The sequence below is a fragment of the Malus sylvestris genome, chromosome 17, assembly GCF_916048215.2.
Source record: "Malus sylvestris chromosome 17, drMalSylv7.2, whole genome shotgun sequence".
NCBI classification, from domain to species: domain Eukaryota; kingdom Viridiplantae; phylum Streptophyta; class Magnoliopsida; order Rosales; family Rosaceae; genus Malus; species Malus sylvestris.
Window position 1 is genome coordinate 25,039,489 of NC_062276.1, and position 57,757 is coordinate 25,097,245.

General features: G+C 38.8%; 4 protein-coding genes and 1 pseudogene across 5 annotated transcripts; 4 read left to right on the forward strand and 1 right to left on the reverse strand.

The window, feature by feature from the left end:
* Positions 1–4,244: 4,244 nt before the first annotated feature.
* Positions 4,245–16,236, reverse strand: LOC126611716 (uncharacterized). The gene is made up of 5 exons (XM_050280098.1): positions 15,583–16,236; positions 15,145–15,371; positions 14,715–14,779; positions 4,954–5,180; positions 4,245–4,588 (listed from the first exon to the last, which is right to left on the reverse strand). The coding sequence occupies exons 3-5, from the start codon at positions 14,727–14,729 to the stop codon at positions 4,477–4,479; spliced, it is 354 nt and encodes a 117-aa protein (XP_050136055.1). The 5' UTR covers positions 14,730–14,779; positions 15,145–15,371; positions 15,583–16,236; the 3' UTR covers positions 4,245–4,476.
* On the forward strand, positions 8,336–9,571 carry LOC126611714 (uncharacterized). 2 transcript variants are annotated; one of them, XM_050280096.1, is made up of 2 exons: positions 8,336–9,056; positions 9,429–9,571. In XM_050280096.1, exons 1-2 carry the CDS (start codon positions 8,351–8,353, stop codon positions 9,548–9,550), a joined length of 828 nt encoding a protein of 275 aa, XP_050136053.1. In that variant the 5' UTR covers positions 8,336–8,350; the 3' UTR covers positions 9,551–9,571. The 2 variants fall into 2 exon arrangements, with proteins under 2 accessions (XP_050136053.1, XP_050136052.1); XM_050280095.1 differs by having other exon boundaries at positions 8,336–9,028; positions 9,401–9,571.
* Positions 12,954–13,493, forward strand: LOC126611715 (uncharacterized). The gene has a single exon (XM_050280097.1). It carries the CDS (start codon positions 12,977–12,979, stop codon positions 13,466–13,468), a length of 492 nt encoding a protein of 163 aa, XP_050136054.1. The 5' UTR covers positions 12,954–12,976; the 3' UTR covers positions 13,469–13,493.
* Positions 16,237–33,332: 17,096 nt separating the features above from the next.
* On the forward strand, positions 33,333–34,718 carry LOC126611909 (uncharacterized). The gene has a single exon (XM_050280224.1). The coding sequence runs from the start codon at positions 33,333–33,335 to the stop codon at positions 34,716–34,718; it is 1,386 nt and encodes a 461-aa protein (XP_050136181.1).
* A 6,906-nt stretch (positions 34,719–41,624) lies between these two features.
* Positions 41,625–50,710, forward strand: LOC126611910 (uncharacterized; annotated as a pseudogene).
* The last annotated feature ends 7,047 nt before the right edge of the window (positions 50,711–57,757 follow it).

The following is a 57,757-nucleotide window of genomic DNA, read 5'->3' on the forward strand; positions in this document are numbered from 1 at the left end:
AAGTAGCCCAACAGGTGTGGGGGCATTTGTGGAGCCAAAAATATTCACTAGGCGACACGTGGATTTTTGGACATAAGAGGACAAAAATACCCTTGAGGCATACCGGGATCCTTACGCACGAGCAACGGGCAATCATCTTTCAACCAAGTCAAAAGTGCCCAAAATAGGTAACAATTTAAAGCCTATTTCATCAAATCATTTCTATAAGGTAATTCCCAAAACCTAATTTATTCTATATGTTTTATATTCCATTGTTTAGCTAATCAATTAGCTAAATAATATATTCCTTTCATATTTCCTAAAAACATAATAATTGACCAATTAAGGGATTAATTACCTAATCAATCCCTTAATTATTAATTAAAACACCCATTCAAACCTAAAGCTACTAAGAGGTCGGCCATCCCCATTCAAAAAAGGGTCCATCACTTTTTCTACCTTTTTCACCATTTCTTCCTTTTTTATTACACTAATTAGCTAGCCAATTAATTCCCTAACTACCTAAAACATTCCCTTTATGTTTAATTAGCCAATTAATTGGCTAATTAAACCAAAATAAAACCTAAAAACCCTACTTAGTGGTCGGCCACACTTCCTCTCTAAAGTGAACCAACCTAGCTCTATAAATAGGCTCCTATTTTCACCAAATATTCATTCCAACACTTTGGCAAAAATCCAAAAATTCTTTAAACACTCTTTCTCTCTAAATTCTAACTTTGGCATCGCAGGTTCTTTGGCCAAAGCGCCCCCCCATTCATCGTGGACGCGTGAGGCTCTTGGCCTTAACCTAAGGTGTTAATTGTTTTGTAGGTGCAAAATTGTCCAAGATCAAGGAAGAAGAAATTTGCATCCACACATACCTCTGGATTCTGGTATAAGGCCTGAGACATTCTTGGAGAGATGGAAACACGAAACAGGCTCTTCAGGCCTTGAAGTTCAGGGTAACCCTTGAGGTGACCCTTGGTTGTTGCCTGCAGATACAGTGACCAAACCATTTGAAAAACAATAAACTAGCTAACTGAAAATTGATCAAACCCTAAAGGCGTAATTAGATGGATGTTTAGGGATAATTACTACTGGTAAATCATGGATACGATTGGTGATGGTAAGAGCCATCAGAATCTCTTCATCATCGTGTTCATCGCCTTCGTCTTCACCTTGGATTTCTGAGGCCACAGATGATGATCTCTTAGACATCTCTACCAAACATCTTTACCAAATTTCTGTTTGAATGTTTGTCCACTGCGGCCTGTTTGCTGAGTTTATAGTGACAATGGTAGCCTCAAGAAGGTCGCTAGGGTTAGGTTTTAGTGACTGATCTTATCTAGTCCAGATCATTTTCTATTTTCCTTGTGTTTATATTTCTGTTTTTTTCATGCTGAAAAGTCTGATAGAATTACTCAATGGGGGATCTATTTGCGTATTTTTCTTCAATTGGCCCCGGACGTCAAAATGTAGAATTGAAACAAACAATAAGTTTTTTGACAAAAAAAACAAAAAAAAAACAAACAAACAATAAGTTTTTTCACGTCATCCCAGCATCCAATTAGAGCCAAAATTGATGAGTTTTCGTCGTGATTTCACGAATGACACCTGTACGAGTGCCGTGAAACCCTAGCATTCGATTCACCATTTCTGAAACAATCACCTCCGATTACCACCACCAATCAACACCTTTGTAGCCCAGGAACAAACCCCAAACAAGTTTGGGGGTGGCAGATCACCGAAGTGGACAGATTGAGGTTCACCCTTTCGGGGTTTCCGACTAATCGAGGGATTTTCCAGCCACTTCTCGACCGAACTAGGTTTCAGACCAGGTATGAAAGTTGTTCCTCTCATTGAGATCTACCTGCTTGTAAAATTTGGTAATTTTTAAAGTTAGTCGGAAAATTGGGTTTCCATTCGTCAGAAACCGCCACGCGGACACTACCTTTTTAAGTTAAATTCGATCTTCTGATTTCAAATTTGATAACTGTTGATATATTTCGATAGTTTGAACCTAGTAAGGAATATTACGCCACTTGACCATTTTATGATTCGACAATCCGACCGTTGGATTGTCACCAAACTTTAATGCGTTATAGTACGTAATATTTGAGGACCATAGAAACTTACAAATCAGGAATCCGACGTACGGATGGTCCCGAATTGAATTTCTAAGTTTGTACAACCAAACGTTGACCGCCACTCGAATTTGTGATTGGAGGAGATCCGACCGTCAGATCGCGATGAAAATTTAGTATGTCGTTCTGTGAGCATAATGAGGTGCTTAGGAAGTTACAGATCAGAAATCTAACAGGCGGATGTTCCTGATCAAATTACATAGGGTTGTGGACCCCATCGTTGTCTGAGAGTTGACTTCTGGTGAACATGTCTCGAATCGTTTTAAACACTAAAATTAGTATTACTAGAGACTCAGTGAGGCTTTGCGGGCCTATTTCGGTGAGGGACTTCATTATAGATGATATAGTTGTTATCATGGTTTCGTTTTTAATATCCTTTGTGAATATCATTTGATTTTATAATGTGAATCTATTAAAATGTGATTAAACGTTGATCTATGTTTATTAAATGTGATTTGACTCCTGTATTGATGATATCCTTGAAATGTGATTTGATTTACATGATTGGTATGATGTGATGAAATGTGAGGGCTAGTAGTGGACCGTTAACCCATTTCCATGGGGTTTGTTGCTTCAAAGCTTGTTTCATATCCCATTTCATTGTTTCAATTATCACTTCGTTGACCCATTCTCAATTAGTACTCGTGCTTTGTTTCATTTCGTTGAGCCCTTGTTAAATTGAGTAACTTGATTCACGTCTTGTTTCTTCGAGCCGTTGATATGTTTCTTGGACTTACGCTCGGTTCCGTTAAGTGATTCGGAACTGGGTTCCACTGGAGTTCCGTTGAGTGGTCTGGTTCCCTGCTTTGTCTAGATTCCATTGAGAGGTCTGGAATCCCGTCTACTCCACGATTCTGTTGAGTGGTCCGGAATCGTATCCTGGTTTGGATTCCGTTGAGTGGTCCGGAATCCGACTTGGTATTTTGGTTTCTTTGAGTGGTCCGGAACTTGATGTTGGATTTCGTTAAGTGATCCGAAATCTCATTCTTCAGAGATGTAGACTTTGAGCGAACTGTGTTGCTCTAGCCCTGCATTTTGGTGCATTGTATATATTATTGATTGATATGATTATGAAATAGTGTTGGAAAGCGTATGTGTGTAAATGGCACCCATGTGTGCATGGCAAGATGACAATTGTTGTTTGGCTTATGGTTGATGTGTAGTGTGGTTCTTTATGTTTTATGCTAGAAGTATTTTATGAAAAGTCTAGAGTTTAACTAATAGTGAACTACGAATTACTTGATCTCTTTTTAGGGTACGTAGGTAGTCTAATCAGGAGGTTAGATGCAACCATAAAGTATACGAAAATTTCTACGCAATTTGAATCTTGAATTATGGTTTGTACATATCCCGGAGGCAGGGTATGTTAGATACGGATACTTGGTGATGTCACGTCGAGATCGGGGCGTGCGTACCTATATTTTAACAAATATAGTTGAGGGTCCAAACCTGGTGAAAAGATATTGAACTTCACAGTGACTAGCAGCCCTATATTCAGGCTCTAGAACCCAAGGCCAAGATGTGTTTCTTTCTCGGTCGTGATTGCTTGGATATAAAAGTCAATAGTGCATTTGACACCACCACCACATCTATCTTACTCACTGACCGAGCTCAGTCGCGAGTTGGCACGCCCACATTCACCAGAATGACGTAGTTGGCTCATTAGTTACTCGGCATGCATGCCATGTAAACTTGGTAGTTTAAGGTCAACAGTAACATGTGGTGTATAACTACATGTAACTGATCATCCCCCTTAGGTATACCCAACTGATGATCATCCTAAATGCTTGTAACGCATGCCTCTACATTATCATTATGGTTGTAAGTCTATAAAAGGAGCTCTTGTTCACATGAATAAGATTATAACCTTTGAGATAAAATTACATTGTCATTCTCTACTTCTAATTTTTTTTTTCTTTAGTTTTATAATCCCACCATAATTCCTGATAGACTTAGGACAACTCATCAAGGAGTGGAAAAACCCAACAGTTCAGTGGTTTCAATTGTAATCTTTCCAAAAATAATAATAATAATAATAATAAAAAATAAACAATACAAAAAGCAACAAACAACAGTTAACTGAACATACATGATCAGCAGCCGCTTAAGCAAAACCAAAAGAAAAGAAATTTAAATTTTTCATTGACAAATAACACATTATTGTTTTTCAATTTAGACTGGGCACTAAAATTTATCGATCCTCATGTACATTTGTAGCTAGTTCGATCTGATTTTCTTCTAAGGGAATGTAGACTATAGTGGAAAGATTTACATTAATTACACATCTCAAGTTCAGTGTTTTCCTACTTCGCACTAAACTACTAACATCTACACAAGTCACAAAATGACTGTATTATACTAAAATATGGAAATATATTAAACCTAGATTGAAAACCTTACCTGTTGTAGTATCATATTGCTTTAACTGATTCTTCGTCTCTGTACATTGTTCTAACACAATGGCTCTGTTTTCAGGAACAAAAACAAATTAAAGGATAAGACAACAGTCGGAACAACTCAAAGCAATAACACGGATGACAGTTGCAACACAAAAGACTTCAGCCTTCTGATAATTGTACCAAAAATAAGTGTTAATGCAACTAATGGGTAACCAGAACTACACAAGAATGATGGCAATTGAAGATAGTATTAGCACCTAAGTACCACTAAAAATAGTGTTCTAAATTGCAACCTCCCTGAAGTAGCCAATGCAGATGTAGTTAAAAATATGTAATTGTGCCAAAGCAAAGAAACTGAAGAAAGATTATGTGTATAACTATTGAATAATGAAAAAACGAGGGAACGACACAGTAACAATCAGACTACATACTTGCAGGATTTATTCTTGCGCTCAGCTTCCTCTGACCGCTGTTTAACACGGTTCTTAGTTGACTCATCTAAGATCCGATGCACATTAACTTTGCGCCACGCAAATCCTGATCCAACTAGCAAACCATTTCCACCTTCACCACTTTCACGCTCTTCATAAATGTCACAGAGTTCACCAACTTCCTGGTCCCATGTAAATGTAAATTCCTTCCCACCCAGATCAATAACCTGAAGCAATATTGGAACATTCAAAGCAATGTTAACATTAAGGTTAATCTCTGCATCTAGACAACAGGATGCCAAAAAACTTGAGCAATGCACAATTGAAACACAACCCAGAGACGCACACAAGCAAATCACAAACATTACGAAATCCAAAACCCAACAAAATTAGCAAAATTTAAGCAATCCCCAGTTCAAATACCCCCAAGAAACTCACATTGCCGAGGGAGCTATTAGGCGCTGGACCGAACTTGATGCGGGGCGCACCACCTTGCCCGGCGCCATACGAATGATCACAGAGAAAGCAAGTGGGTTACGCCCGGCGACTATACTGAACTGCTCTTCCACGGCCGGCGGGGCGGCGGCTGCTGACGTGTTGGAGCCTGAGTTGCGGCCACTGGGATTGGAGCCTCCCAGGGAGAGGCGGCTGGTTTGGGCGGAGGGATGGAGGCTCGGCCAAGCTTGCCGCTTCCGGCTCCGCGGCCTGAGCCGCCGCCGCCAACTCGGCCGGACTTGGATGAGTACATTGGCGAGAGGTTTAGGGCGAAACGAAATTGGTGTGGAATTGGAATTTGGAATTGGCGTCGAATTGGGATTCTTGTGAATTTGCTTGAGTCTCAAACAGAGCGCACCAAGGGCAAAAAAATTTAAATTAAATTGGGTAATATGTTCCTTTGATCCGTGTTTATGCGTCAACGTCGTCGTTTGGGTACAAGGAGGAGGGGGAGGGCGTCAGGTAGTCGACAGCCGGCACTCCACAGTTACGTCGAATCCTTATGAAAATGAATTCAGAACGAAATCGCGCTAAAGCTAGGGCGTCACCCGTAAGTGGCGTGCTGTGTGGCCCGAGCACAGTGATAAGTGAGCAAGGGTCGCTGTATCTCCATAGGCACCCGGATGCAGTGTTAAATGAGCAAGGGGGCCATAGAAACTTCTTTTCGAACGACTCCACTCAAAGTTGTTTGGGAGCATATGCACCTATCAACTTTACACGAGACACACAAAAGAAGTACTTTGATTCCATTGGACAGGGGAGGGTGAAGAAGCTAGGACAGAAGGGTAGAGTTCAGGAGAGTAGAATGCGTTTAGGAACGTGGAATATAGGAACCTTAACGGGAAAATCTATGGAAGTAGTGGAAGTTATGGTGAGGAGAAGGATAAATATTATGTGCCTACAAGAAACTAAGTGGGTTGGTCTTAAGGCAAAGGATCTAGAAAACTCAGGGTTTAAACTTTGGTACTCGGGCACAAATAGAACGAGAAACGGTGTTGGCATCATCGTGGACAAGACCTTGACACAAGATGTTGTAGATGTCAAGAGGGTAAGAGATAGAATCATGGCAATCAAGATTGTAATAGGACAAGAACTTATCAATGTGATTAGTGCGTACGCACCTCAAGTAGGGTTGGATATGAGTTCGAATGAGAAATTTTGGGAAGACCTTGGAGACTTGGTGCAAGGAATTGCTCAGACGGAGAAGTTATTTATAGGAGGAGATTTAAATGGACACGTGGGCAGGGAGACAGGCAACTATGGAGGTTTTCATGGTGGCCATGGTTTTGGGGAGAGAAACGAGGATGGGGAAGCTATCTTGGATTTTGCAATGGCATATGATCTCTTCTTAGCCAACACCTTCTTTAAAAAGAGAGAAGAACATGTGATCACCTACAAGAGTGGGTCGTCAAAAACACAAATAGATTTTCTTCTAATGAGGAAAGGGGATCGTATAACTTGTAAGGATTGCAAAGTTATACCAGGAGAGAGCGTGGCTAATCAACATCGCTTGTTGGTGATGGATGTACATATCAAAAGAGTGAGAAAAAAGAACAAGACTTGGAAGTGCCCAAGGACTAGATGGTGGAATCTAAAAGAAGAAAAACAAGTCATTTTCAAAGAGAAAGTAATCACCCAGTGTGTGTGGGATAGAGAGGGAGAAGCTAGCCAAATGTGGGATTCCATGGCTAGTTGTATCCGAAAAGTAGCAAAAGAGGTATTAGGAGAGTCCAAGGGCTTTGCCACACACCAAAAGGAATCTTGGTGGTGGAATGTGGAGGTACAAACAAAGGTGAAGGCTAAGAAGGAATGTTGTAAAGCCTTATACAAGGATAGGACCGATGAAAATGGTGAAAGGAAGGTGAAGGCTAAGAAGGAATGTTGTAAAGCCTTATACAAGGATAGGACCGATGAAAATGGTGAAAGGTATAGAAAAGCGAAGCAAGAGGCGAAGAAAGCTGTGAGAGAAGCTAAGTTAGCGGCTTATGACGATATGTATAAGCGACTAGATACCAAAGAAGGAGAGTTGGATATCTATAAACTAGCTAGAGCAAGGGAAAAGAAGACAAAGGACCTAAACCAAGTGAGGTGCATCAAGGATGAGGATGGAAAGGTTCTTGCTACAGAGAACGCGGTTAAAGATAGATGGAGATGTTATTTTCATAATCTTTTCAATGAAGGACAAGAAAGGAGTGCTTCTTTAGGGGAGTTGAGTAACTCAGAAGAGTGTAGAAACTACTCTTTTTATCGTCGAATCCGGAAGGAAGAAGTGGTTGTAGCTTTGAAGAAGATGAAGCATAGAAAAGCAGTAGGCCCAGACAATATACCAATCGAAGTGTGGAAAGTTTTGGGAGAGACAGGTATAACATGGCTCACTGACCTTTTCAATAAGATTTTGAAAACGAAGAAGATGCCAAATGAGTGGCGAACGAGCACTTTGGTGCCTATCTACAAGAATAAGGGCGACGTACAAAATTGCATGAACTATAGGGGTATTAAGCTAATGAGTCATACAATGAAGCTCTGGGAGAGAGTCATTGAGCATAGATTGAGGCAAGAGACACGGGTTTCGGACAACCAATTCGGGTTCATGCCAGGGCGCTCAACCATGGAGGCAATCTATCTCTTACGAAGATTGATGGAAAGATATAGAGATGGGAAAAAGGATTTACACATGGTCTTTATAGATTTGGAAAAAGCATATGATAGGGTCCCAAGAGACATTCTTTGGAGGATTTTAGAGAAGAAATGAGTACGAGTAGCATATATCCAAACTATAAAGGATATGTATGAAGGAGCAAAGACTGCCGTAAGAACTCATGAAAGACAAACCGAAAGAGTTCCCATAACTGTAGGATTACATCAAGGCTCATCCTTAAGTCCTTACCTTTTTGCGTTAGTAATGGATGAGTTAACAGGACATATTCAAGATGATATTCCTTGGTGTATGTTTTTCGCAGACGATATAGTGTTGATAGATGAAACTCAGGAAGGGGTAAATGCAAAGCTTAACCTTTGGAGAGAAGTGTTGGAATCTAAAGGTCTTCACCTAAGCCGATCAAAGACAGAATATATGGAGTGCAAGTTCAGTGCAAATGGAAGCCAAAACGAGTTAGGGGTGAGGATCGGAGATCAAGAAATACCAAAGAGCGATCGTTTTCGTTACCTAGGATCTATCTTGCAAAAGAACGGAGAATTAGATGGAGATCTCAACCATAGAATACAAGCTGGATGGATGAAGTGGAAGAGTGCATCCGGCGTGTTGTGTGACCGCCTTATGCCACTGAAGCTCAAGGGAAAATTTTATAGGACGGCAATAAGGCCGGCGATGCTGTATGGCACAGAATGTTGGGCGGTGAAGCATCAACACGTACACAAAATGGGTGTAGCGGAGATGAGGATGCTTCGTTGGATGTGTGGGCACACAAGAAAGGATAAGATTAGGAATGAGGATATCCGGGGTAAAGTAGGAGTAGCCGAAATTGAAGGAAAGATGAGAGAAAATCGGTTACGGTGGTTTGGACATGTGCAAAGAAGGCCTACTGACGCTCCGATTAGAAGATGCGACTATGGGACAGAGGTTCAGGGCCGAAAGGGTAGAGGAAGACCTAAGAAAACTTTGGAAGAGACTCTAAGAAAAGACTTAAGAGTACTTGGATCTAACGGAGGACATGACACAGGACCGAGCACAATGGCGTTCAAAGATTCATATAGCCGATCTCACTCAGTGACTTGGATTTTCCAAGTCTCCAACCGAGAAGTTTTCCTCACTCGGGAAATTAAGGGAATACTACCTCAACCTACATGCTCCACTCACAAAGCTTCAACATACAAGCTTCAACAAAAGAAAATTCAGAGAACTTAGCGAAGAAGGCTTTGGTGTATTTAACACAATACGTTGCAAAGAAGGCCTACTGACGCTCTGATTAGAAGATGCGACTATGGGACAGAGGTTCAGGGCCGAAGGGGTAGAGGAAGACCTAGGAAAACTTTGGAAGAGACTCTAAGAAAAGACTTAGAGTACTTGGATATAACGGAGGACATGACACAGGACCGAGCACAATGGCGTTCAAAGATTCATATAGCCGATCCCACTCAGTGACTTGGATTTTCCAAGTCTCCAACCGAGAAGTTTTCCTCACTCGGGAAATTAAGGGAATACTACCTCAACCTACATGCTCCACTCACAAAGCTTCAACATACAAGCTTCAACAAAAGAAAATTCAGAGAACTTAGCGAAGAAGGCTTTGGTGTATTTAACACAATACGTTGAAATGAAGGAAAGCTATTTATTGATATCCCCGATAAGTCACAAATATGTACATATACATGAGTCAAAATAAACAAACAAGAGGGAGCCTTCACAAAGGTTGCTTAGGAGAAGTCTCAGCAGTCGGTAGAGCCCCAGAAAGAGCAGGCACTGGAGGGGGATCATTTGGAGCCTCAGTACTGGACAGAACCCTAGAAGGAGAAGGCAGCAGAGGTTGATCATTTGGAGCTTCATTACGCGGTACAGCCCCAGAAGACGAAGGCAATAAATGCCTTTGAAACAAACCCACAAATCTCTGATGATCAAGTAAAACCTGACCATCAGATTCCTTCATCTGGTCAAGCTTCCTCTTCATGTTTGTAGCATAGTCATGTGCGAGCCGGTGCAACTGTTTATTCTCATGCTTGAGCCCTCTAATCTCCTGTTTGAGACTCATCACTTCAGCCGCCAATGATTCAACTTGGCGGGTTCGAGCAAATAGGCGTTGGGCCATGTTAGACACAGAACCTGCACACTGAACACTGAGAGCCAGCGAATCCTTAACAGCCAACTCATCAGACCGTTTGGAAAGTAGTCTGTTATCTTTGGGAGTGAGAAGGTTCCTGGCCACTACCGCAGCGGTCATATCATTCTTCATCACGGAATCCCCAACGGTAAGAGGACCAGTAGGGGAGACGAAGGATGGGCGCCATATGTTGTCTGGAGAAGGCGTGGCTGCCTCTTCAACAAGGTTCAAGTCAAAACGACGGTCGGAGGGGCCAGACATTTTCAAAGGTGTTGAAGAGAGAAGAGGTCGGACAAATCAAGATCTTAGAAGTGCAAGAATGGAGCTTCTACTGGTGGAGATTCAAGTGTGCTTTGGAACTTAATGCCAGCCTCTATAAAAATCTGCACTCGACGGATCTTCAGAAATCGAAGAGGCGTTTGCTTTCTCAAAAGCTGGGCTGCTCAGAGACCACGAAACGTTTGCTTTCTCAAAAGTTGGGCTGCTCAAAGACCACGAAGGCCGATCTCAGAAATCGAAGAGGAGCTTGCTTTCTCAAAAGCTGGGCTGCTCAAAGACCACGAGGGCCGATCTCAGAAATCGAAGAGGCACCTACTTTTCCAGCCTTGTCAGCACCTGTCAACTTTGCGGAAATTATGGGCATTATGTCGAAGATTTCTGGTGAAGTAGAAAGCACATGAATCTTACTGTTCAATCACCCACTTCCCACACGCAACATTAGCTCATGGGTACCACAGATAACTTTGCCAAAGTTCTCTGACAAAGTTGAGACAAGTGAAGCTTGCAGCTCCCACTACACCGCTCTGACCAAGAAGGGTAAAAGAATAGCAAAGAAACAGCACTAACAAAGTTTAGACACATAAATTTTGAAGGTCTAGCTACCATATTATTACCCACAAGGGTAAAGGAACAGTACCACTGCTGGATAATTGGAAAGTCCCTGTGTGTCAACCTCTGTGCTTCGTGGCAAGATAGACTAGCAAACATGCCCAACCTTTTCTCACATTCGAGAAAACACTCCCAACAAGATTGCTTGCTCCAAAATCAAAGAGGCACCGCCCTCCGAATCTCGAGAGCCAGACTCCCAACATGATTACTTTCTCAAAAATCGAAGAGACACCGCTCTCCGAATCTCGAGAGCCAGACCCCTAGCAGGATTGCTTTCTCAAAAATCGAAAAGGCATCGTTCTCCGAATCTCGAGAGCTAGATCTCCGACAGGATTGCTTGTTCGAAAACCGAAGAGGCACCACTTTCCCAACTTCAAGAGCCGGATCTCCTTGGAAAAAGCTTGTCTGTAATCTTTACACGCAACATTAGCTTTCCAGATACCACAGACCATTTTTTCAAAGTGCTCTGACAGAGTTAAAACATGTGAAACTGGCAGCTCCCACTACCGTGTTATGACCAAGCAGGGTAAAGGAATAGCATTACTACTTGTTGTTAGGGAGACTCATATATATGTTGACATCCATCCCCAACAGACAGGCAGACCTGCAAAAATGCTCAACCCTTCCTCATATCTTAGAGGGCACTCCCAAAGAAGCCTTTCGAAATATTCAGCTTTCTTTCCCCCCGATAATACCTCTGCAAACAAGCTATACTAGAGCAAGAATATCTCATATCATCAGGGTTAAAAGCAAGAGTATCCCATATCATGTTTTTTCCCTGTCTTTTCCTTTGGCCTTGTTCTTACCTGGCATTGCTCTCGAGTACTCATCTTCAACATCTTATGCTTCCAAGGAAGATACCGCATCTGCCTGAGGAACATATAGGCCAAGTGAGAAGGATACAAGGAAGCATGTGGAGACAAGCGTAACAGCACACGTGCCAATACATCCACTACTCTGTCAAAAGCAAAAGTATCCCATATCAGCAGGGTCGAACGTACTATAGATTTGATGGACTTGTTTTGACCCTCAAATTCTTCAGTCGGCCTTATACTCTGGAGGAAACCAGAAAACCCTCCAGCCCAGTTCAAGAATAAGCCTGTGGAAAGTTACTTCTTCAAAAGCAAAAGTATCTAATATCATCTCTTCTCATTTTTCTTCTCTTTATCCTTCATGCTGCCTGCAAGATAGGGAGAATGTGAACAATCAGCCGGAACTCAAAATCAAAGTTCTGATCTATGACTGATTGCTTGGAGCTCTGATTGCTTACCTTGTCTGTCACCTCTTTCAGCAGATCCCCTAGCTCGGCGACTTGGAAGACTCCTACTACATGGTTTGTATCGCGCTTGACCAAGCCTGAAACTACAAGTAAGCTTCAAGTGAAATTGATACATTACCTTGTGCATCTCCACCAGTTAAAGATACCACCCCTGGATGGAAGAAGAGTACTTCCAGAGAAGATGTCACATCTACCTACGAGACAGATAAGGCAAGTCAAGACGATACCACACTCCGGAACTTAGAAGTTTCGTGATTACGAGATCATTCTCCCACAATATTTCCTAATGTCATTTGTATTAAATTATTCACTTGTACTCACTAAAAGAGAGCTTGAACCTATGTACTTGTGTAAACCCTTCACAATTAATGAGAACTCTATTTCGTGGACGTAGCCAATATGGGTGAACCACGTACATCTGGTGTTTGCTTTCCTATCTCTATCCATTTATATACTTATCCACACTAATGACCGGAGCAATCTAGCGAAGATCACAAAAATCGACCGTTTTCGCTACCTAGGATCTATCTTGCAAAAGAACGGAGAATTAGATGGAGATCTCAACCATAGAATACAAGCTGGATGGATGAAGTGTAAGAGTGCATCCGGCGTGTTGTGTGACCGTCGTAGGTCACTGAAACTCAAGCGAAAATTTTATAGGACGGCAATAAGGCCAGCGATGTTGTATGGCACAGAATGTTGGGCGGTGAAGCATCAACACGTACACAAAATGGGTGTAGCGGAGATAAGGATGCTTCGTGGGATGTGTGGGCACACGAGAAAGGATAAGATTGTGAATGAGGATATCCGAGGTAAAGTAGGAGTAGCCGAAGTTGAAGGAAAGATGAGAGAAAATCGGTTACGGTGGTTTGGACATGTGCAAAGAAGGCCTACTGACGCTCCGGTTCGAAGATGTGACTACAGAACAGAGGTTCGGGGCCGAATGGGTAGAGGAAGACCTAGGAAAACTTTGGAAGAGACCCTAAGAAAAGACTTAAAGTACTTGGATCTAACGGAAGACATGACACAAAACCGAGCACAATGGCGTTCTAGGATTCATATAACCGACCCCACTTAGTGGGAAAAGACTTTGTTGTTGTTGTTGTTGTTGGATGAGAAAAATTTACATAAAACGAGTTTACCATCATGTGCAGAAGAAATTACATATAGCTATGCGTTAGTAGACAAAAAAAGCTGCATAGCGATGAACTCATTTCATATAGTTATTCTCACTTCGAAGAGGCTAAGGTACGAATACTCCGAAATGGTATCGTACCGAACTGAAATCAACTAAAACCACATTGAATCGACCATATATTTATATATAAATTGCATTAATCACATTTAAAGTAATGTCTGATATCCAAATGGTGTGACATAATTATTGCAAGTGTAAGAGCATCTCCAACGAATTCTCTCTAAATGAATTTCTAGCTAAACTTTAGAGACGATTTTGAAAAAACCATCTCCAATCACACCCTCTAATCAACTTTTTAGATAGGGATTTTCCAAATATCATAAATCAAGCTTCTAGCATTGATCACTATATCAATAATGAGTACAACGAATAATCCTGCCAAGCCTCTAGTATTAAGACTTGGAAAAGAACCTGAAACAACAAGAACAAGAAATACACTCTTATCTCTTTTCTTTTCTCCACACACATTTTGCCCTTCCAATATTCTCTCACTCTAACTCCTTGAGTGGTATACAACTTATTGTTTTGCATAAGAAAGGTGTTCCTCAATAAGGATTACCAATCCTAATTGGAACCTAGTTATGAATCCTTCACCAAATGAGAAACCAACTCCAATTAGGCAAACCACTCATATTGGGAAAACAACTCCAACTGGGTAAACAATTTAATCCTCTAAGACTATAATTCCTAATAGACATAGGACAACTCATCAAGGAGTGGAAAAACCGAACAGTTCAGTGGTTTCAATTGTAATCTTTCCAAAAAAAAAAAATAAACAATACAAAAAGCAACAAACAACAGTTAACTGAACATATATGATCAGCAGCCGCTTAAGCAAAACCAAAAGAAAAGAAATTTAAATTTTTCATTGACAAATAACACATTATTGTTTTTCAATTTAGACTGGGCACTAAAATTTATCGATCCTCATGTACATTTGTAGCTAGTTCAATCTGATTTTCTTATAAGGGAATGTAGACTATAGTGGAAAGATTTACATTAATTACACATCTCAAGTTCAGTGTTTTCCTACTTCGCACTAAACTACTAACATCTACACAAGTCACAAAATGACTGTATTATACTAAAATATGGAAATATATTAAACCTAGATTGAAAACCTTACCTGTTGTAGTATCATATTGCTTTAACTGATTCTTCGTCTCTGTACATTGTTCTAACACAATGGCTCTGTTTTCAGGAACAAAAACAAATTAAAGGATAAGACAACAGTCGGAACAACTCAAAGGCATAACACGGATGACAGTTGCAACACAAAAGACTTCAGCCTTCTGATAATTGTACCCAAAAAAAGTGTTAATGCAACTAATGTGTAACCAGAACTACACAAGAATGATGGCAATTGAAGATAGTATTAGCACCTAAGTACCACTAAAAATTGTGTTCTAAATTGCAACCTCCCTGAAGTAGCCAATGCAGATGTAGTTAAAAATATGTAATTGTGCCAAAGCAAAGAAACTGAAGAAAGATTATGTGTATAACTATTGAATAATGAAAAAACGAGGGAACTACACAGTAACAATCAGACTACATACTTGCAGGATTTATTCTTGCGCTCAGCTTCCTCTGACCGCTGTTTAACACGGTTCTTAGTTGACTCATCTAAGATCCGATGCACATTAACTTTGCGCCACGCAAATCCTGATACAACTAGCAAACCATTTCCACCTTCACCACTTTCACGCTCTTCATAAATGTCACAGAGTTCACCAACTTCCTGGTCCCATGTAAATGTAAATTCCTTCCCACCCAGATCAATAACCTGAAGCAATATTGGAACATTCAAAGCAATGCTAACATTAAGGTTAATCTCTGCATCTAGACAACAGGATGCCGAAAAACTTGAGCAATGCACAATTGAAACACAACCCAGAGACGCACACAAGCAAATCACAAACACTACGAAATCCAAAACCCAACAAAATTAGCAAAATTTAAGCAATCCCCAGTTCAAATACCCCCAAGAAACTCACATTGCCGAGGGAGCTATTAGGCGCTGGACCGAACTTGATGCGGGGCGCACCACCGTGCCCGACGCCATACGAATGATCACAGAGAAAGCAAGTGGGTTACGCCCGGCGACTATACTGAACTGCTCTTCCACGGCCGGCGGGGCGGCGGCTGCTGACGTGTTGGAGCCTGAGTTGCGGCCCCTGGGATTGGAGCCTCCCAGGGAGAGGCGGCTGGTTTGGGCAGAGGGATGGAGGCTCGGCCAAGCTTGCCGCTTCCGGCTCCGCGGCCTGAGCCGCCGCCGCCAACTCGGCCGGGCCGGACTTGGATGAGTACGTTGGCGAGAGGTTTAGGGCGAAACGAAATTGGTGTGGAATTGGAATTTGGAATTGGCGTCGAATTGGGATTCTTGTGAATTTGCTTGAGTCTCAAACAGAGCGCACCAAGGGCAAAAAAATTTAAATTAAATTGGGTAATACGTTCCTTTGATCCCGTGTTTATGCGCCAACGTCGTCGTTTGGGTACAAGGCTTAAGAATTGAATTTCTTATTTCAGATGAGAAAAACTTACATAAAACGAGTTTACCATCATTTGCAGAAGAAATTACATATAGCAATGCGTTATTGGAAAAAAAAAGCTACATAGCGATGAACTCATTCCATATAGTTATTCTCACTTTGAAGAGGCTAAGGTACGAATACTCCGAAATGGTATCGTACCGAACCGAAACCAACTAAAACCACACTGAACCGACCATATATTTTTATATAAATTGCATTAATCACATTTAAAGTAATGTCTGATATCCAAATGGTGTGACATAATTATTGCAAGTGTAAGAGCATCTCCAACGAATTCTCTCTAAATGAATTTCTAGCTAAACTTTAGAGAAGATTTTGAAAAAACCATCTCCAATCACACCCTCTAATCAACTTTTTAGATAGGGATTTTCCAAATATCATAAATCAAGCTTCTAGCATTGATTACTAATATTTTAAATAAAAACTATATTCGTGTTGGTAGTAGTAATTTTAAATATGTAATTTCGCCAAAGTAGGAACTAAACCAAAAATATGTAATTTCACCAAAGTAAAACAATCTAACTATGTAAACAAAGATTTTGGTAAGATTAGTTGCACAACCATCTGCAATCAGTAAACTGACATGCATTGACCCATAAAACGCAAACACGCGCTAAACAATTGATCGTAGCATTTCTAGCAGAAAACAAAAACAAAGGTATCAAAGCATGAGTATGCATTATCCAAAATAACGAACGCTTGCCATAACTTATCGAATGCTCGCAAGATTTTAACATGAAGAGAAAGGAGTTGTGTGGAGTCAGCGACGGAGTACAAGAGGGCCAAAGTTGGATGTGAGACCCTCGACGTCACCGTGGGACCTGAGCTTATCAACTACAAAAATACTCAGAGCTAAACCAACCACATTGCTCCACGTAGCCCAAACTCATCAATCTCCCAATAGACAGAAGGGAGCACAAGCCCTTGGAATGGTCAGTGCCCCAGGGAATCCACCCTCCCTTGCTTTCTTCTGAATCCATTTTCTGACACGAGTGTCTCGCACGTGTGATATTCTGTTATGAATTCAACCATCTCCCGCTCTCCCTCTCTCTCTCTAAAACCATTTCAGACTCTGGAACTTCTGCTTCGCGCTCTCTCTCTCAAAGAAATGTCCAAGAGGGCCAGAGTCGGAGTTGGAGCTGAAGCTTCAGGGTCACGCAACAAATCAGGTAATTTATCTCACCTCTGAAACCTTATAAACTGTTGATTTTCCGAATTGAAAGAAAACTGATTACTGCTCTGAAATCGTTCGCGCTCTCTCTCTCAAAGAAATGTCCAAGAGGGCCAGAGTTGGAGTTGGAGTTGAAGCTTCAGGGTCACGCAACAAATCAGGTAATTTATCTCACCTCTGAAACCTTATAAACTGTTGATTTTCCGAATTGAAAGAAAACTGATTACTGCTCTGAAATCGTTCTTTTTTTTTTCTTGTTTTTTTTTTTTTTTTTTTGGTAATCCTCTGTGAAATTGTTCTTGATTTGGTAATATACAGTTGGTACGCACATGCATTTGATGTTTGGTTTGTGAGATTCGATAGAAAATGAACTGTGATCGAATTGCCTGATTTCTTGGAAATTTAGTAATTAGTGGTCTGTTTGGCTGCCGAGAAAATGGAGCTAAAGAAAACGATTACTACTTTATACACATTTGATAAAACGAGCTATGAATGAATTGAATAATTAAGTTCTTGGTAATTCAGCTGTAACCAGAGAATCTTTCGTGCTCTGTTTGGCTGCCGAGAAAAGGGAGCAAAACAAAAATGTTTACTGCTATGTTAAGTTGTTCTTTTCGTAGGTAATGTACACATTTGATAAAACGAGCTATGAATGAACTGCGTGATTAATGTCTTGGAAATTGATCAGTAATCAGAGAATCTTTTGTTCTCTGTTTGGCTGTTGAGAAAATGGAGGGAAAGAAAATGAATGCAGCGAGTCAAGTTAGTGAGATTAGGTTTGGATGGAATTGGATTGAGCTTCGGCTCTTTTACGGTAACTTTGAAGACCGAGCAAGTTATGAAAGTTTTGGATTTTTTTCTTTTTTCCATTTGTTAATTCAGTATTACAGAATGCCAAGAAACGCTGAACTGATTAAAATTTCAATCTGTGAGCTAGTTAACGTGGCTAAAAACTTTGTCGGAGATCTGCATGCGTTTCTCAACGGAAACCCAAGAGGCGTGACCTGGGCGCATAATGGAAATGGATTCCATCTGGACATATCCAAGGTTTCGCTAGATGTGTTTCAAGGGCCTTTCCAGCGTTCGATTGCAGGCTTTCAGAGCGAACTGATGAGATGGGTAAACTTGAGTTTTCCTTTTTGTTTTAAGTAGTTGAATATTGTCACTGTGTTAAACTGAGAGGAAACTGAAACTTTAGTTTTCTAACTTTTCAGGGTTTTGGGGTGGAAAGCATTCATTACAGGCACAGGGATGATCTCTTCCTGAGAGGCCAGCCAGAGTTGGTCGATGGCATAGTTCGTGACCCTTCCCCGCCTGCTTCTCCTCCGGCTACTGCATCACCCCAGCCGGTTGGAGCAGCTGTCGTGCCTTCCCGTCCAGCACCACTCCACCGTGCTCCTCCAGTTGCTGCCGCTGCAGCAGTGCCACTTGCTGTTCTACTATTTTGGGGGCGCAAATCCCAGCGAGGTCCAAAAATTCCACGAGCAGAAGCATGGGGATGGTCACCTTTTCAATCGACTACTGCTCTTGCACCAGGTTGGGGAGTTCGCATGGCCAGGACCCCAAGATATGAGGTCCCTTAGACCCCATGTATCGGATGTGCTGATGGCGCTATCTTGCTCAATTTGATTAGCTTCGGATTCACTTTAGAAATGTTTCTTGGTCTCTGCCACTCAATATCGTAGCAAAATTGACCAACTTGCTTTTCCAAAGTTGCGATTGCTCGATTATTTGCTTGCTTCTCTTGCGGAAGAATTTGATGCCCTTGAGTGAGTTTTTGCAAAAGTTAAGTGGTTGTTTGCTGACTGCATATTGCTTGAACCATCAATACAAAAGCTTCTTCCCATGAAGCTTCTTCCCATGAAGGTTTATTGGGTTCCACAGGTGTGGCTTCTTGTATAAACTTTGTGAATTGAGAATTAGAAGGTCAATGTTCCTTTGGCATTGTTTCCAAGCCATCATTTATGCCCCTACAAAAACAAAATTGAAAATAGTGAAAAAAAAAATAACGAAAGAGGATTTTTTTTTTTTTTTTTAAGGTATGACAACATATTTTCACACTAAAGATAAAGAGAGTTCGGCTAAGTAACTTAATTTAGTATCGAATTTTCCAACTAAGAGATTCGAACAAGAATTTACAGGAACATTTGGAACATTTCATTTCTATCTCTCACTTATAAGTGAAGAGGAATATCATCATACCGTAATACTAAATGGCAACAAACGAAAACTACTTGACTGAAAAGAGAAATTAAACCAAAGGCTACTACTCCTAATAACTCACGAAGTTCGACACAAACATAAAGACTCCAAATAACTAAAGGACTTCAATTAAAATTTGAATTGGACAAAAAAGAAGACTACTGTGCTTCTTTTTTTTTTAAATTTTAAATAAAACAGAAAATAGAATGAATGAATAAAGAAAAAAAAAAGAACTACACACAAAAATGGAAAATGGAAAAATATAATTAAGTAAAGCACAATTAAGATTAAGGGGCAATTTCCGGCAACAGCGCTAACAGCTTGATGTAAAAATTGACCTCTCTAACATTACAAAAGAAGTTAATAATATGAGGCGTTTTGATATTGATGCCTAATTTTTTTAAATTTTGAGATTAAACATTCATCCCTTTTACACTATGTTTGGATAAGGGAATTAAACTTGAAATTTGAGTAAAAGTCAGAATTTATAAATTATCATGCATTAATTCCGTTATTTGGATTCATAACCATAGAAATTTAGAATTTCCACGTAAAAAAAAAACAAAAAAAACTTGAAATTTGGGACCTCCAATTCCCAAGCTCAAATTCCATGTAAATAAGTAAGGCTGATTCGGTATGGGACACCGAACAAAAAACCATGTCCCGATTCCCAAACCGAAGTTTTCGGGAATCCTAATTTCAAGACTGATCACAAACCAAATTTTTGGAAATCCCAAATTTTGGGATTTTGAGACAAATCAGGAATCCCGAAATAGTTTTGGGCTTTCAGGCAGTCAAGTAACCAATTTACGGTGACAGAATCCATTAGAAAAGCAATGTAAGAAATTTAGATTCCAATAAAGCCAACTTATTTGATCAAGGAGTAACAAAAAAAAAAGTAAGAAGCAAAACAAAAGATAAGTATGAGAGAATGTCTGTCTGTGCATGTGCTCATTGTGGAGCAAAAAATAATCGAGAAAAATATGGAGGCGACACGTGGATTCTAGGGTAAAAAGATAAAATTACCCTTGAGGAATACCAGAACTCCTACGTGTGAGCAGTGGACAATCATGACTCAATCAAGGTCAAAAATGCTCAAAATAGGTAATTATTCAAAACATATTTCATCCATCCTCATCAAATTTTCCCCACAAGGTAACCCCCAAATCATTCCTCTCAAATTATATTAATTAGCTAATTAATAGATTCATTACCCAATAATTTATTAATTAGCTAATTGATGGTGATTAACACCAAAAAAATACCATAGGTGGCCAGTTCCCACTTCTCCAAAGGGGGCCGGCCACACCCCTATAAATACTACCTTGTTTTCTCCAAAACCCAAGTTGAATCCTCTTGCAAAATTCTCTAAATTCTCCAAACACTTTTCTTTCAAAATTCTAACTTTAGAATCAGAGGTTCTTCGGCCAAAGATGCTATTTGTTTTGTAGGTGCAATTTTGTCCAAGAAGAATAAGACGAAAATTTGCATCCACACTCATGTGTTTTTCTGTGTGAGAAACTGTAAACAATTACAGAGATAATCAATTCCAGGAGATCAGTACCACGTTTATAAAGTATAATGAAACTTGCGTCCTGATCTCATTTATTGAGAATGCATACACTTCTCCATGATTTAGAACTGTACAATCTTCAAGTTAATGAAACTTCCACCTATAATCAAATCAGCTTTCTTTTTCGAGTAAACTGGACAGAACCTTACAAGAACAAATGATGCAAGCTCCTAAACATGCATTCTCACAGAAAAAAAGTTTGAATTGCTGTCAAAGGTAAATCATAGTCTGCATAAAAAAGATATAAATGCAGGTAGAAAATAATGAGGCAATGTCCCATAAGAAACATTCAACAATAATGGAAATACACTGCCATGCATGAATTAAGCCCTGTCATTATCCATAGGCGAAAATATCACTGCACTGATACCGAATTCAACCATTGCAGCAAATAAAGATTATGAGTTAAACTCACAAATTAGAAAATAACTTAGCCACTCAAACTCATGCCGCCGAATTCAACCAAGGCACTATCATTCCCTGGAGTAGAAATTCATTACAAATAAATTGTTTATGTATGAAAAAGAAAGACCAAAAGGCATCTAATTTATGCTTCAATTGTGACAGAAGAGAAAATTGGCATGGTTTTAGCTCAGTCCCTGAATTGGGATTTTGATTTTACCTCCAGAGGAATCAAATTTGACAGGAAATTCCCAAGTGCTAAATTTCACAAACCCTAATCTAGAATTCAAACCCTAAATTAAATTTCGAGCCCTAAATTAAATTTCAACCCCTAAACCCTCAGTATACTGTTTCTTACAAGTGCTAAATATAAATTTCACAAACCCTAATCTAGAATTCCAACCCTAAATTAAATTTCAAGCCCTAAATTAAATTTCAACCCCTAAACCCTCAGTATACTGTTTCTTACAAGTGCTAAATATAAATTTCACAAACCCTAATCTAGAATTCTAACCCTAAATTAAGGGGGGTGTATTCAATTGAGAATGTGAGAGATTTTAATGGATTTATAAATCCATGGATTTTTATGGAGTTTAATTGATTTGTAGAGATTCCATATAAAATTTTGATTCAATTCCCTCGAAATCTCATGGGAAGAGGTGAGATTTGTGGATACTTAAAATACACTACGAAATCTCTCCAATTCCCTCTAATTCCTCAACTTTATCAAATTCTTTAAAATCAATTTTTAATTGAATACACCTGAAATGTTATAAACTTCTTTAAAATCTTAATTGAATACACCTGGATTTCTAAGGATTTTAATAAACTATTTTAAAATTCTAATTGAATACATCTAGAATTTCAGAGAATCACTTAAAATCCTGATTGAATACCCCTAGACTCATTAAAAGAATTAAAATCCCTTAAAATCCCAATTGAATACACCCTCCTAAATTTCAAACCCTAAATTAATTCCAAAATTTACTTGATTTGGGGGAGAATCGGTGCACAATGCACTGAAATCTGGATGAAGAAGTCGAGAGGTGAGCGGCGCCGGTGGCTGTGGCGCTAACAGCTTGATGTAAAAATTGACCTCTCTAACATTACAAAAGAAGTTAATAATATGAGGCGTTTTGATACTAATGCCTAATTTCTTTAAATTTTGAGATTAACCATTCATCCCTTTTACACTATGTTTGGATAAGGGAATTAAACTTGAAATTTGGGTAATAGTCAGAATATATAAATTAACATGTATCAATTCCCTTATTTATAAACTTTGTGAATTGAGAATTAGAAGGTCAATATTCCTTTGGCATTGTTTCCAAGCCATCATTTATGCCCCTACAAAAACAAAAATGAAAATAGTGAAAAAAAAATAACGGAAGAGGACTTTTTTTTTTTTTTTTTTTTTTTAAGGTATGACGACATATTTTCACACTAAGGAGAGAGGGAGTTCGGCTAAGTAACTTAATTTAGTATCGAATTTTCCAAATACGAGATTCGAACAAGAATTTACAGGAACATTTGGAACATTTCATTTATGCCTCTCACTTATAAGTGAAGAGGAATATCATCACACCGTAATACTAAATGGCAACAAACGAGAACTACTTGACTGAAAAGATAAATTAAACCGAAGGCTACTACTCCTAATAACTCACGAAGTTCAACACAAACATAAAGACTTCAAATAACTAAAGGACTTCAATTAAAAATTGAATAGGACAAAAAATAAGACTACCGTGTTTTTTATTTTATTTTAAATAAAATAGAAAATAGAAAGAAAGAAAGAATGAATGAATGAATAAAGAAAAAAAAAGAACTACACAATCAAAAATGGAAAACGGAAAAATAAAATTAAGTAAAGCACAATTAAGATTAAGGGGCAATTTTCGGCAACAGCGCTAACAGTTTGATGTATATCTAAACTAACCTAAATAATAGATTAATTTAAACCAAATTAAATTCGCAAGAGCACGAATCAATTGTAGTAAGATATGCAAATACAAGGTCGATCCCACAGGGATTGCTTTAACACCAATTTAACCAACTAATCACGCTATACTTAATTAAACAAACAAAGGATAAATTGAATTGAATAATTGAGTACTTGATTAAGACTAAAATTAACAAGAAAAAAGAAAAGACAATTAATTAAAATAAACATACGACACAAGAAAACCTAAGGTTATGAATTCACCAATATAAATCCTATTTACATTTCCCAGAGCCAACTACTATCCAATTACCATGTCAATGTTAAAGGTTATTTTTTTTAAGATATGAATTCATTTGTAGTCTAGCATCAATTATCTCTATGTAATAATTACTTCCTATTGGTTAGGCATAAACACATAAAATCCCGTTAAGTGTAGAAGAATCATGTCAACCAAGTAGGACTAGCTTGATATTGGTCATCCTCACTAGTTTGTCTACTATTCTTAATCTTAATTCCAATAAACCTAATTGATTGGTCATCCTCATCAATTTATCTAAGTATCTACATGAAAATTTCCTAAAGGTGATCAGTCATTAGAAATTTGAACCTAGAGTAAAATACGCTCAAAGATTAAGAACATTACGTGGCATATAATCATTTACTAATTAACAAAGTACTTCACAAATATTCATGTCATGGCTTCATCATAAACCTTAGAAAATAACTTAGTTACACATAGAAATAAAAATAAAAGAAAGTTAGAAATTGGATTCCATGGCAAAGCATGTCCCTAAGCGCTTTTTCCCGAATTGCAGAGATGGTGAATGGTAGTATAGCATGGGGGATGTTGTGTGGGATGGGGATGTCGAGAGAGAGAGAGCATAGAACGCCTTATTTATACTAGAAAAGCCCTAAAATGTATGGGATGCGGCCCCTAGTTACTAGTATACAGTAATTGAAGCCTTATTAGTTTTTAGATTTTGTACACATCAACATAGTAGTAGCATTAATAAATTTCCATGTCAACTATTTTATATTTTAAATAAAACATTATATTAAATATGGATATAGACATCCTTTAAAGTATTTTTTTTTGTCAGAACATTTAAAGCAATTAAATAAATAAATTGCCACATTTTACGGGTAAATCCCATAAGATTTGAAATCTAACGTTTATGGGATTAAACAACAAAATTCACCCTTAGAAAACCTTAAACCAATAGAAAACCTTAAACCAATGAAAAATTGGTGATTAAAATGTGAAAATAAGTTATGAAAAGAATTGTTTTTTTTTATTGAATGAAAATAGTAGTTGTTGTTGCAATCCTATTAGATTAGGAATGTCATTGTGTAAATCCTAGTGTGTTTAGGAGTATCTTGTATATTCCTTTTAGTAGTTTAATTTATATTAGAGATGTAATCCTATTAGGTAAGGATTCTACCAATCCTACCACTATAAATAAAGGCATAAGGGGGTGATACAACACACCTCAGAATTAAATTTCTCTATTCTCTCTCTGTTGCCGTTGGCCCTTCTCCTTTCTGTCCTTTATACAGTTCAGTCAAATAGGCCTACAACACGTTATCAACACACTCTTACCAAAAGCTAAGGAGCTGAAGGATCGTAGGAGGAGGCTATCTTCTACAAATTCAAGGGCTTCCAATTGTTTTCTACCAATTAGGGTCTTCTAAAATAAATTAAGATATTTGAAAAAACCTTGAAGCATGAAAACATTCCCCATAATGCATGAACCCCTATATTTATATTTTCCTTCCAAATATATATACCGTATATATGTTCATATATTTTGTCAATATATATAATTGTTCATGTATTACGCATATATGCTATGTGGAATTGTGAGTCAAAGAATAGAAATTAATTTAGAAGCAATTCGGGTTTTTAACCCTAGAATTCGAAAAAAAAAAAAAAAAAAAGGAAAATTTGGGAATATTTTTGCAACACCACCGTGCGTGGTGACAGATCTTGGGACAGTGTCGTTCCTATGCCCTGGACCTTGCACGCAGCCCTTCTGGGCTTGCTGTATCTCTCGGACCCAACCAGGCTTTGGCTTGGGTTACCTGCTCCACGGGCTTGAACCTCAGGTCCAAACCCGAGCCTAAACCCACATGTTTGAAGCCATGCTGGGCTTGCCCATGTCTTAGCCCAATCTGCTAGCACAACCTGCAGCTTGCTGGGCTTGAACTTGCCACGACCGGTGACTCCAAATGCCAGACTAGATGGTTGGGCTTGTCCTTGGGACCTAAGACCCAAAACCCAGTTTCGGCTGAGGTTTCCTCACACCCTCGCAAGCTTTTGGGCTTGCCCCATGCATCTGCACTGGCCCAAAATGCCAACAGCTTTGCTGTTGGGTTTCCCAACTTTCCGCCCATGGCCTAAAGCTATATTCTAGGCTGCTCCTTGCAGCTACCCGATGCTAAGTTTTAGCATTTTAAATCATTTTAACCCGAATTTTATAATTATTTTTGCTTCTACATTCGACCCCGAATGGTCTCAGTTATTAAATTAATTAAAGTGACCATCAGTCCACTAATCTGACAATTAATCCAAAATTATTGTCCTGAATCTCACTTTTTGGCATTAATGATTCAATAAATTATTTCGGTTTTTTTTAACTGTTAAAGAGGCACTCTATTCTCTATGTTTCAGAAGAACGCTGCTGAGTTTTAGAGATATTCGAGATGATCAATATCATGTTGAAAACCACTGAAGATCTGAATTTCTTTGTATTACTTCTTACGTATATGGCCGGAAGCATATTCATGAGAAGTTGGAACGTCTCCCAAGTGGGTTGTACATAACAACCATTCAAGCCGTAGAGACACACCACGTGGCCGGCCCTATGGCTGGGTTCGAGGACACTTTGCTATTTTGGCATGATCCAATAGGACACCTTGAACGAGATATGATGCGTCGTATCCTCAAAGTATCTCATGGGCATCACTTGAAATCTTATCCCGGCCATCCACTTTGCAAAGCATGTTCCATGGGGAAATTGAACATTCAACCCTCAATTACAAAGATTATTCACGACCCCTTTAAATTTCTTCAGATGATTCATGGGGATATTTGTGGACCTATCCAACCAACATGATGACCATTTGGATACTTTATGGTGTTGGTTGATGCATCGACACGATGGTTACATGTCTGCTTATTGTCCACACACAATGCTGCACTTGCGAAACTCCTAGCATAAATTATAAAGCTTAGGGCTCACCACCCTGATTGTCTGATTAAGTCGATTTGACTGGATAATGCTGGAGAGTTTACGTCACAGACTTTTGATGATTATTGCATGTCAGTTAGGATTAAAGTTGAACATCATGTACCCCATGTTCACACCTAAAACAGCCATGGTAGAAACTTTCATAAAGCGCATTTAAACGATAGCTCGGACTTTGGTTATGAGAACCAATTTGCTGGTATATGCTTGGGCCATGCAATATTGTACGCAGCTATGTTGGGCCGTCTAAGGCCCACCGCTACCCAACCTTATTCACCGTTACAGTTGATTACTGGATACGAGCCTGACGTCTCTCATTTACGTGTGTTTGGGTGCGCAATCATGTGCCAATAGCGCTGCCACTATGTACCAAAATGGGTCATCAGAGAAAAATGGAAATCTATGTCGGTTATGATTCGCCATCAATTATACTCTACTTAGAGCCCTTAACAGAAGATCTCTTTACAGCAGGTTTTTTGGATTGTTACTTTGATGAGACAATCTTCCTGTCGTTAAGGGGAGATAAAATCACTAACGTTCATGTAGAACGCCGCGAATTGTTGTGGATTACTCCCACTCTATCTCATTTAGATCCCCATACACTTCAATCTGAAACTGAAGTGTGACTCATTCCAGATCTTCAGAGCATTACTCAAAGCATGCCGGATGGTTTTACTGATCTAGCAAAGATGACGAGATCACATCTACCTGCTGGAAATGCACCTGCAAGGATAGATGTACTAAACGTACTTCGTAACACCATCGTGGAAGGTCGAACCGTCCTCGAAGATGGGGCAGCTGCACCTCCCACACAACAAGGTACAATGGCGACTAGCCAATCACTTGCTCCTACCCCTGAAGTGTGGCAGGCCTCATGGTTCAAAGGATTCACAACTCCGAAAGAGGAAAATGGCACAAACTAGTGACCTTAGTCTAAATCCAACCATTGCTTACTCATCTGTTCTAACACATGAGGTTATTCAAGATTATGGTGATGTTTTAGATGAAACATACCAGCCTTTCGAGAATCGCGAGATTTTGGTCCATTACGCAGTATTGGATGAGGTTTGGAATCGGAATGAGATGATAGTCGATGATGTATTCACGTATACTGTTGTTTTCGACATCATGCTTAGTGATGACATTGAACCACGCTCCATTGATGAATGTCAACGTAGAACAGATTGGTTAAACTGGAAACATGCAATTCAAGTTGAACTCGATTCGCTCGCGAAATGACAGGTGTTTGGGCCTGTAGCTCATACAAGTAGGTTTTCCTAAGGAAGCGCAATGATAAGAATGAAATAGTGCGGTACAAAGCACACCTCATAGTGCAGGACTTCTCTCAATGTCCTGATTACGAGGAGACGTATTCCCTAGTAATGGACATCATAACGTTTCGCTACCTTATTAGTTTGGTAGTTTCAAAAAAACTGAATTATGCATCTTATAGACGTGGTAACCACGTATCTTTATAGGGATCTAGATACAGAAATATACATGAAAGTTCCAGAAGGACTTCCAATGACTGGTTCAAATAGTTCTAGACCACGGAACACTCTCTCGATTAGATTGAGAAGACAACTTTACGGATTGAAACAATCAGGGCGGATGTGGTATGACCATCTGAGTGAATATTTGGCAAGTCAGGATTATGTGAACAACGAACTATACCCATACATGTTCATTAAGAAGTCACATTCCAAATTTGCGATCGTTGCAGTTTATGTCGACGACATGAACCCTATCGGAACTCTAGTAGAGTTTAAGGAAATTGCCACACACTTGAAATCATAATTTGAGATGAAAGATCTTGAGAAAACTCGATATTGTCTCGGCCTGGAGATCGAGCATTATTCAGATGGAATCCTAGTACATTAATCAAACTACACCCATAAGGTGTTGCGACGTTTTAATGAGGATAAACCAAAGCCTTCGAGTACTCATATGGTCATCGGGACTCTAGATGCTAAACGAGATTCCATCCATTTGAAGGATGATGATGAAGAAATTTTGGATCCTAAAGTTCCATACCTAAATGCAATTGGTGCTTTATTGTACTTGGCTCAATGCACTAGAACCGACATCACCTTCGTTGTTAATCTTTTGGCTAGATACAGCAACGTGCCTACACGCAGACACTGGAATGGTGTTAAAGACATTTTCCGCCACCTCAAGGGTAGGACGGATTTGGGCTTGTTCTACACCCACGAATCCTCGAGATGAGCCGTCGCCCCCCCCCGGGGGACCTTAAGTTGATTCTCGCCTTGTTGGTTACGCAGATGCTAGTTATCCATCTGACCCACAGAGGGCACATTCTTAAACGGGTTATATCTTTACCGTTGGATACACTGCTATATCTTAAAGGTCAACCAAGCAAACGCTAGTTGCGACTTCTTCGAACCATGTTGAGATTCTCGCCCTGCATGAAGCCTCGCGAGAGTGATTTTGGTTGAGAGCAGTTATGGAACATATTCGAAACATCTTTTAAGACAATGTAGCATGTATCGAGCAGTTAAAGAAGAGATACATCAAGGGAGACAACACAAGCACATAGCGCCAAAGTTCTTTTATTCTCACCAGCAACAACAACATTAAAACATTAAAGTCAAGCAAATCCATTCCCAGGACAACTTGGCCGATCTCTTCACAAAGTCATTGCCTAAGCCTACTTTTCAGAAGCTCGTCCAAGGAATCGGTATGCGTAAATTATCTGAGTTGAATCTCTTTTAGTTCTCTTATTCAGAAGTTATGTCTAACTCAAAAGATTATCCTGAAGCATACTCACTTGATCTTAATGTACTCTTTTTCCTACGACTAGGAGCATTTTTCCCACTGGATTTTTGCTACCTAACAAGGTTTTAACGAGGCACCCATCCTGGGATGATCATACTCCGTTGCGTTCACTACTTTCATCTTGTTTGACGTTTGTTTTAGACATTATGCATACTTCTCACTTTTCTCCTTAGTCTATGGGTTTTCCTTATGCCTTGGGTTTTACCCTAGCGATGTTTTGTGAGTTTTACTACCAATGCATACTTACTTTCTTACTCGATGTTTTGTGGGTTCTACCTATCCTACTACTATAAATAAAGGCATAAGGGGGTGATACAACACACACCTTATAATTAAATCTCTATTTTCTCTCTCTGTTGTCGCCGGCACCTCTCCCTTTCTATCATTTATACAGTTCAGTCAAATAGGTCTACAACAGTTATAAATTAATAAGATAAAATGCCATGATAAAAGATAAATGTTCCCATAAGAAAGTACCCATGTACAATTATAGTAATTCACAAGAATGTACCCATATACAATTTCAACATTAAAACCGTATATGTACCCAATGAAATTAAAATTGCGTTCATAGCAATATGATATCCATTGGTTATGGTTTTGCAATATAATGGTCATTTGTCATGATTTTGCAATATAATGGTGAGGAAAAATAAGTTTGAAATTTTTTTTTGGCAAAATTTAATTTTGGAGATACATATTCAATGTAATAATAATGTTGAATTTGAATATAAACATAAATTTCAGTGGGAGAATTTTGAGATTTTTAGTTACAAATGGTATTCAACCTTTTGAATGTGATAATCAATGTGGGTGAAATTTTAAATTAAAATTTATTGTAGACAAAAATAAAAAAATGACATGGAAGTGTGTTATTAGTATAATGCTGAGGTATACAAAGTAAAAAGACTTTGATAAAAACTAAAAACCAATAAGTTTCAGTCTATGAACATTGGTGACTAAGGATTGGATCTTAATTTTTCCATAAAACAAACTCCTAAAAAATTAATAAAACAAACTACGAAAGAATCCTTCTTGGCTTGGGAAACACGTCATCTGACTTGCATGCCAGTTTTGGGATCGATTTATCTTCTAGAAAATTATGTAAAAATATATGAGAAACTTAACTTTATGTCTTATCTTTCCAAGCATATATTGCATGCTACTAGGAAAAATCAGGAAAGCCTTCAAATAGCCATTCCCTCACAGCTGCACAGTCTGATGAGAAAGCAACTTCTGCGGGATTCTTGTGGATATGATTGAGTCACAAATAGAGCACGTCAAGGGGAAAAATTTAAGTTAAATTGTTAATATGTTCCTTTGATCTCGTGTTTATGTACCAACATCGTTGTTTAGGTATAATAAGGCTTAAGAATTAAATTTCCTATTTCGAATTACATGAAATGAGTTTACGATCATGTGCAGAAAAAATTGCATATAGCAATGCCTTATTGGACAAAAGACACCATGTAGCGGTAAACTCGTTCCATATAAGTTATTCTCACTCCGAAGAGATTAAGGTATGAATACGCGAAATGTTATTGTACCAAACCGAAACCATTTGGTTTAGGGATGATCGGGTCTTGAAAATTACAATATCAAAATATTCCGTACTAGTCAAAATTTTCAATACCAACACTGGTTCTAACCGCATATGAACTATCTTGTAAATGTTTTTTTTTCCAACACACAAATTAGGGGTGGGCATCAAACTTACCAAAACAAAACTTAATCAATTAATTTTGGTTTAGTTTGATTTTGACCAATAAAATAATTCAAAAATTGAACTGATTTCTTTTTAGTTGGGTCCGATTTTCATACTTTTAAAATCGACTAAAACCACACTGAATCGAGCATATATTTTTATATAAATTGCATTAATCACATTTAAAATAATGTCTGATATCCAAATGGTGTGACATAATTATTGTAATTGTAAGAGCATCGCCAATGAACTCTCTAAATGAGTTCTAGCTAAACTTTATAGAGGATTTTGAAAAAATCATCTCCAATCACACTCTAAGTGACCTTAGATAGGGACTTTTCAAATATCCTAAATAAAGCTTGTAGTATTAATTACTAATATTTTAATAATATTTTAGGGAACTGTTATTTGCACTCCAAAAATCTCATTTTGCACTTCTCACAAGTGTATTTTTTCCTTCCAAATATAGAAAGTGTGGAGTGCAAAATGAGAAATGTGGAGTGTCTGTAACAATTCCCATATTTTAAATAAAAACTCTATTCGTGTTGGTAGTAGTAACTTTACATTGTTGTATTCCTAAATGAAGTAAGAACTAAATAAAAAATATGTAACTTCGCCAAAATAGAACAATCTAACTATGTAAACAAAAATTTTGCTAAGATTAGTTGCACAACCATCTGCAATTGATAAAACCGGCGCAAACAAACCTAAACGACTAATCGTAGCATTTATAGTGCAAAACAAAACCAAGGTATCAAAGCATGAATCGGCGGAGGTTTAGGGCGAGACGGAATTGGTGTAGAATTGGAATTTGGAATTGGCATTGAATTGGGATTTCTAGTGCAAAACAATCCTACTTATATTGCTGGACTTTAACCAGTCAACTAATCATATATATTAGACTGGAGTCATGGACTAATATGAGTTCTTGCAATTCAATAGAGTAATGAAATTGATTAATGTAAACAAAGTAACTGATACTTCTAGTTGACAAATTAGGAAACGTGAAATGCAGCTCCAGAGCATGCACAGAAAGCAGCTTCATTTTTTAGATTTATGACCTAGGTACATTTATCACCATTTGATTTATTTGACGATCAAGATTTAACGCTGCAAAATCTATCAAATGTGGTATATGAATCTTCTCAAATCTTCCAAAATCCATATGGATTTGTAGAAGTCTACATAATCCTATGAAATCCATCCCTTATCAAAATCTATTAAAATCCTCTCAAATCCTAGGTTGATTACACCCTCTAAATCTATAGAATTGTGAATTTAATAATCATATTAATATATACAGATATGTTTCGTAAGGTGCAAGACAACAATACTTGTCATATAGGTATACAATCACAGAATCATAATAGGAATCCTAAACCTATGAGGGACCGGATTCTTTGGTGTCTCTTTTAACAAAATCTAGTGCATAAGGTTTAGAATATGTAAATTGGCACGTTGCAAGTGATTTTCTCACAAGTACTTTTATAAATAAGAAGGTTGAAATTTTGCTAAAGTAAAAGTTTAAGCGCTTATTGGAAATCCACTTGCAATTGCTTCCTCTGAAAGCACTTGTAAGTTCAACTTTTTTTGCCAAACTTGGTTAAAAGAGCTTTTGATTTATCTGAAAAGGCTTTGTATATACACCAAAGAGTCCCGTAGTCACTCACCTTTGGATTTAATTCAACGGTGGAGAAAAAATACAAAAAACAAATCTACCGTTACCGTTGTATTAGCATCGAATGGTAGATGACCACAATTTCCTTTGGAAAGTAAGAAAGGTGAAGTACAACTGATTTAGGTTCCTATTGTGTGGCTTAGCCTAACTCTCCACCTCCCTGTAAAATATATCGTTATATTAAAAAAAAAAAAAAAAAAAAAGGTGAAGTACAATACTCGTGGAACAAGACGTCCTAACTGATTAAGAAGTCCCCATAGATATCAACTTTAAAGAAGAAGAAAATACGTTAAACACAAATCAAATTTATAATCTTTTTCCCCTTTTTGTATTTCTTTTCGGAAATTAAGTCGTTTCCTATTCAGATTTTTATATTCCCAGTTAGTTGTCTTTGTGCGTCTTTGAAACACTATATAACATAACGTAGAGACAGGAAGGAGGTCGTAGTAGATTTAATGATATTTGTGCCGCCATGAAAAGAAGTAGATCCCAGTCGTCCGTTGGAGCACCGGTCTCTGAATATGTCCGCTCAAAACTATCAAAAACATCACCATCATTAAAAGTGAGGAGTGCTACTCATATTGCTGATATCCCCGATGCTTTGTTGGCGGAAATAATTTCTCGGCTTTCAAGCAATAGATTCGTTTTTCAATGCAAGTGCGTGTCCAAGCGTTGGCACACTCTCATCTCGGGATCTTATTTCATCGGCCGCTTTCTAGGTCTCCAAATTGATAAGCAAACGCCAATCATACGCACTCTGATAAGCGTGGAAGGAGAAGATTTACTTTCTAAACTGACACCGTCGTCATCATCGTCATCGTCAAGGGTGCTAACTCCGATGTTTGAAAGACTCAAGAGTTTCTACGGATTGAAAGAAGGTCCATTTGTGGCAGGGACGTATAATGATTTGGTTTTGTGCTCCGACGACAAATATTTCGCTCGTTCGTACTACATATGCAATCCACACACCTTGAGCTGGGTTGCGCTTCCTCCTGCGCCTACCCGATGCGACATGATCGCACACGTGGGATTCGTCTGCGATGTGCCCTACTATAACTATGAGGAAGGCGATAAGGAAGGACGACGTGTCGTGCAGCTTAATGCTCAGTACAGATGCAAGGTTGTTAGAATTCTTCCTCCTAGTGATAAGGAACGTACCTCCGATAAGTTTATAATAGAGGTATTCTCTTTTGAGACGGGAGAATGGAGGGAGTCATTAATATCATGCCCGCGAAAACTCCATCATGTTATGTTTGATCACTTTGGCTTTGCTTGCAACAGAAGGTTGTATTGGTCGAATCACGTTGAGGGCCGTCTTCTGGTTCTTGGGTTGGATCTGTTCAACGACAATAACATCACTGTCACTAGTAAAGACAGCAGTGTTAATGATGAATGTCGTTTCACTGTATTTGATGAGCCTATGGATGAACACTCCATTCAGTGCCTAGGTGATCAGTGTGGAGGGCGTCTGCATATGTATGAGTTGGACATTGTCAGGAGAACTTTGTATGTTTGGGAGTTGAAGGAAGAAGATAATCAAGGAGATGGGAAATTGTGTTTGAGTGAACACAGGGTTTGTTCCTTGGACCCCGAAATGTACCACAATAATGCATATCCACTTATAATGGCAAGTGTGGACCCGAATAACAAGGATGTTTGGTATCTGCGTGTGAATCAAGATATTGTTATGTGCAACATTCATACAAGGGAGTGGTCAATGATAGCTGAAAACAGTGCAATTGTTACGAGTATATACTTCTTCCCGTATGTGCTGCCGTGGTGGCCGACACCCATTCCTAGACTACCACAGCAGCGTGCTAATCAGCTAGCCCGTGGAGAGGAATTAGCCGCGAGCTAGTACATAGGAAGAAGAAAAGTACCGAAGTTTTTATTTATTTAGTAAAACTGATGTCTGTTGTTCAGCAGTGGCAACTAGTTTCTTTCTGTGTTGTATTTTTTTCTTTGTTTCGTTTTTGCTCGGCGGTCTCCTATCTGTCTGTGACCACATGTGTGAATTGAAGTTTAAGTAATAACAGCAGTTTACCAATGAAAGCAGAAAATCTCAGTATTTACCTTGAGGCTTGCTTGAGCAATTCCATATTTGCTGCTGGATCTGGATGTTTTGTATTTGTTTTGTTTTTTTTTTTTTTTCTTCTCTTATGGCCTTTCTTGGTTGGTTCCATATTCTCCGCCATAACCTTCAATTTCAAAAGAGTTTCCACACCGAATCCAAAAGAAGGAAAACAAAAAACCTCCAAGTGTACTGGATTTCTTAGCCCTCCATCCATGAAGGCGCCGGATGACCAACTTGGTGACGCTAGCTAGGCCGCAATCAATGCAGGGATGATATACAGATAAACAAACACAAACCATTGTGACCTCAAACCCAAACAACATTCTCAGGATGTTCATGTTTGTGTACAGATAAAAGCAGGATGATCAAACAAGTCTTGCTTCAGTTTTTTGGTCAATGGAAACTCCATTAATAGAAAATGAGCTTAACTTGTAAGAACATAATCTTTCTGCCAACCTTCAAGGACTGACTAAATCGCTCGTACTTGAATGGGTGGCTGACTGACTGTAGTAATATTCAGGATTAAAACTACGTTGGGAAGTTAAAAACATATAAAACTTGATTAGTTAAGAAGGGTATATTCAAGGGAACTTTAACCAAAAGTTCATGATACTGTTCACTTTAATGAAAAATCACATTTTTTACACTAAAAAGTCAATCCTGGTGCCCTTTATTTTGTCCTCATCGATAAAACTCAAAGTTTTCAAGCCATTTTTATTAGTTTTCCTTATATTCAATTGAGTAAATTTCAGTGAATTATAAAGCCTTAAAGTTTGAAAGAGTTTAATTCAGTTTTACAAACTCCACGTGTATTTCAAGTGAATTCTAGGTGGATTTAAATAGAGTTTGTGAGTTTTTAATCATTGATTTTGATGGATTTCCATAAATATTGTAAATTTCAATATTGTGATGTCGTGAAACTTGTACGGTTCAAAATCAAATTTACATCTGATGAACAAATTAGAGGTCGAAATCACAACTAATCAGTATGCTTTTCCAAACAGCTAAATCAGACCCTTTATCAGATCTTGTAGGAGCCCCTCTGTTCACAAAAGAAAAATGATTATGTACCTCCTTAGTTTTTCAAATTGCAAATAAAGATGATAACCCCATTAGTTTTTAGATTTGGTAGGCACTTTTTCTATTTGGAATGGCATTAAAATCCCCCCTGAAGTTGCTGATTCTTTTTTTGCAGCTACGGATATGGAAAAAGAAAGGGGTGTGCTATCCACACACCCCATTTTACTTCTCACACCCTCCTTGATAATTTATATCCATTGATCTTCTTCAATTCATCCAATCCGACGGTTGAAAATTAAAAAGGTGTGTGAGAAGTAAAATAGGGGGTGGATATCACACCCCAAAAAGAAAAACTGGAGGAAGTCAAAGAGCGAAATTGCCCAGTTGTTTGTGATAAACCAAAGAAGTCTGAATTAACTATGCTTGTTGTTGTAGTCTCTATAAACATTAATGTGCAGTACCCACTCTATTCATTAAGTATACAAAATTCTGTTCTTTAAGATATCTTTCAGTTTGTTCCTTGATTTTTTTTAAATAATATAAACTTATACGTACCAGACAATATATGTCATGTATCAAATATTTTTTTTTATAAATAAATATAACCAAACAAAAAATATATATAAACGTACCAAATGCGGAGTTTATTAAATAGGTAATTTTGATTTCACAACTCAACCATCGCAATGTGGTGAAGCTGTTAGGCTGTTGTTTGGAGACGGAAGTGCCCTTGTTTACGAGTCCATCACAAACGGGACTCTTGCAAGCCATATCCACATTAATAAATGTAATCGGTAGACTTCTTCACTTAGATTTTCATGGGAAAATAAATACGAACGTACCAAAAAAATTATTAAAGTAACGTACTGAATATGTACCAAAAAGAAATATATGTTTAATCAAAAGCACTAAACAAAGAACAAATAGAAAAGCTTCCAAACGAAATGAATGGACAATTTCTTCTACTAATAAACATGATTGAATTCAAAATTTTAACACTTGTTTGGATGAAGAAATTTAAGATTACTAAGGAATTTCAAAATGACGGAAATTGAAATGACGGGAGTTTATGACACACCCCCACCCTTAAAGTCCACTTGGACTCCAAATTGAGTTGTGCTGGCCGACACCAAGAGGGTGACGAAGCCATAAAGTATAGTGATGTGGGAAAAATGTTAATAAATTTAAATCTAAAAGTGTCTAAATACGAGAGTGCGCTGTGAGTGGAAATGAACCATTTTCACACGTGATGTCAGAGCATAAGTAAAGTACAGTAGAGTGGATTGAGAATCATATCATTGAAGTTAATCTCCATTACCAAAATTTTCCCCGAATCCTCGTCGATAAGAAAGCTCAGCAAAAAAAACCTGGAGGGTGGAAACAAAGCAAGGGTGAGTGGCCCTCGATGTAACCCCTTGCTGTAACACTTGTACAGTTTTAAAAAAATCATACCACGTATTAATGTTGTAACATCCTACATCGCTTAGGGGAGTGGATCCTGTAAGCCTTATATGTATATTCTCATTTTTACCTAACACGAGGCATTTTGGGAGCTCACTGACTTCAGGTTCCATCGGAACTCCGAAGTTAAGCGAGTTCGCACGAGAGCAATCCCATGATGGGTGACCCATTGGGAAGTTCTCGTGTGAGTTCCCAGAAACAAAACCGTGAGGGAATGGTCAGGGCCCAAAGCAGATAATATCGTGCTACGGTGGAGTCGAGCCCAGGATGTGGTGAGGGCCCGGGCCAGGATGTGACAATTTGATATCAGAGCCAATCCCTGGCCGGAAGTGTGCCGACGAGGACATCGGGCCCCTAACGGGGGTGGATTGTAACATCCCACATCGCCCAGGGGAGTGGATCATGTAAGTCTTATATGTATATTCCTATTTCTACCTAACACGAGGCCTTTTGGGAGCTCACTGGCTTCAGGTTCCATCGGAACTCCGAAGTTAAGCGAGTTCGCGCGAGAGCAATCCCATGATGGGTGACCCACTAAGAAGTTCTCGTGTGAGTTCCCAGAAACAAAACCGTGAGGGCGTGGTCGGGGCCCGAAGCGGACAATATCGTGCTACGGTGGAGTCGATCCCGGGATGTGGTGGGGGCTCGGGCCGGGATGTGACAAATGTAAAATCAAAAGTATATCAACAGTAAATCCATAAATATTCCACGACACAGCATCTCATGAGCGATATGAATAATCATGTGCTCAATAAATCAATGCTAGTACATAAGTCGGAGTCACCTATAGTGACTTGTACGACTCATTCATATCTCATCAATCAATGCTAGCACATAAGTCGGAGTCATCTATAGTGACCAATACGACTCATTCATATCTCATCAATCGATGCTAGCACCTAAGTCGGAGTCACCTATAGTGACCTGTACGACTCATAGGCAACTTGTACGATAGTGTCGAAGTTGCCTATTCATTGCAACCTGTACGACTATGTCGAAGTTGCCTATATAGCTCATCTACCAATTCCTGCATACGAGTCGGAACCACGTAATGTGGTTTGTAAGACATGCTGGGTGTAAATAAATACGCTCAAGTTCTACAATCACTTGAAGGCTAGGCCATGTCCTCGGGCGGGTTAAAGATCCACATTGTGCTACGATCACATGAACGCAAAAGTCAATCGTCGGTCAAAAATCGACGATAGGGTCCACAACCTTAAGTAACTCGATCCAGAAGATCCGCATCTCAGATTTCCAATCCGTAACTTCCAAAGATCCACATTGTGCTTCTAAAACATCATACTAAAGTTTCATTATGATCCAACGATTGGATCTCCTCCAATTGCCAATTCAAGTGGTGATCAACGCTTTATTTTACGAACTTACAATTCCAATTTGGGAAGATCCCTACATCAGATTCCTAATCCGTAAGTTTCTAATATCCTCAAATATTACATACTATAATATATTAAAATTTAATGACGATCCAACGGTCGGATCGTCGGTTGCTGTAATAATCAAGTGGCGGATCATAATGGGACTACGTTCAAACGACGGAATTTCGTCAATTGGACTTCACAAACGGAACCAAGGTATTCAAATTTAGTCTAGGGAGGTCAGGGGACCCCACAACCCACTCCCCGCCGCAGGTGGCAGTTGGCCGCCCCGATTTGCCGGAAAATTCAACTATTTCTAAAAATTACCAAAATTCACAAAAATGAAGATCTCAAAGAGATGAACAACTTTCATACCTGACACAAAGTCCAAAAGTGGACGGAAGATAGTCAATTTTGCCCACAAAGCCGGCGGGTGCCTAAAGCTTCTCGGCGTCAATTCGTCGTCTACGGTGGTCCAATAGGGTCAAGGCTGGTTGGGATTTTCTTTTGGGATGATGGGATACAAAGCCCAAGTGGTGGCATCGGCCATTGCTTTGCCAATTCACCGAAAAATTGAAAATGGTGGCCTGAGCACCGCGAGAACCGTCGACTTTCGTGGTCTCAAACCGTCTCATACAGTGGTTAATCAAGGTGGTTCTTGGTTGGGTTTTGTAGAGGGGAATGAGAGCTTCAAGGTGGTGGTGGTGGCATCGAAAAACTCCATCGGAGTTGGCCAGAATCGGCCTTGGAAAATGGGAGGTTGCGGAGGTATGGGTGACGGGGAAGCTGGGAGCTTTCTCCTCTCTTTTTTGTTTTTTTGTTTTTTTGTTTTTTTTTCTTTTCTTTTCTGATTGGCTGAAGGCTCTCCTTCCCTTTATGTGATTGGTTCTTTGTGCCTAAAATTTGATTGGGCTACTTCCTTGAAGGAGTTAAATAATTTACAACTGAAATATAAATAACCAAATTCAAAAGTCTGTAACTATACCGTTATCATCCAGACTTGTAAACGGCTTTCGCCTATGCGCTCGCACCAACAAGTACTACAAGGATACGCTAAAAGAATAAGTCATACGTTCCTCTAGACGATGGTAAACGAAAGTCAAAGTCCTTGCCTCTAGGGTATTTTTGTAAATTCACACTTTTAAAATTAATAAAAACGTAAAATTAAGAACGTGTTGTCACAGTTTATTTTCTAGAATTTGTAAATTTTCTTATTTGGTTAACCTAAAAGAATAATGGAATTGAATACGAAATTTGTTATTTTTAAACTCTCAATTATAGAAATTGAGAAATTACAATTATTTATAGGGGTGGAAAAAAATACCCAATATTCCAAACCGAACCAAAAAATTCCCAAAACCGAAACGAAAAAGCACCAAACCGAAAATCCCGAAAATTTTGGTACCCAATACCGAACCGATACCGAATTTTTGGTACAGGAATCGGTCTCAAGTTTTTGTTCGTTCGGTAATCCCGAACCCTAACCAAAATAAAAAAAAATACATATATAATTTAATTTTAAATATGTATTTGGAATTGTAACAGTCTTCGGATTTGGTTGAGATTAAAATATAAATCAAACTACTCAGAACTCGCTCACTCTTTCGCCGTCTCTCGACAGACTCACTCACTCTCTCTCATCTCAAACTCAAACCTCAGTACCTCACCACCCTCCTCATCGATTTCTCTCTCCGTTTTCGAATCTGGCCACACAAGCGACCCACCTGAGTCACCTCTCTCTCGACTACCACCTCTCTGATCTCTCTCGGTGTCTCTCTCGACTTCTCATCCCTCACAGTGGAGGAGCATTCCTTCACGAATCACAACACAAAGGCAGAGCCACAACCACCGGCGCTGCTCACCTCTCATATCTATCTCTCGAATTCTTCATCCAGATTCCAATGCATTGTGCACCGATTCTCCCCCAAATCAAGTAAATTTTGGAATTAATTTAGGGTTGGAATTCTAGATTAGGGTTTGTGAAATTTATATTTAGCACTTGTAAGAAACAGTATACTGAGGGTTTAGGGGTTGAAATTTAATTTAGGGTTGGAATTCTAGATTAGGGTTTGTGAAATTTATATTTAGCACTTGTAAGAAACAATATACTGAGGGTTTAGGGGTTTAAATTTAATTTAGGGCTAGAAATTTAATTTAGGGTTCGAATTCTAGATTAGGGTGTGTGAAATTTAGCACTTGGGAATTTCCTGTCAAATTTGATTCCTTTGGAGGTAAAATCGATATCCCAATTCAGGGACTGAGCTAAAACCATTCCAATTTTCTCTTCTGTCACAATTGAAGCATAAATTAGATGCCTTTTGGTCTTTCTTTTTCATACATAAACAATTTATTTGTAATGAATTTCTACTCCAGGGAATGATAGTGCCTTGGTTGAATTCGGTGGCATGAGTTTGAGTGGCTAAGTTATTTTCTAATTTGTGAGTTTAACTCATAATCTTTATTTGCTGCAATGGTTGAATTCGGTATCAGTGCAGTGATATTTTCGCCTATGGATAATGACAGGGCTTAATTCATGCATGGCAGTGTATTTCCATTATTGTTGAATGTTTCTTATGGGACATTGCCTCATTATTTTCTACCTGCATTTATATCTTTTTTATGCAGACTATGATTTACCTTTGACAGCAATTCAAACTTTTTTTTTTGTGAGAATGCATGTTTAGCAGCTTGCATCATTTGTTCTTGTAAGGTTCTGTCCAGTTTACTCGAAAAAGAAAGCTGATTTGATTATAGGTGGAAGTTTCATTAACTTGAAGATTGTACAGTTCTAAATCATGGAGAAGGGTATGCATTCTCAATAAATGAGATCAGGATGCAAGTCTCATTATACTTTATAAAAGTGGTACTGAAAGGGTTCCTTTGGGAAGGGGTTGAGGAAGGAAAGAAGTTTCACTTGGTCAAGTGGGAGAAAGTGTGTAAAAGCAAGGAGGAAGGTGGCCTTGGTCTGGGAAATTTGAGAAATCGAAATGCCGCCTTATTAGCCAAGTGGCTGTGGAGATTCCCGCGCGAATCAAACTCTCTTTGGCATAGGGTGATAAAGAGCAAGTACAGTTTGGTGGCAAATGGTTGGGATGCTAATTGTCCGAGTCGAGGCTCGAGCAGGTGTCCCTGGACTGACATCTCGGCTGGTTACCCTCCCTTTCTTCACTCATGCAAATTCGTGGTTGGTAACGGAGAGAGGCTGAGATTCTGGGAGGATGGTTGGTTGGAGGGCGGTCCGTTGAAGGAGCAATTCCCTAGAATATTTTCTTTATCAAGGACAAAAAACCAAAGTATTTCCAATTTGATAGCTTCTTCTTTACAGCCGGTCAGCTGGAATTTAGAGTTTAGGAGAAACCTAAGAGAGTCGGAGATTGAAGAGGTGGCTGGTTTACTGCAGAAGGTGGAGTCCGTACGGCTGTGCCATTCTAGAGAAGACAGGAGAAGATGGAATTTAGAAGGTTCTGGCCAGTTCACTTGCAAATCTTATAACTCTTTCCTTTGCAACAATGATGTTATGCATCAATTTCCCCCTTTCGCTCAGATATGGAAAGCAAAAGTGCCTCCAAAAGTCAAAATCCTTGTGTGGCTAGTGGCGCTCGGGAAGGTTAATACTTGTGATCAAATCCAAAGACGAATGCCTTTTGCTTGCTTCTCCCCCCATTGGTGCACTTTGTGCAAATCTGGGGAGGAAAGCGTCAACCATATTTTCCTCCATTGTCCGTATAGCATTCAACTCTGGTGGAAATTGCTTAAGGAAGCCGGAGCAAGATGGGTCACCCCAAAGGGATGTTTTGAGCTTCTAAGCATTAAGTTCGAAGGCCTAGGGAAAGGGAGGAAAGCCAAAACTTTGTGGGGATCTCTGTTGATGGCCCTCTTCTGGAACATTTGGTTGGAGCGTAATAAAAGAGTCTTTGAGGATTACAAGGGAGTGGGGGTGGAGGACCTTTGGGATAGAGTAAAACATTGGGCAGCCCTTTGGGCTTCGGTTTCAGTGGAGTTTAGAGATTACAATTTCTCTTCTATTTTTAGGGATTTGTTAGCAGCCGTTATTTGATTTGGTCTAGCTTTTCCTCTGTTCAATTAGTTTTCTTTAGGGGTCCTTGCTAGTTCTCTTCTAGCTCCAGGTGGATATCTTTTCCACGTGGTTTATTTTTTCTTTTTTGTAATTCTTTCGTTTTATAAAATTCTTTCGTTTCTTTTCAAAAAAAATCTCCTGGAATTGATTATCTCTGTAATTGTTTACAGTTTCTCGCACAAAAACACGAGTGTGGATGCAAATTTCCGTCTTATTATTCTTGAACAAAATTGCACCTACAAAACAAATAGCACATTTGGCCGAAGAACCTCCGATGCTAAAGTTAGAATTTTGAGAGAAAAGTGTTTGGAGAATTTAGAGAATTTTGCAAGAGGATTCAACTTGGGTTTTGAAGAAAACAAGGTAGTATTTATACGGGTGTGGCCAGCCCCCTTTGGAGAAGTGGGAACCGGCCACCTATGGTATTTTTTTGGTGTTAATCACCATCAATTAGCTAATTAATAAATTAATTGGGTAATGAATCTATTAATTAGCTAATTAATATAATTTGAGATGAATGATTTGGGGGTTACCTTGTGGGGAAGATTTGATGAGGATGGATGAAATAGGTTTTGAATAATTACCTATTTTGAGCACTTTTGACCTTGATTGAGTCATGATTGTCTACTGCTCACACGTAGGAGATCTGGTATTCCTCGAGGGTAATTTTATCTTTTTACCCTAGAATCCACGTGTCGCCTCCATATTTTTCTCGATTATTTTTGGCTCCACAATGAGCACATGCACAGACATACATTCTCTCATACTTATCTTTTGTTTTGCTTCTTACTTTTTTTTTGCTAATTTTGTTGGGTTTTGGATTTCGTAGTGTTTGTGATTTGCTTGTGTGCGTCTCTGGGTTGTGTTTCAATTGTGCATTGCTCAAGTTTTTCGGCATCCTGTCGTCTAGATGCAGAGATTAACCTTAATGTTAGCATTGCTTTGAATGTTCCAATATTGCTTCAGGTTATTGATCTGGGTGGGAAGGAATTTACATTTACATGGGACCAGGAAGTTGGTGAACTCTGTGACATTTATGAAGAGCGTGAAAGTGGTGAAGGTGAAAATGGTTTGCTAGTTGGATCAGGATTTGCGTGGCGCAAAGTTAATGTGCATCGGATCTTAGATGAGTCAACTAAGAACCGTGTTAAACAGCGGTCAGAGGAAGCAAGAATAAATCCCGCAAGTATGTAGTCTGATTGTTACTGTGGAGTTCCCTCACTTTTTCATTATTCAATAGTTATACACATAATCTTTCTTCAGTTTCTTTGCTTTGTCACAATTAAATATTTTTAACTACATCTACATTGGGAGTAAGGTTAGCCGACATTCACCTCTCCCAGACCCTGCGTAAAGCGGGAGCCTTGTGCACTGGGTACGACCTTTTTACGACGATCTGCATTGGCTACTTCAGGGAGGTTGCAATTTAGAACACGTGGTACTTAGGTGCTAATACTATCTTCAATTGCCATCATTCTTGTGTAGTGGTACTTAGTTGCATTAACACTTTTTTTGGTACAATTATCAGAAGGCTGAAGTCTTTTGTGTTGCAACTGTCAACCGTGTTATGCCTTTGAGTTGTTCCGACTGTTGTCTTATCCTTTAATTTGTTTTTGTTCCTGAAAACAGAGCCATTGTGTTAGAACAATGTACAGAGACGAAGAAACAGTTAAAGCAATATGATACTACAACAGGTAAGATTTTCAATCTAGGTTTAATATATTTCCATATTTTAGTATAATACAGTCATTTTGTGACTTGTGTAAAAGTTAGTAGTTTAGTGCAAAGTAGGAAAACACTGAACTTGGGATGTGTAATTAATGTAAATCCTTCCACTATAGTCTACATTCCCTTATAAGAAATTCAGATTGAACTAGCTACAAATGTACATGAGGATTGATAAATTTTAGCGCCCAGTCTAAATTGAAAAACAATAATGTGTTATTTGTCAATGAAAAATTTAATTTTTTTTTTCTTTTGGTTTTGCTTAAGCGGCTGCTGATCGTATATGTTCAGTTAACTGCTGTTTGTTGCTTTTTGTATTGCTTATTTTTTTTTTTTGGAAAGATTACAATTGAAACCACTGAACTGTTTGGTTTTTCCACTCCTTGATGAGTTGTCCTATGTCTATTAGGAATTATAGTCTTAGAGGATTAAATTGATTACCCAGTTGGAGTTGTTTTCCCAATATGAGTGGTTTGCCTAATTGGAGTTGGTTTCTCATTTGGTGAAGGATTCATAACTAGGTTCCAATTAGGATTGGTAATCCTTATTGAGGAACACCTTTCTTATGCAAAACAATAAGTTGTATACCACTCAAGGAGTTAGAGTGAGAGAATATTGGAAGGGCAAAATGTGTGTGGAGAAAAGAAAAGAGATAAGAGTGTATTTCTTGTTCTTGTTGTTTCAGGTTCTTTTCCAAGTCTTAATACTAGAGGCTTGGCAGGATTATTCGTTGTACTCATTATTGATATAGTGAAAGTTTGTTGTTGCTGCTCCGAGGACGTAGGCGCATAGCCGAAGCACTTAAATTCTTGGTGTTATGTATCTTGGTTTTTTTTTTTCCGTTTCCGAGTTTGTTCTGTTTTTCCCATTCTTAAACGCGATATTCACAACATGAACTACATAACTGATGTATCTGATACCTCACTTGTTTCCAGCTAATCAATCGTGGAGGAATTTCAAACAAAAGAAAGAACCTCCTTTTAAGAAGCAGAAAGTTGAACTGCCTCAAGGTGAGTGGAGTCTTGTAGAAGTCTTTATTTTCTAACTTTTTTTTCTTTTGGGGTGGTGGTTGGCTGTTTCTTGTGCCTTTTTTTTGTACATGATGCTGTGATTCTCTAGACCCTTCATACCTCTACTACCTAAATGATCCACCATTAGACACTTATCTTGTGCCACTGTCTATACAAGAAAACCTATTTCGTCGGAACACCCTAATATCAAGCTTCTAGGTTTCCTCTTATTCTTCCCCAATTAGCTCATCACAATAAACTTTTACTTAAAATTTCTCTTACAATTGTCCCATCTATTAACCTTGTAACTATTCCCAGCCAAAGTAAACCTCGTCACTATCCCTCTTCCCTCTTTTTCACATTTTAAAATTCTTTCTTCTTCCAGGCTTACAGCTTTAAAGTTGTTTTATTTGAGTTTTAAATTTTTATTGAATCGTCTATTTATTTGAATTTTCAGCTCCCCCTAAATCTACATTTAAAACTGGAGTGTCATCAACAAGTACTGCAAAGGGTAGGTACTCATCATCACCTCTTCCAACTCTACCTGAGCAATCCGGTGCTCTATCATCTCCATTAAGAACTGGAAATAGTTTGAAGAGTCATGCAAGTGCAGAAGATATCATACCCTTTCAAGTGATTGAAAAAGACAAACCTGCCAAGCTCTGATAAAGAAATCCAAATCAGGACCAGTATTGCAGCACGAGAAACAGTGGGCAAAGGCAATAGTGGAGCTAACCCTACAAATTTGCAGAGTATGTTGATTGCTTTGATCACGGAGAATCCCAAGGGCATGAGATATTTGAAATAGCCTAGTTTCTACTGTTAAATCATCCAATCTTATAAGGCCATATTATTTAAATTTATTTTAGACATGACATTATTCCAAGTGGACAAATTCCACTCTGTAAATGATATATTCCCAAATGGGACATATTACTCATCCAATGATTAAAAGGCGAAGGCGTGGGCGAGGCGTCCCATGGATAGCCCTTTGCCTCACGGGACCTGAATTTTTTTAATACATATGTTTTATATATTATATATAATTATATAGAAAATAATACTTTGTAAAATTTTAAATGCTAATATATCATCCAAATCCATTATAAAATTAACCAAGTATTACAATTAATCAATGGAACTATATATTATGTAATTACAATGCACGACAATATTAATTATAATACACAAGTGAACACAGCACAAAAATATTAATCACACAGTGGACCACATATATTATATTAAAAAAAGATTATTAATCAATAATCACCCAATGCAGTGAGCACACCAACATATTATAAATACATATACATATATATATATATACACAGATTGCTTAAGGGAAGGGATCCCTATCCCGTGTGGGGCCCACTTCACATCGAATTTCAACGATCCGAACCGTCTATTTTGTTAGTCTCGATTCATAGATCATCCTCGCAAAAATTCAATTCAATGTGAAACCATTTGCCTATTTAATTATCAAGATCAAATTTCATTGTTTCTTATATAACAAAGTATTCGTTCATTTCCTTGAATCCAATTAGATGTCTTAAACATTTATGATTTAGCTAATATTTTGCAAGGATGATCTATGAATCGAGACTAACAAAATAGACGGGTCGCATTGTTGAAATTCGATGTGGAGTGGGCCCCACACCTAATCCCCATTTTTTTCAAAAAATGGGGATCCCTCCCCTTAAGCAATCTGTATATATATAAATAAAGGATGAAAAACATAGTGAGCACACATATAACGATGCACACAGACAGCACACACATACTCAGAAACCCTAGCTGTAAAAATTGGGGATTTGTGGGTGTGCTGGCGGCGGCGCAGTCTCTGGGTGATGCGGTGCTGTCACTGGGGGCTGTGCTGCAGAAGGCTGTCGAAGATTGGTGTTGCGGCTAGGAGAGAGTGCAGCTAGGAGAGACGGAATTTAAAACTTTTTTCGCCAAGCTAAATTATGTTAAATAGAAATGGTGAGGGAAACAATCAAATAACTTTGGATATTGTGATAGTGCATCTGGAATTCTAAAGAATCCAACTCTGTTATAAAATCATACAATGTCTTGGTTTCTACTTATCTCTCTCAATCTTGCTTGTTATATCCTTATGCCATCTCTTTTTTCCTATTTAAAGATTTTTAGTGCCTTCATATTTTGTACAATTTGTTCGACATATTTTAATCCCAAACTACTTTACCTAGGATCATTTAGAATCTCAAAAGTACATTTTTGTCATTTACTTTGATGGCTGAACCTTTACCAATAAAGATCCTCGGACTATGGTTTTTATTTATAGTCTAATGTGGTTGTACTTGTATTTTCTTTTATAAAAACTGATTAACTTTGGATCAAGCAACGGTTTTCTACTATAGATATTGATGCAAGTTATACCATGGTGTATTATATTTTGATTACTCTTGTCAGTCTTTGTCTGTCATAATGTGCTCTTGTTTATTTTCAGTTCTCCCGAGGAGAAACTTCGCCAGAAACCTGCTCCTGATGGTAACCGTGATCAATTGCCTGCACCACACTTTGTGGAGAAAGTTTCTCCTAATGAGTTGGAGGAGCAGGTTCACGAACGATTGAATGCTACAGTCGGTCAGGATTCAAGTGCATTGGTCAAAATTGATAATCAACAGCATTCCCCTGATTTTTTTGGTGAAAAAAGGGGCTCCGACTATAATGAAGCACGCATAGGAAGCTCTAGCGATACTGGGAGTGCCAGTGACAGTGATAGTGACAGCAGCGATACTGGAAGTGACAGTGGAAGTCATAGCAGAAGCAAAAGCCCAGCACGAAATGGGAGTGGGAGTAGTAGTGATAGTGAAGGTGATGCATCTTCTAATAGCAAGGAAGGTTTTGATGAGGATGTGGATATTATGGCAAGTGATGATGACAAAGAACTGAAGCATAAATTGCAAGGCTCTGAACCAGGGTTTTCTACTTTGCCTGTCCCATGGAGAACTCCTGATGGCAAGCATGTGCAGAGTGGGATTGATGAGAAGCAAGATGATCATGAAGTTGATGCAGTTGAGATTGAAAAACAGTTGCTTGATGCTGATCAGGTTGCTGAATTGCATTTAGTTAGTAACTCTAATCGTAATAAAAGTGAACCTCTAGAAGAAACAAAACCCTTTTCACCTGAGCATGGTGGGCTGTAAGGCCGCCAAAGTTTGGTAGACCCTGTGTATGGAGGGGAGAGTACAGCCAAGGATGACTTCAGGTATGAGCAATCTGATAGTTCTGAGAGGATATCAAAACGTACATCCAAAAAGGGTTCAGAGGTAAACCACACTGATGAGAAATCTGAGCACAAAAAAAGATTACAAACAGAAATATCACAGCAACCTTTTGTTTCTGTGGGTAAGGGTGTCCATCTCCCAGAGGCTTCTCACAATCTGTCTCCTGATAGATTTGTTGAAGGCTCTCAGAAGGACCCTGTCTCTGAAACGATGGATAGAGATGGTAGGGATGGGAATATTGAATCTGGATCACTAAAGGCGTGCAACCAAGCATTTTCTGGCAGATATACTTCAGAGTTTAAACAATCAAGCCGGAAGCCTTTTGATCATAATTTACAGACAAATGTTCCTAATTCAGCAGAAAGACCAGATAGATGTGCTGAGAGCTTAGGGCATGGGGGGAAGTACTCTGAAAGTGGTACCCGAGGTAAACAGTCAGTGCCCTTGGATCCCCACTATCAGAAAGACGGTGATATGGCTGGAAAGATCAAGGGAAGTGCACAAGTTTCCAGCCTGTTATTGGGTCCTTCACCAAACGGTAACAGCAGAAATGGTGCAGCTGCATCCCCTGTCGTTAATGGCAGAGGCAGTAAACTCCAAAGAGAGTTTTCAGACTTGGAGTTAGGCGAGCTTCGTGAGCCCTTGCCTGAGGAAATGACCGTTAATAAGCAATTTGAGAGAAAAAGTTCTTTTAAGCAGTCAGATAACAGAATGAGCACTTCAGAGAACCGGGTTTCTGAGTTCACTAAAGTGAAACGTGCAGGAAAGGCAAATTTTGATTCGGGTAGGCCATCCTCTCCAGATTTAAACTCAAGTTTCCAAGTAATCAGGAAGGCTTGAATAAAAAGAGGAAGTACAAAGATCGCATTGAGGATTTAACAAGGTCTCAACACAGAGCTGTGCAGTCTGAGTCGCAACACCCATCATGAGTAGATCATCCTGATGTGGGGCGTTCGTTTAGCAAAACGGTGGGTCTTAGTAGTAAATCTAGACAGAATGAAGCTGGAGGCAGACAAGCAATTGGTGTGGCTGGACATGGGGAAAGCAATAAGAAAGCAAGCCCAAGTGCTCCTCAGCAGCATGACTCGAAACGAGGGCTAGTTTGCCACCCCATACAAGAAAGTAAAAGACATGCATCCAATATAATGGTGGATTCGACTTATGTACGAAAGAAATCAATGGTGGCAGACGGCAATGACACAGAGAAAAAAGAGGGATTCTTCTTCAGATGAGAATAGTTGTTCCTATTCTAAGTATGAGATGAATGAGCCCGAGCTCAAGGGACCAATAAAAGATTTCTATCAGTAAGTGATCATATTCAAGCTTTGACAATAGTGAAAACCATCTGACTAGGCTTTGGCCTTGTATTTAATCCTGGTTTTTGACATCTGAATTACATTATACTTTTTCCTTTTCTTATCTTAGGTACAAAGAGTATGTGCAAGAATATCGTGATGAGTATGATAGCTATTGCTCGTTGAACAAAGCCCTAGAGAGTTACAGGTAGTTTGAAGATTCCTTTCACTTCTTTTAAGGCAGTGCTGATTCTCTTTTTAATACTTGTTTGATTAATTGGTTTGTGATTTCATCCAAAATTGTGTCTCAAAACAATATATTCCTTCTAAATGTAGGAATGAGTTTGAAAAGCTAGGAAAGGACCTTGATTATGCTACTCAAGGCACGGAGAAATATTATAACATCTTGGTGCAGCTGAAGGAATCATATTGTCGATGTGCAATGGTATGCTCTGTTCTTAATTCAGCGAGACATTGCCTTGCTGTTTTCTTGGTCAGATGTAATATTTTGATTATTCAATTTTCGTGAAATTTTTTAGACGAACGCACCTTTTGAGTTTTGAAGTTTTGTCTACCCAGCTCACCCCATAAGCTCAGTAGTGCATGTGTATGGATTAATCCTGTATTTGATGAATAAGGAAATATTTGAGACAAATACTATGATCATATAAATAGCTAACATTGTGTTGCTAGTGGTGTGGTGTTGGTAACTATTATTTTTAAAAAGTATTTAGATACTTATATTATTTTTCTTTCTGTTTTGTGTTTCAAGAGTATTTACTATACATAAAGTGTTTCAGAATCATTTTTCTTGTTTTGTGTTTCAAGAGTATTTATATATTCGTATATCATATCATAACATACAGTGGAACTCAAAGAGTTAATCAAATAAGACTAAATCAAAGAGTTAATCCCAAGCTCATTTGGGTGAGTAGAATAGATGTGCTGATGTGGTGACAAAATGCGCTATCGACTTTTGCATTGAGCGACTCTAGGCGAGGAAGGAACACTCTCAGCCTAGGGTGGTTATGCAGTTCACTACTAAGTTCAAGATCTTCTATACCAGATTAGGTATCTTCAACTATATTTACAAAAATATAGGTGTTGAGAGAAAAATAAATTCATAAAAAGTAAAAGAAGGGTATGAGTTTTTTAAATTATTTTATTATTTTGGGTGTTTAGAGAAACAAGGGTGTCCAAAGTTAAAACTTGGGTGCGTACAAAACCACTCATGTTTTATTTTCTTTGATTTATTAAGTTGTTTGGTGTCCAAAGTTAAAACTTAGATGTATACAAAACCACTCATGTTTTATTTTCTTTGATTTTTTAAGTTGTTTTGGTTGTCCTAAAAAAAGAATAGAAAATAAAAAGAAGAAATTATTTAGTGGAGCTTGTTCCATGATAAAATCATAAACTAAACTTTTTTGCAGTATTCCACATACATAAACATTGCTGTTTGAGAAAAAATATATAGAAATAAGAAAGACTACGGTGCTGAATTTAAAAATTAAAGTATCTTCGACTTAGTGATCATATCGTATTTATTGTGTTGATGCCGTTTTCGTGTCATATGCGATATCTTAATGGATCTTATCGTGTCATATCCATTAAAATGAACGAGTAATATGATCCGACATATGCTCGACTCATTAAAACTAACGGGTAAGATGACCTGACTCCTTACCCATTAAAGCAAAAATACATTTTGCTTCAATGAATAATCAAATGAAAAATGTCATACTAAATTAATATCTACATACCACGTTGTCACTAGATTAGTATCTACAATCCTTAAACCTTAAACCTAAAAATCCAAATGACAATGTAACCATAGTCAAAACGTAGGGGATGGATCACGAGTGTCCGCATAATTTTTTTCACATTTGTATATTAATTATTATGAATTATTACACATTTTCAACTCCCCTAAAACACTGTTCATGAGGTTTGGTTGGTTTTAAAAATTCAAACGACGATGTATCCATCGTCCAATCTTAGAGGATGTGATCACGTGCGTTTGCATATTTGTTTCATATTTTTCACACTTTTAAATTAAACATTATGAATGTTTTAATGTAATTTGATTTTTCCTACGAAATACCAAACCACATTAAAATTAAAAATAATTAATTTATAAGTGTGAAAATGTGAAACAAAAAAATATGCAAACACTCGTGGTTGCATTGTGATGACCAATCCTTATTTTTCATTGTAATTTCTTTTCCGTTAGTGTAATTTAACGATTTTACCCTTCTTCGGACAAAAGTGGAATCTGACGTGGACGTGGTTTTCGGCTTTTAGTTTCTTTTTCCTAGTTTCTCACTTAAAAAGTACTCGTCGTTACGAACGCTTGAGCGCGTGTTAGACTCAAATCACTTTCCATTAAACCCTCCTCACCACCAATCAGAAGTCATCACCTACCAATCAGAAGTCATCACCATCTTTTCATACCCCCAATCGGATTTCTTCACTCTCACTTACACTCAACCAATCACAACTCAGCTTTCTCTCTCTTCCCGAAGGCTCTCTCTCACTCTCTTCTCTCTGCAACTCCCTCAAACAACCATCCCAACACTCAAACGTGACCTGCAACCTACACCATTGAACTCCCATCAACCCCACGAACACAACCGTGTAACCAAATCGCAATTTGGTTGAGTTTTGACTCACCAACTCGGAAGGTCCAACTTGGTGAGTTTTGGTTCGACGAGTTGTAGGTCAAGTCACGGAGTTTTGAAGGTTTTAGAGGCTTCCTTACAATTCCTCGAGGCTCCTAGGACAAGTTTGAAGAAGAAACAACCTCGAAACACACGGTTTTTGAGGAGTGAAGTTTTTGGCCGAACCTTTCGAGCCATTTTCAAGCCACTTACCATCCATTTTTGGACTTCTAAAAGGTACAATTGTGTTCTACTCTTCATAAGCTTCATTTCCATATAAATTTCATGAAAAATGGTTGAGAAATGAAGAAAATATGAAGGTTTGAAATTTTACCCAAAAATAGGCAAAAATTTCCAGATTTTGGCGAAACTAGATAGCGGCGGCGATCGGCGAGAACCACTAGAGAAGATGACGAAATATTCCGTCCGACGGAATATCCTAATGGCGTTAGGTAACGTCGTTACCATTTAACGGAATATTCCGTCACTTTAACGAAATGTTCTTAACGGTTGTTAGGGCCTCCGTCAGTCTCTGCCCGCGCGTGGTGGCGTGTAGGGCTGTGCCCTTGGCGATGCATGGCTATGAGTCCGCCCTCCGATTGGCGCTCTATCAATTTGTGTAGGTCTGTGACGTCGAGGAGATCGATTTCATATATTCAAACCCTATATTTGAGCAAACTACGGAGGTTTTATTTAAGTTTCCATATATGTGTTATTAAACTAATTGAATTAGTAATTTCACGTATAGGGGAAACATACTTTGAGGACGTACGGGGCCAAGCAAGGCTAGGAGGCTTCGTTCCTACTGCATATCTGTAAGTGGGCATTTTGTTTTCATATATATATGTGTGTGTGTGTGTGTGTGTGTGTGTGTGTGTGTGTGTGTGTGTGTTGTGTAGTTTCCACAAATGCTTTTAAATTGGTTTATGCATTTTATACCACAATCTAATCAGTCTTAAAAAAATGATGTTTTGTGGTTGAGATTTATATATTGTCATGGCATATTCTTATGCATTTTACCTACCCATAAATGTTGTATTGTGGTGAAATGCTAAATAATCCTACGGGATACCCAGGTAAGTTCAGGTAAGTTTATTGTGTTGATTGGAATTATTGCATCATTATGGTATGCATATATTCATATAATTAGCTCATCATTGCTGCACCCCAGTGTTAATGCTTTCGTCCTGGGCCAAGTCCAATTGTAACATCCCACATCGCCCAGGGAAGTAGATCCTTTATGTCTTATATGTACATGTCCACCTCCATATAGCACGAGGCCTTTTGGGAGCTCACTGGCTTCGGGTTCCGTAGGAACTCTGAAGTTAAGCGAGAATGGGCCAGAGCATTCCCAGGATGGGTGACCCACTGGGAAGTTCTGCTCGCGTGAGTTCCCAGAAACAAAACCGTAAGGGCGTGGTCGGGACCTAAAGCAGACAATATCGTGCTACGACGGAGTCGAACCTGGGTCAGGATGTGACAATTTGGAATCAAAGCCAATCCCTGACTGGAAGTGTGCTGACGAGGATGTTAGGCCCCTAAGGGGGTGGATTGTAAAATCCCACATCGCCCAGGGGAGTGGATCCTCTATGCCTTATATGTACATATGTATATGCCCACCTCCATATAACACGAGGCCTTTTGGGAGCTCACTGGCTTCGGGTTCTGTAGGAACTCTAAAGTTAAGTGATAATGGGTCAGAGCATTCCCAGGATGGGTGACCCACTGGGAAGTTCTGCTCGCATGAGTTCCCATAAACAAAACCGTGAGGGCGTGATCGGGACCCAAAGCGGACAATATCGTGCTACGACGGAGTCGAGCCCGGGATGTGGTGGATCCTGGGTCAGGATGTGACACCAGTCCTTCACGTAATGTTCACCTCTCGCATCACACGCTCCTCTTGGATCCAAGTTAAGTGTTGGCCCTGTTGTACAGGTTGCATTAGGCAACTCCCACTTGTAGGTGACCACGCATAGCGCTAGCCTTCACGTGATCGTAGCACAAAAACGTACATTATTACACCTAGCCCTGTCGTACAGGTCACATTAGGTGGCTCCGACTCATGTGCTAGCATAGATTGATGAGCAATAGGTGCAGTCGTACATATCACATTAAGTGACTTCGACTTGCGTGCTAGTATAGATTGTTGAACATATGATTATATTTATCTTGCTATTGAATTATCTTGTTGTCACATATTTCTGGGTTACTATTGGCATGCATTTGATTTCATACTTATACATAGTATGATTTTCTAGAAACTATACTTGTTTTACAACGAGAGGTTAGTATGTTCAAAAAACAAATGGTTTTGTTTTTTTTATAAATCCTTATTTTTGTGCCCACTCACCCTTTTTTTTGCCCATCCAGGTCTAGTAGTTGTGCTTATGTTTATACGAGGACTCTGGCAAATCTCAGTTGATGGTTATCTTCAATGGTATAACCCTCACCCTATTTACTGTATTGTTTTTATGCTCTGACGTCACGTGTGAAATGGGTCCCATCCCACTCACATGCCACTCTTTTGATTAGGCACTTTTAGGTTTAAATTTACTCACTTTCTCTTCCACTACAGTACACTTTATGCCTTCATCACCATCCAGGTGTCGGCCAGCACAATTTGATTCGGAGCCCAATTGGACATTAAGGGTCAGGGTGTGTCAGTTTGCTATCAGAGCATAAGTTTGGGCAGTATTGCGTTCATCACACGCGTGATGTAAGCATTCTTGGCTCTTGAACCTAAGTGTTGAAATCTTGCCATCTCGTTGAACACGAAAAATGTGCCATCTTTTCCCTAAGTTTTGGGTACTTTCGACGACTCATCGTCATTTTAGAAAAATTGCTTTGGCAATCGCCCCTAGACTTTAAACAACAAAACTCTCTACCAAGGAAGTTTCGTTTTGGGAACGAGTTGCTAGCCCCACAGCGGGGCAAATGCATCAAAGGTTGAGTATCACCAAGGATTTACCAATGAATCCTATTGCTTTTCTTCCACTGTTTTTACCAACCCTTCGAGTTAGGAAACCAGAAGAGGTTTTGTTTCTTAGGTAGCACCTATAGTATATCATCTCCTAGAATTCATGTGAAGGTTATTTCGTCAAGATTCTAGAAATGTCTTGAGTGACAACATGGTGCTTCAGTGGTAGCACTTGACGGAAGATATTGTGAGGGACAATCACTTTTGGTCCCCAATAGCACTAATATATGCAAACGTACTAATAATCATTCTTGATCTTTAGGAGGAAGATCGACTCCCGTTTAAGTTCATTCTATAGTAAATTATCAGCAAGTTCTTTTTCCAGCCTTGGGACTTTCCAATCAATGTTAATTCCCATATCTTCCTTTCGATGTTGTACTTATCATTTGGGTGAGTATGGGCTTGCGAGTATGAGTTGTCATACCTTGAGAGTAACAGAATCCCAAAGGAAGTAATCAAATTCTCCTAGAATTAACGAACTATTTCACTTGACCATTTCCTTTCCAATAACCTGAAGTTATCTACTCGAATGGGCTCTAAACCCGTAATCAGCCTACGGAGGCATTACTAATTGATGATGATGTCCAATATCCAGAGACCGTTAACCAGTATTCGGTGGTATGATTTCCGATACCGGACACAAGTGCTAGTATCTAGGAGTGATACCTTTATGCCAGAATGCCGATTCACAGTTTCAGAATTAACGAATGTTATAAAAATATCTTAAGCGCGTTAATTAGCGACGCGGCTGATAAACTGATTAACAATGGCTACTTGGGCCGAAGAAAATAGATCGTGAAAACTTAGGAGCACACTTTGCATTAGAATAGTAAATTCGTGGTCGTGTTAACCACACTACCCATTTAGGTAACCGGAGCCTCTTAGACCAATCACTTTTCTGATTACTTTCATAGGCAGATAACAGAGTCGACGCTTAAGCAATTTTCCCGTTGTAGGAGCAGAATGAGTTTTGAGAAGTTTACGAAGACCTTATAGCACATGGTGTAGAGAGAAGAAGCAGTATCGTATAATCCAAGGACGTGTACCTTTGGCGTCATTTCTCAAAACTCTTTCGGAGCCATCACCAAGTAGTAAGGTGAGGTATACATCGATCCATCTTGTGTACTATACCATTTCTTCATTGCGTCATTTCAAACAACTTCTACGTCCTTAAAAGAAGATGACACGTAACTCTTATGGAGGGCCCTTGTTGTCTATCTAACCAAGTACCTTGTTTAGGGAATCTTAAACTTATCCCCATAGGCGAAAGGCCAAACCTTAGAATCGTACATGGAACTTAGCAGTTCAATTGGTTGACGACTAAAAACCGTTAGTCCTACTTCGAGTTGTTGGTTTTCCGATCAACTTTTGGAACCCGTGAGTTCTTTCATAGCCTGACAAAATTCAGAGCAATCTTACCAACGACTCTCTCCTAAACTTCAGCATAAAAAATCAAGTGTTTGGGAACACCGACACTCAGCCATATATTATTCCCTCAAGTAACCATTATTAAGTTGGTACTTTCTTGGGAGACGTGATCTCAGTAAATGAAATTCTTTTCTTTTCCAAAAAGGAAGCGTTGCGAAACTAAGAAATCTTTGATCTTGTCAATTTATCGACAAATTATTGGTGATCTTTTTGGCTACTGTGTTTTTCCTCACTTACGACTGAGGAAAGTTATTTTAGGCTACAATGCAGCAACCTCTGCCATACGCTTCACATATATTCTGGTGTACGTGAACATGCTCTTCTCATCTTCCAGCAGCATCTTTTCAGCTACAATGTTTTTTTCTCACATCAATGACGATATGCTGGTGTACGTCAACATGCTCTTATCTGAACAATACAAGCAGTGGAAGAGCGACTTGCACCAATATTTTGAGACATTTGATGATTCACAGGTCTCTCTTGAGGAAAGTTGCCTGAAGGAGTTTGAGAGTCGGGAGGATAATTGGTCGTGGCTTTACAGTCATTTT

Excerpts from the sequence above, each read along its gene's own strand:
- LOC126611714 (XM_050280096.1), top strand. The coding sequence starts at position 8,351 with ATGGATGAGTTAACAGGACATATTCAAGATGATATTCCTTGGTGTATG. Across the intron at positions 9,057-9,428 it reads CCGAAAGGGTAGAGGAAGAC|CTAGGAAAACTTTGGAAGAG; the intron begins CTAAGAAAACTT and ends GTAGAGGAAGAC.
- LOC126611715 (XM_050280097.1), top strand. The coding sequence starts at position 12,977 with ATGAAGTGTAAGAGTGCATCCGGCGTGTTGTGTGACCGTCGTAGGTCA.
- LOC126611716 (XM_050280098.1), bottom strand. Across the intron at positions 4,589-4,953 it reads CGCAAGAATAAATCCTGCAA|AGCCATTGTGTTAGAACAAT; the intron begins GTATGTAGTCTG and ends TCCTGAAAACAG.
- LOC126611909 (XM_050280224.1), top strand. The coding sequence starts at position 33,333 with ATGAAAAGAAGTAGATCCCAGTCGTCCGTTGGAGCACCGGTCTCTGAA.